Source organism: Leptodactylus fuscus, chromosome 4, assembly GCF_031893055.1.
Source record: "Leptodactylus fuscus isolate aLepFus1 chromosome 4, aLepFus1.hap2, whole genome shotgun sequence".
NCBI lineage: Eukaryota > Metazoa > Chordata > Amphibia > Anura > Leptodactylidae > Leptodactylus > Leptodactylus fuscus.
In genome coordinates this window covers 87,643,620-87,699,082 of record NC_134268.1, presented here as the reverse complement: position 1 = coordinate 87,699,082, position 55,463 = coordinate 87,643,620, and the positions used below count along the sequence as shown (strand labels likewise).

At 42.2% G+C, this 55,463-nt stretch overlaps 1 protein-coding gene across 2 annotated transcripts; it reads right to left on the bottom strand.

Annotated features, from left to right (window-relative positions):
* Positions 1-3,756: 3,756 nt before the first annotated feature.
* RIPK1 (receptor interacting serine/threonine kinase 1) lies at positions 3,757-46,954 on the bottom strand. Of its 2 annotated transcripts, XM_075270749.1 has the most exons (12): positions 46,845-46,954; positions 42,502-42,703; positions 40,950-41,103; positions 29,221-29,358; positions 24,739-24,967; positions 19,128-19,277; positions 11,526-11,602; positions 9,121-9,208; positions 7,379-7,987; positions 7,180-7,239; positions 5,721-5,870; positions 3,757-4,445 (listed from the first exon to the last, which is right to left on the bottom strand). In XM_075270749.1, the coding sequence occupies exons 2-12, from the start codon at positions 42,678-42,680 to the stop codon at positions 4,165-4,167; spliced, it is 2,115 nt and encodes a 704-aa protein (XP_075126850.1). In that variant the 5' UTR covers positions 42,681-42,703; positions 46,845-46,954; the 3' UTR covers positions 3,757-4,164. The 2 variants fall into 2 exon arrangements, with proteins under 2 accessions (XP_075126850.1, XP_075126851.1); XM_075270750.1 differs by lacking the exon at positions 29,221-29,358.
* Positions 46,955-55,463: the final 8,509 nt, after the last annotated feature.

Sequence of the window (55,463 nt, the reverse complement as noted above, 5' to 3'; positions counted from 1 at the left end):
TGTACTTACATTGCTTCTAATAGAAAAGTACAGGTGTATCATGGCAAATAGCGGTAAATGCGTGTGGCTGGGAGCACAGTATGACTGCACACCTATGCTGTAATTTTGCTATATGACTATAGTGTAGGGGCCGTCAGCCTTACAATTATTGCTCGGCACTCCAAGGACTTCATCTTTGATTTCTTAATTTAAATCAGCACGCTGAAAAAAAAAACCAACACACTGTTCTAGGGTTATAGGTTGGACTTGATGAACTGGTGTCTTCATACTATGTAATATACTGATTCTAGTAAATGACTAGACACATAATGCAAAATAATCCAAATACATCTTTCCCAAATTAACGACAGCACTCATTTGATGCAATAAAATAAACTTTATTTCACATTTTGCTATTTGCATGATATAATATATGACATAATTGACACCATGTTTTAAGTTCAGAAAACTGGCATAAATCAGGAGCATTCTCTAACAGCATAGAGATATTACGGAAATACCAGTTTTAATATATCTCTTCCAAATCTTCCTATGAATTATATATAGTGGTGAAGAGGTACTAAATAAAGAAATAAAATACCAGAGTGCTTCTTTAAAGATTCACATTCAGAAGTCTGCACCAAATTCTGCCTGTAATACAGTATATAGAGTTGGTTTGGCTGTAAGGATTGTATAAAATAAACAATTACTGCATAATTGAAAATACTATTACAACATATACAATACCACATAAAGGAATCTTTTTCTGTAAATATTTAAGTTTCCCATCATTTAACAATTCTTGAGTATCGTTTATCATTGTGTCATTCTCCTGATATTTCAGATGTCCCAAACAGTCTGAAGGGGGCTAACCTTACCCAAGTCCTCTGCAGTCCATCCCCAGTACTTCCTGCAGTATGTCAATCTGTAAGAATGATTGTTTGGAGAAGAAAATGTGAGCTCAACCAAAAGTCCTATGTCATGCCAAAAGCATCCGAAGACTCACAATTTTGCCTAAAAACACTGCCTTGAATAAAGAATGGTATCTAAACATTCTTCAAGTGCAACTTGTCCAAACCATCCATCCATTGGTGATGAACAACGCTTTTTCCTACACCATGTCTAAAGGCAAAAGTGAAACCTAGGTGGCTTGGTAAAACGTTGAAATTTTAGGTTCATGGTCAGGAAACGCCCTAAATCTCAATCCCATTGGGAACCTATGGTCAATCCTCAAAAAGTGGGTAAAAAAACCCAAAAGCACCGAAATTGTGGTAAACTCCTAGAGATGCCATCAATTAGTATTTGGCACTGAAGCCATATCCAACATGGTAGGGCAAAAAGTCTTGAAAAATAAGGGTTAACACTGTAAATATTGAGTTTTTACATAGATTTAATGTATTTGTCAAAAGTCTAAAAATGTATGAAATGCTTCTAATCGTACATCAGTGAAAACCAAAATTTGTGTCAGTCTCAAAACTTTTGGCCATGACTGTAGTCGTAAATACGTATGAGAAACAACAGGGCAAAAACAATATGGGGAATCTAAAAACTGATGCTCCAGAATTTCTGTATTTCTAGTTCAGGGGGAATGCAAACATTTACTACAATAGACATCCATCATACTGTATTACACAACGCATACACACAGCATAACCATATACACAGTCAATAGAATTCTGTAGCCCTAGCTTATACATTTTAAACAGTCCATTCTGCCTTCACCATTGTATGAATTTGCAGTGAAAATAGCAGGTTCACATTGCATAGAATGGCAAGAGAACAGCATAGTTGATTTAGATCAAGAAGTGAGGAAAACTGAAGATTTGACTTGCCCCATCTGAGGACCACTATTCATAATAGAATAAGACTAATAAAACATTTGTATCATGTTATTCCCTTATTTACTTTTGATACAAAGGTAAATCCAACTAAGAAATGACTTTACATTACCTCTACAGAATATTATCAGAAGAATTAGTATGTTCATACTGCGTCACTTGGTGGCAATTTTAAGGTAACTTCAAATTACATCACTAATGTGGAACCCATTGAGTTTAATGTGAGGCACATCAAAGCAGGATGCTCAAATTAAAAAAAAAAAAGGCGTCTTTCTGGATTTTGCATTGGATTTAGATTTTTTTGAGCCTTTCTGGTTGACTGTACCATGGTATGGCTAGGAGTGCTCCACAGAGTGTCAAAATTATGCGACAAAAAAACAACCTATAGATGGTGTACAAGACAAAAGTGTTTAAAAATGGATTTGAAAAAGTTTACATTGTCTAAATATTAGACAGAATTAGTACATCTGACCCCTGCCTACAGATACATATGAGCACACAGCTCTCTCATTGTAGACTGCAGTGCCAAGTTAAAGTCTCCCTGTTTGTTCTTATCAATGTGTTCCTTGTGATTGGATACGCGCATTTTGAATGGCCTTAGCTAGTTATAAAAGTCCCCTGATGCCCCATGGGATGACATATGCAGTAGGGATTAATAGGGTATAGTCTCAGAGCACTATTTGGGTACTACCCTTGTAAAGGCAGGAGTCATTTTGGGGTTTTAGGGGCAGAGCCAGACCATACAAGGGTGAATTTTCTATGTCGGTACTTACCTTGGATGGGGTTTCATGGAACTATGCCAGACAACCAGGACACTAACCAATACCGATATCCTGCACACGTTTTAGCCTCACATCACATCAGTAACATTTTATCCCTCTCTGCATTCCCACTTTCATAACTTTTAGATCATATTATATTTTGTAGGAGACATTGTATTTTGTGGGTACATAAGAATTTTTGATCAGTTTTTATTATATTTTGTTTTTAAGAAGTAAGATGAACAGAAAACATCAATTCTGGCATCTGAACGCCCCGTTCCTCCCCGCTCACACTGTACAGCGCGAGAGTCGCTGCTGTGGAGAAGGACGTACTTGACAGATTGTCAGGAACGCCCTTCTGACTGTGAAGAGCTACAGTACCGGGACCGAAAGCTCTTTACCTGGGGTACAGATCGGGAAAGCCAACGGTGCACTGAGTTCAGCGCACTGTTGGCTTTCCAGCAGTATATAGAACTGCCTGTGCCCCAAACCATGAAAGGTCCTCTTTAAAGTGAAAGTGGGAGTATATGCAACCCTACTTTAACCAGTGATCTAGGTGGGCTACAGACATAATATTGGTCTGGATTTAAAGACTTGGGAGTTAGAGCCATTTAAACTGACAGTGTCTCTGAACGTATCCTGTTCGGAGTGAAGTGTAATGCACAATGTTCAAACTTCGTGCAGGATTCATCCAGAACTGAGGAGAATTTAAAAGAAATTTATTGTATTTATTTATCTTGCTTACTTATGTATCGCCATCATATTCCGTAGCCATTTACAGAGATATTGTCAACACTGTCCCAAGTAGGGTGCACAATCTAAATTCCGTACCAGTATGTCTTTGGTGTGCAAGAGGAAACCCAGCAAACACAGGGAGAACATACAAACTCTGTACAGATGCTTCCTTACCCAGATTGAAACCTAGGACTCCAGCGCTGCAAGGCATCAGTGCTAAGCTGTGCTCGGATAGTGTGTTCTCATAGTGTGTGCTGTCTCATTCTCTCATAAAATGTTACAGTTTTACCATGTGTCCAATATACTTTCTGTATCAATTCTCCACAATTTTCTAGATTTTTAATTGCTGTCATTCTTTCTGCTTACTTCCAGTGGATAAAAATTAGTCCATGATCATGTGATGTACAGTCCATGGTCATGTGATTCTAACGCAGGTGCACATCTCGTTACCAGGCAAATGTCTCAATACTGTTCTTTGACTACAACACAGGTGCACAAGGTGCTCGGGGTAACAAGCCATGCACCTGTGTTAGAATCACATGACCATGGACTGTACATCACATGACCATGGACTAATTTTTATCCACTGGCAGCAAGCAAAATGAATGACAGCAAGTAAAAATCCAGAAAATCATGAAGAATTGATACAGAAAGTATATTGGAAAATTGTATAAGTTTTCATTATACAAACAATAACATATGACTCTCAATATTGGTCTGAAAGTGGACAACCCCTTTAACATAAAACAGTAATCGCAGTAAGACATCTGCTTATAGTTTTGTCTGTACGGGGAGGCAGCATCTTCTCTGACTATAGGATGAAAACTCTCTTGATGTCCAATGTGTGATTTTCATTTATATTGGATTAATTGGTTAAGAAGATCGGTATCTTGCAGCTGAAAGAGCGCTGAGGCCACCTTTCCTACTGTGACACTTTTAGATCCCTCCTTCATCTGCCATTTGTGCAGCATCTGATAAACTTTTTCCTTTAACCCATCACGTTCACAGTCATGGTCAATTTCATCAATTTCTGGCTGACGAAATCCAACTATGCGTGCAAATCCTTTCCATTTCCGGGATAAATTATCCCTCAGAAGTTGCATTTGGTTCTCATTCAATAAAGAATTGCTTACTGAAATACAGAAATACAAAGAAAAGCTTTAGAACTTAATCATAACAATTTTTACATCTCCTGGATATAAAGATTTGATATTGCCTTGGTAATTGCGGAAATAGTTTTATTCTAGTTATATAGCTGAATTCCTGGAATTTTAGAATTTTCCCAAAAGGGTATCTATAAAATTAATCAGAATATTTTGGGAAATTCTCACTCTTCTTTAGATGTAGCAGAGCTGAGTATACAATAAAGAGTCGATAGACAAGTCCACTTACCGCTGCCGCATCCCGTCTGTTCTCTTCTTGCCTCTTCTCTGTCCGTGCACGCCCCTAGCTCCCAGGTTACTGTTACAGACCTAGGAAGAAGGCGGGGCTTGTGGCTTAGGAGAGTGTGGGCGGGTACTGTACCAGCCTACACTCTCCTAAGCCATAACAAGCCCCGCCTACTCCCAGTATCAGTAACACTAGCCTGGGAGGTGGGGGCACATACGGTGCTCTGAAGACATGCGCAATAGAAAGAAGAGGAGCGAGAACAGCGCGGATCGGTAGCGGCAACTGGTAAGTAGACAACAGGGGGGACTTAGATAGCCGGGGGATTTTTAAATCACTACACAGCATGGATTCTAACAATTAAAGCTTTCAATTGTTAGATTCCGTGCTGTATAGTGAATAGGATCGTTTTTAAAATCCCATTGACTTGCATTGGGATCGGAATTGGGATCGAGATCGGGTTCAAATGAAAAATGATCGGAAATCGGATTTCAAAATCGATCCTAAAAAGTCAAGATCGGCTCAACCCTAATAGCCATGTTTTTGGCTTGCACACGGACCCATTATTTTCTATGGCTCCATACCCAGGCTGATGTATTATCATAAGTCCGTGTATGTGGTAATACTTGGGACATGCCCTATGCCTGTCTGTTTTACGGCCTAGTCTCACTGAAGAAAATAAATAGGTTTATGCAGTCAATGCATGAATATCATTTTTTTTAAACATGTATTTGCCACAGTTGCAGCCATTTGTGATTGGTGCCATATTAAAGTTGCTATGTCATCTCTCCCTTATAAGAAATCAAGGAAAGAATAAACGAATGACTGAATGAATGACTGACTGAATGAATGTACTTCCAATTATCAGTGAAAAATACGCAAAATATTCACTAATAAACTTTTATTAGTATTAACAATAAGTTTTACTACACCTCTGGCTCATTCTTAGAATTCTTGCAGATAAGAAAGTGTGTCTTGTTTATGTGGCTCGAATATGACCAATGAAAAAAGTAAAACTTACCAAGTATTTCGGCATAAGGATGTGGTGGGTAATTTGAGCCTTGAGCGATTGGCTTATTTTTTGTATCTGACTCTCCTGTGACATTTAGGTAGTTATTGCTTCCAATCTGGAATGCTGTACTGTTTGATATAGTCAAATTGACAGATTTTTCTGAAGGAAAAAAAAAAGGAATGTTGGAATCATGTTTGTGAAAAAACAAGTGTTTACACACATACTATGCAATAGTTTTAGGCAGATATGGGGGGGGGGGGGATGCCATAAAGTAAGAATGCTTTCCAAAATAGAAGTGTTAATAGTTTTGTCACTTAAAATTTAGTGAATGAACAATAGAGAAATATAAATCACATCAATATTTGGTGTGACCACCCTTTGCCTTCAAAATAACATCAATTCTTCTAGGTACATTTACACACAGTTGTTAAGAAACTTAGCAGGTAGGTTGTTTCAGACATCTTGGAGAACTAGTTTCAGATCTTCTGTGGATGTAGGCTTGTTCAGATCATTCTGTTTCTTCGATCTGAAGGCAGTTTAAGTTCGGTTTTCCCCTTACCCTCAGCACTACTGTAGTTCTAGATGCAATAGGAGCTAAGAGAATTTTAAGACTGATGCCCATGCTTGATAATTTATAAAGCAGCCATGGATGTCATGAATCTCAAGTGTTTCTCAGCTATTAGATTGGATGGATTTTTAGGAGACACTATATATATTTATTGTATTGTTCTGCACCCGTGGTCACGTTCTCAGTATGCTCTGCCTGCGGCTTGACTCTGGTTCACACTGTGCAGTTCCTGGCTCTCCAGGCTGCGCTGTCTTCCTTTTTGTTGCTGCACCAGATTCAGATCATAAGGCCTAACAAGTTCACCGGTAGCCTCCAGGCTTTCTGCAATATATATCCTGTATATCTGTAGCCTCAGGCATTTTTGCAAAATATATCATGTATGCCTGTAGTTTGCAGGCTTTCTGTAATATATATCCTGTATATCTGTAGCTTGTGGGCTTTCTATAATATATATCCTGTATACCTGTAGCCTCCGGGCTTTCTGCAATATATATCCTATAGCCTCAGACTTTTTGCAATATATATCCTATATACCTGTAGCCCGTAGGCTTTCTGTAATATATATATCCTGTATACCTGTAGGCCCCGGGCTTTCTGCAACATATATCCTATATACCTGTGCTGGAATCAGTGGAGTAGCACCTATTCACAGATGCTAAGAACTAGAAGTGGTGGAGGTGGTGAAATGACGTCTTTAAAAACTAATACTAGTATTAATGGCTTGGAATTGCAGGAAAGAGACAAAAATAATGGCTCTGTAAAATACAAGCATGCTGTAGAAAACAGTTGATAAATATTGCAGAATGATTTTTCATAGTCAACTAGGATTTCTTTAAAAATATTAATACTCAGGGGTGGGGGTGGTCAAAAATAGTGAAAACCATAACTACTAGGATTTACCTGGATGATATGGTTGAGCATATGCAAAGTTTCCTTTGGGGAACATGATGCCATCTAAGCCTGCAACACAAAACACACCATGGCTGTCATACATAAAAAAAAAAATTAAAAATCAACCCCAAACACTTTAAAAGGCTATGTGCACCTGTTTATACTTCAAAACATGTTCACAAATAGGAATATAACTCCAGAGACTTACCCACTGGGTGGCTCAAAGCAGCATTATGTGAATGGCTTTGAGGTTGTGAATAGACACTTGGTCTTCCCGATTCAATAACTGGTTGATTACTGGCATCAAGTGGAAAAGGAATGTCAGCACCATACAAATCCTGGAAGGTATGTGGAGGTGTATTTGGATTCCATGTCTGAGGCATCTGATAATATCTACTTTGGGGTTCATTAGGTTGATGGAAATCTACAGGTCTGCTAGCTGTGTGTAATGTATTTGGGTTCTGCATGACATTATAGGCGTATGGTGGAGCTACGTGAGCTGATGGTTCATTGTTGCATCCAAAGGGCAAGCTTGCAGGATAGGAAGCCGCTGGAGTAGAATTCCTTTCTTGTGGTTCGCTGAACACTTTCCTGCTTCTCAAATCACTAACAGGAGGGGGATTAGAAAGGTTTGTCATATTGTCAATACGACTTCCTGTCCGATGATAATTCATTTCTTCTTCCAGTTTTCTCTCCAAAAGGTTATCACATTTTTCTTCCTCACATTCCACTGGCTCATTATTACGAGCAGTAAAGTATGTCTCATTCACTTGTCCATGCGCCATACCCAAGGAGCTGTGTAGAGATAGTGGCTCATCTACAGCAAGAAAGAACAATCTTATAAAGATATGCCTATATAATACATAAATATGCAGCTAAATATAGTATGTTTATAAAAGAAAATTTGTTAAAGCATAACTAAACTTATGGACAACTTTTGAATTTCTGACAGTGTCAATATATTTTTTTTTAATATACTTTATAAACACATTTTGTCTCCTTTCTGTGAAATCCTATATTTTTTTATTCTTCCCCTTGCTTCTGTATTGAGAGCTGAGGGGTCTGTGTAAAATTAAGAGAAAATAAGGGTGAGGGAGGGTCACTTCAGTTATATCTGGGGTGTTACAAAATGTAAAAATACCCTTTTGATGTCATATAAAAAAGGAGAGTCTCACACATTACAGAATCATGCAAGCAGTAAGTACATCCAGACAGGGTGAAAGGGGATTAAGGAGAGAACTGGCTATTCACTACTACTTGAGGAATGGGGGGTCCTGTTGCTACACCTAGGACAGCTATTACTGGTGGTAGAAGGACGACCAGAACGTTAAGGCACTATGCTTACTCTAAATTCTTAAATCACACGTAACTTTATTACAATAAATACCAATACAGTGTGTGTGATTTAAGAATTTAGAGTAAGAGCGGTGCCTTAATGTTCTGGTCGTCCTTCTACTATTGTTTCATCCCTTGTGGATGTAAGGGGCTCCAGCCTCTGTATATACCTCCGTTTCATCGTTTTCCATTTATCCAAGGCTCTAGAGGACCTCCTAAGCGGATAACAGATGTTTGCTCGGTGCCTACCGCTTGGAGCTATTACTGGTGGACAGGCACAGAACTCTGCTGCTACTGTCAGTAGAAAATGGCTAAATAGGGTCTGTGCTGCTGGTAGTAGCTGGTTGCCCTTCTTTGTCCCTCAGTTATGCTATTACTACTAGTGGACAGGCAGCAAACTCTGCTGCTGCTAACACAGGGGAGATGTTAGGCCTGGTTCACTGTGTAGTTTTTAGCCTCAGTGTGAACAGGATACTATAAGAGAAATAAAAGTTTTCATTTTGTACTTTTTTTGACTCTGCTATCTTAAAATGACACCCAAACAGGTCTGTGTGATTCTAGCCTTACAAAAAACTAAGGCTTCCTATTAGTCAGACACCTAGCATCCGTACTTACCTCTTGGGATACTGGGAGGCTCCGCATCACAATCTAGTTGTAAAGAGGCCATCCTTTGAATAAAGGCATCTGGTTTAGGGTATGATTCCTAAAATTTGCAAACAGACTTTAGCAAATGGATAGATATATGTCACTGATTCGTTCTGGTTGTTAGCAATAATTTCATTAAGACAGGAGACTGTACCTGTGCACTTCAGTTTAATGCTACTAAAAAGAAAAGTTAGCAAGTGCTAGGAAGTGTACAATTAAGTGGTAAATTTACATGTGGTCTACATATAGCATTAATCTATAATAAATACTGAGAAAACAGTTTGTCCTTAAGATTACCTTCTTTTACCAACCAATCTATATATAAGCCATTATGTAATTTATGCATAACCGTCAATGGAATCTGTCTTGAGATGAACATTTATCCCCCTTTAAATGCTGACAAAGTACATGCCATCTCTTGGATACCTTATATAGATGATTTTGTCATAGAGATTGAATGTCCCCTAGTCCATTAAACAGAGGATGAAGAAGGTGAGAAAATTATTTAAAAAAAACACCACAATGTACGAAGAAAACCTGGGATCTAGTGCAGAGAATATTTAAGAGCTTGCATTAATCATTACACACTAATTGAACATACTGTATATACTCGAATATAAGCCAACTTTTTCAGCACAGTTTTTATGCTGAAAAAGCCCCCCTCGGCTTATACTCAAGTCAGGGTCCAACTCAGGGTCTTTTTGTTAATACAATTGGCAAAATGAGGCACGGAGCACAGGACCTTCAAGGACCTGTATAAATGAAATGAAGGGGGAGATCCTTAAGTGCTACAGTAATGATATAGGACACTCCCCCTACTCTAGCAAGAGAGATGAAAGCCCGGGAGAAAGGAGGCCCCTGCTGCTGCCCTGCATCCTGCAGAGGAGAGGAAGCTCCGTGTAACAAAGTGAAAGCAAAACACACAGGTACCTGCTGGTTTAACTATTCCTAGTAAAGTCAGGCATTTGGGGTTAATAATTTAGTTTCAGTAACTCCATGTGACTCACATTAATAGCAGTTAACCCAATCATGTCCCTCACATTAAAGGGGTATTAACATGAAAATAATCATATCTATATTTGTAGATAATTAAAAGTTAAACATTTTTGCAAATATAAGTAGTTAAAAATTCAGTAGAGTTGTAAAGATTTCCTCGAACCATCTTAGTGCTGAACTCTGTTGTCTTGATTGGTTGCCAATAGATATGACCACAAATGCAGAAACTTTCTATGGTCTGGGACTTGTCAAAAACCCAGCCATGGTTTTCTTATTGTAGCTGGGTTATCAGACAGGGACACTAAATGTATCAGAAGATATCCTGGCTACAATAAGGAAATCACAGCTGATTTTCCAACCTTAGAAAGTTCCTGCATTCATGGTCGTATCCAGTGTCAACCAATCAAGACAACAAGACTGTCACCACAAGATATTTAGAGAAAATCTTTAAAACTCAGCAAAACATTTAATTACCGTACTTATATTTGCAAAAATGTTTAACTTTTAATTATCTACAAATTTAAAAATGGTTATGTACGTGGGAATACCCCTTTAAACCTTGTATGCCCTATATAAGGGCTCGTGCACACGGAGTTAACGCGAGCGTATTTTAGCATAATACAAGTGTATAGAATACATGTGTAAAAAAAAAAAAAACACTCCCATTGACTTCAATTAAATCTTTTACATGTGTAAAAAACGCGTCACGTTTATTGGCGCGGTTTTTTTACACGTGTAAAAGATTTCATTGAAATCAATGGGAGTGTTATTTTTACACATGTATTCTATACACTTGTATTATGCTAAAATACGCTCGCGTTAACTCCGTGTGCATGAGCCCTATGGGTTGCTAATATGTGAGATACATGGGGGTACTAATAAAGGACCTTAATTATGAATATACCTAATTATTACCTCCATATGTCCCAAATAACAGTAACTCTTATGTCAGGCACACAGGGGGTTAATGTGAGGGACATGATGGGGTTAACTGCTATTACTACGAGGCAAATGGAGTTACTAAGCTGCAATGCACATGACCAGACTTTTTCTCTGCAATGGTGGATAAAATTATGGTCTATTATATTTCAATGGGCCCGTACACATAGATGCCGTCGCTTTTGCGGCTGTGTGTCCGGGCCAAATTGAAGAGCTGAAACTTATGACTAGGCTTATACCCGAGTCAATACGTTTTCCCAGTTTTTTGTGATAAAATTAGGGGCCTCAGCTTATATTCAGGTCGGCTTATACTCGAATATATACGGTATGTTGTATACATTATAAGAGGTCTCTTTAAAAAAAATCTCTAATTTCTTTGTACTCATTTTGATTTAAATGATTTTTTGATTGGAAACATCTCTATCCAGAAAACTTCTCACCTGAACTGCAGCCACATCCTTTGCTACATCTTTTTCATATTTTTCAAAGTATATGGGCCTGAATATCTGTTCACAATCTGAAACAAAAGAAAATTACATTTTAACCCCTTAAGGACGCAGGGTAGTTTGGGCCTTAAGGCTCAGACCCTGTTTTTCAAATATGACGTCTTTTACTTTATGTGAGATTAGCTTCATAATGCATTTACCTATCCAGGTGATTCCAAAATTGTTTTTTCGTGACACTTTGTACTTTATGTTGGTGATAAATTTTGGTCATTATACTTTGCGTTTGTTTGTTAAAAAAAGGACAATATACTGAAAATTACATAAAATTATCAATTTTGAAAGTGTCTGTTATTCTCGTGAAAACACAGACAGTCCTATCACACAAAATTCTTCCTAATTAACATTTCCCATATGTCTACTTTATATTGGCATTGTTTCTTCAATGTCCTTTTACTTTTCTAGGAAGTTAGAAGGCTTATAACTTTAGTAGCAAATTGTCAGATTTTCAAGAAAATGTAAAGATTTTGTATTCTAGGGACCTATTTAGTTGTGAAGTGCCTTTGAGGGGCCTATATAATAGAAAACACCCATAAATGACCCCATTTTTGAAACGGTAGTCTTCAAACTATTCAAAATTGTATATAGGAACTTTATTAACCCTTTAGGTGTTCCACAGGAATTAATGCAAAATGAAGGTGAAATTTCCAAATGTCACTTTTTTATGCACATTCTCCATTTCAAACCACATTTTTCCGTAACAAAGAAGGGGTTAACAGCAAAACATACCATAATATTTATTTCTCTGATTCTGCAGTTTGTAGAAATATCCCATATGTGGCCCTTCTGTGCAACGTGACTCAATACGTGTCCTCATAATCAAAGAGCAACTTTAGGGATTTCGGGCAGCAATTTCATTAGGATGGTTTTTAGATACCATGTTGCATTTACAGAGCCCTAGAAGTACCACAATAGTGGGAAACCTCCAAAAGTGACCCTATTTTGGAAACTGCACCCCTCAAAGAATTTATCAGGGGGTGTAGTGAGTATTAGTATCCCAGACGTGAATGCACAGCGGATGGTGAAGAGGTAATATATAAGCTGTGCGGAGGACATTGGGAGCACCAAATTCCCTACCATGACCCAGTAGCTACTATGATTGGGGGGGTCACTTTGGGAGTCTCTTCTATTGTTTTTTTTCTTGTAAGCTGCAAAACTGGTCTGTACCCTGACATACGCTCGCACCACTTATATATTCCCCTCCTGACGCATTTGGCGATTTTTTTTTTGTCTTCAAATTATTCAAGCTATATTTTTTTTATTTTTGTGTTGATGTGGCCATATGAGTGCTTGTATTTTTCCGGGATATGATGCATTTTGTAATGACACCATTTTTGGGTGCCTATAGCTTATTGGCTATTTTTTATTAATTTGAACAACTTGGGTAACCCTGAACAAACAAGTAATAAAACATAACTTTTATTATATAAAAAATAAAAAACATGGGACTTATCCCTAAGGTGAATAAAAACTTAACATTCGGACAAAGATTCACTTGATACAGGATACCCGATCTGAATTCCCAATTCAGGTATTCATGGGTTTATGCATAGATGGATTACGAAGGGTTAATTAGACTTTCACTGGGTTAACTCTTCCTGCTGATAGCCAAAGTTTCCTCCCTGTTAGTCTTAGAGGGCTGTGGTCCTTGACATAATTAAATTGCACCCATTCACAGGGTATATTGAAGGGGTATAAGGGCTAGGGTAATACATTCTGCTACACTGACTCCTCTGTGTCGTACGGTAGCAGGAAGAGTTAACCCAGTGAAAGTCTAATTAACCCTTCGTAATCCGTCTATGAATACTTGAATTGGGAATAGAAAGGGTTTTAAAGGAGAAGGGGTGGGTGACTATATACCTGCATAGAATAATACAGGAGAAAGATCGGGTATCCTGTATCAAGTGAATCTTTGGCCAAATGTTAAGTTTTTATTCACCTTAGGGACAAGTCCCATGTTTTTTTATTTTTTATATAATAAAAGTTATGTTTTATTACTCGTTTGTTCAGGGTTACCCAAGTTGTTCAAATCTACACTAGCTATTTTTTATTAACTCTTTTTTGCTGGATTAAAAAAAAAATCAATCAATTCTGGCATTGCATTTTACTTTTTAAATGTTTTTCCACATGGTGTACAGCATAAGTATCATGTTAACTGTATTCTGCGGGTCGGTATGGTTACGGCGATACCTCATTTATAGGTTTTTTTATGCGTTAGTAATTTTGCCGAACAAAAACCCATTTGGGGACATAAATCAATTTTTTTTGCATCGCCATCTTCTGAGATGCGTAACTTTTTCATTTTTCGATTGACAGAGTTGGTTGAGGGCTTATTTTTTCGAGACAACCTGTGCTTTTCATTGGTACTATTTTGGTGTATATATGACTTTTTGATCACTTTTTATAGCATATTTTTTAAGGTGAGATGGCAAAAAATCATTATTTCCGGCATTTTTTTTCCGTTTTTTTTCTCGACATTTACCATATAGGTGAAATAATGTTTTAGTTTTATGGTACAGGTTGTTACGGACGCGGCGATACCAAATACCGTATTTTACGGACTATAAGGCGCACTGGACTATAAGGCGCATTGCCCATGAGCGCCTTATAGTCCGTCTCGGTTCATATATAAGGCGCACCGGACTATAAGGCGCAGTCCGGTGCGCATTATATGTGAAAGCGGCGGCACGCAGACTTTGTCAGCGGCCGCTTAACCCCCCGCGTGTCAGCCGCCTCTATTGGAAGCGCTCGGCAGGCGAGGAGTTAAGGGGCTCTATCAGCAAAATCATGCTGATAGAGCCCAACCGTAAAAGTTATATTAAACTAGCCCCCCCCCCCCGTTTTAACATAAAACCCTGAAACAGAATGTGAAACTTACCGAGCGGTGCAGGGTGGGCGGGCATTCAGGCCTCCTCTTCCTCCGATGTTCCGTCCTCCTCCTCCGGCGCTCGCGAACTGATAATGGCCTGGGCGCATGCGCAGTAGCCGTAGTAGAAGCATTATGATATTGCGCATGCGTGCAGGCCATTATCAGTTAGCGAACGCCGGAGGAAGTGGTCAGGACATCGGAGGAAGAGGAGGCCTGAATGCCCGCCCGCCCACCCTGCACTGGTCAGTAAGTTTCACGTTCTGTTTCAGGGTTTTATTTTAGGGGGGGGGGGTAGTTTAATATAACTTTTATGGATGCATTCAACTACGGAACGCCAGCGTGTATCACAGCCGTACACGCCGGCGTGACAGCAGGGCTGCCGGACACTTCCCATTCATTTCTATGGGAGCCGGCATGCGAGCGCTCCCCATAGAAATGAATAGACTGCTTTTTTCCATTCATTTCTATGGGAGCCGGCATGCGAGCGCTCCCCATAGAAATGAATGGACTGCTTTTTTCCATTCATTTCTATGGGGAGCGCTCGCATGCCGGCTCCCATAGAAATGAATGGGAAGTGTCCGGCAGCCCTGCTGTCACGCCGGCGTGTACGGCTGTGATACACGCTGGCGCTACGTAGTGTGAATGCACCCTTACGGTGCCTTTTATGTACGTATGGAAGCGGCACGCAGACTTTGCCGCCGCTTCCATCCATATATAAGGCGCACCGGACTATAAGGCGCACTTACGATTTCTGAGGAATTTCTGAGGCCTTATAGTCCGGAAAATACGGTATGCATTGTTTTTATTAATTTTTAGGTGTTTTTTTTAAATAACTCATTTGCTATAGAAAAAGGGAATTTTGGGGCTTTATTAATTAATTAATTAATTTCACACACTTTATTTTTTACACTTTTTTTTACATTTTTTTTTTTGTTTTATAAGTATACTTGCACCAGCAATACTCTGATTGCTGGTCCAGTACTATAGCCTGCAATACACATGTATTGCAGGCTATATAGGAAGTGTGTCTCTGCAGACGCAGAGACACACTTCTGGGCATCACGGCAGGATCACCAGGTAAGCAGGGGTCCTTGCAGCCAGGGGTCACTAACCAGACCCCGGGCTACATAAAATTCATCAGGGCACCCCCCCGATCTCGCCGGGAGGGGGATAATCAGAAAGAAAACTCTCTCTATGTCACAATTCACCAGGGCAGCTCGTCCTGGCTCTCGGCTGGGTAATGCAGCCGAGTGCCGGGTGTAATGGCGCAGGCACAGCTTCTGTGCCCGCGCCATTACTGGTCAGTAATAGTACTGACCTGAGCGCGAACGTGCTACTTGCCAGGATGCACTCTTACTGACCAGAGCGTTAAAGGGTTAAAGCTAAGGCCCCACATGGCATTCTGGAGCAAAAAAGCGCTGCGGGAAAAGCCGTCGGCTGTTTTGCCGGACATTTTGCAGTAATCTCCTATGAAAGGAGGAGTGAAGAGGAGGAGAATGCCAGACGTAGCAGAAGAAAGGCAGCGCTGAAATGCTGCGCACATATAACAGAAGTCACGCCTCCTGTGCTGTCTGAGCATAATTAGCATAGAAAAGAATAAAAGAAAAAAATCAAAAACAGCGGTGAGGACCTTCAAGATGAAGGTAAGAGATGAACAGCTTTTATAAAGACGGTTCCTACGGGCGATCAGTTTAAAACTGTTATTTTAATAATAGAATCTCTTTAAAGAGAGTCCATCACTGCCCCCAGCTACCTTAAACCACTCCCAGGGGGACGATTTTAATGCAGGATGGGCGTGTTTAGTAATGATACAGTAGTGCTCAGTAATAGAAGAGAACTCCCCCTGTGCTCCAAGATCCTCGTGCATCCTCTGCATCCATGAGGCTCTGAAACATAAGAAAGGTATCATTTTTATTCTGCTAACAGCATTTACAGCACCATGGGAGTGGTTTGAGTAGCTGGGGCAGTGATAGAGTCCCTTTATCAATATCACACAATAGCAAAAAGCAGGGACTGGCAGCCCCTGGGAAGCCAGCCCGAGTCCTTGAGGGGAATGGCACTTGGATGAACTCGCCCAGCTGTTTTGTTAGGACCAAACACGTCTGAAACGTAACAGCTATTAATATACTCTGAGGTCTCTTCAGACCCTAGTATATAATAATCAGGCCAAGGAGGTTCGGGTGCAGGGGTTACGTTGATGTCACCAGCATATTTGGCAAAGTCGTCTTTGTAAGCAGGTCACATCCATTCCATACCTAGCACAAGGTGTTAGGTGTTACCTAGCACATAATCATTTATTATCATCATCTCCATCTGCTTCTTTTCCACACAATCTGCATCCAGTCATCTACCTGGGCTGAGAGTTTAACTCTCACTTGGCCAAATTACTGGTGGTGGAGTTGCTCCCATGCCACTCAGTGGATTCCTCTACGTTTCGCCAGCTGATGGCAGCGCAAAGTCTCCATTGAAAATTGCAAGCCGCCATTATTTCTCAAAGTTGTTTATGCTTGATGGTCATTTGGACCTTTCCTTGCAAATGTCCATGTAGGTAAAGGTGCAAGCTACACTCAATACATGGAATATCAATTATGGGAAGGAGACAATACTTTAGCTGTCATGGCCCACTGGGTCAATGTTCTCAGCGTCAGAGGCTAGTAATACTTTAGAAACACAGAAAGGCCGGTGTTCTCTAGTACTTACATAAGCTCATGGGTGTAGGGCAGGCACAGTTTCAACATGAAGTGGACCCATCCCTTTCCTCCAGTTCCTACAGACTGGAACATTTCCAACCTAAACTTCACCAGAGAAAGCCATTGGTTCCATTCCTCTTCCCTCATTTCTTGGTTGTAAGGTGAAGTGCACATTGAGTGGTACTCTTGCACATGCTGGAGATTCAGTATGAACAGTGGTATATGAAACCACACGCATAATGATCACTTTTGTAGGCGAGTCCAGCCTTTTCTGCTGGCAAGCTAGGCAGTAGGTACAATGATAGCGCGCCACAAACTTTCTGGAAATACTGTCAATTGTCACTCTTCTAACATAATGGTGATGGGGCATTGTCTCCCATACAGTTATAACTGATAGGATCACCCAGGTCTTTTCTGCTTCCCAAGTGTCATAGAATCCTTTACACTTCAGTACACAAGCTGAAGAAGCCTCAAATTATTGACCATATAACAAGCATTGGCTCGAGTTTGCAAAAAAATTATGAAAAGCGGGCATTATAAGATTGGAAACAGGTGATTTGGAGTGATGAGACGAAAATCAATAGACTGGGCTCTGATAAGTGCAAATGGGTCTGGAAGAAACAAGAGAAAAGGGGGCTAACAGAGAAATGGAAGGAGCTGCTGATATTAGGTTGTTTCACAAAGGCGAAGGACACTTGACTGGTATCGATGGTGGTCTCAATGCTGAGCTATATGGGAGCATCTTACAAGACAAGCTAATTTGTACACTCAAGTACTATGGGTATACAAATATGATATAGTGATCCAGCAGGACAATGACCGAAGCATATGTCGAGATTAGCAAAAAAAAAAATTGTTCAATGACTATGAAGTAGAGGTGCTGGATTGGCCCCCACAGTTCCTAGACGTCAACCCAATTGAACAATTGTGAGTAGAATTGAAGAAAAAGCTGTATTCATAACCGTTTGGTATGTACCAACACTGGGAACATGTAGAAGAGTCTAAGGATCAGAATTTGGTTGAGACATGCTTGAATCTGACCGAGAGCATGCCCAGAAAGAGTCAGGCAGTGTTGAAAGCCAAAACTGGATTTACAAAATACTAAAAATTAAAATACAGATTTCTAAGGGTCAGTTCACACGTGAAAACCGCCTAGCTTATTTGTGCGAGGTAAAAAACCTCGAGGAGTTTTTTTGACGCTGTTTTTTGCATTCCACGCGGTTTTTGACGAGGTTTTTGACGCGGTTTTCGCTAGCGGTTTTCGCTAGGGTTTTTTTTTCCTATATGTGCTATAGAAACTGCAGGCGAAAACCGCGCGTTTTTTTGCAAAAAACCGCGCGGTTTTGTGTGCAAAAAACCGCGCGGTTTTTTACCGCGCGGTTTTCGCCTCCCATTCACTTCTATGCAATTCTTCAGGCGTTTTCCGCCTGAAGAAAGGTCATGTCGCTTCTTCAGGCGGAAAATGCTAGGAGGAAAAAAAAAGCTAGTGGTCTACATAGACCACCATGTTAAAGGAGAGGTTTTTGAAGCGAATTCCGCTGTCAAAAACCTCCCCTTTGCCCACGTGTGAACTAGCCCTAAGAGTAAAACAATAACAATTCAGTTACATAACAAAAATCTGCATAACTAGTCATATGCTAAATAGTTGCAAAATAAATTTATGTATGATATAGCCAAGAGGATTGTCTATAAAATGATGGTAGTCTCATGTTCAAAGCTGTAGTGGATGGTTGCTTTTTAGTGTATATCTGATAATGTCTCCCTTAGCCATCTCACTAAACTTAACTTCTTTAAGACATGAAAAAACATGAAAATCAAGAACCACTCATAAGCTTAAAAAACAGAAGTGAAATGAAGCCCCCTGGAACTAAATCTGTGGGGGGAGAAATTTTAAATGCCTTTTTTGTCTTAATGCCAAACTGTCTTGGCAGTTAGGACGCAAAAAGATAGAATAGTGATAGGAACAGGTTAAAACAGTACCTTCAAAGGAAGGCCTGTCTTCTGGCTTCTCTCTCCAGCACTCCTGCATCAGATCTGTTACTTCTTCTAGGCCACTTTGCTTACTCTCCTCTACATCTGGTCTGTCACCACATGTAACACGTAATGATAGCTGTGCACTATTAATTGCATCTGTAAAATAAGACAAAACATAAGAACATACATTATTCCTCTGCGCATGGTTAATCCGCTCACTACTGTAATATTACTTTTAAACATATTTTATTTATATTATAAACGCTAAAATGAGATTCGCAATTTATTGCAATAACTTTAGGGGAAATACAGTTATATTGGTCTTCTCTTATATCATGGTGTCATATGTAAGAAGACCACATTAGATAATTTTAGACCACCAGTGATTCCCATTAGTATTGGTCTCTATGGCGCACTTGAGCCCCTTTCCAGAAAATCTAACATTCTTAGGAAATTGCATTCTTTATACAATACGATACACAGTAATAAAATGAAGACAAATTTGTAGGTGACCTCTCACTGGTCATACATTTTAGGAAAATTTAGGGACATCTTTTTTTTACCATTCCTTTTGTATCCCTCCTAGAAAATGGGTGCCACAATTCCACTTGTCAAGGAGCTGTGTCCTGCCTGGAGGAGAAATCGCTAAAAGAGCTTATGCATTTCACTAACATCTTAGGGACAGCCTCTAAAATATCTGTTCATACTACACCCTCTAAGAAACCTTTATCTCTCACTCATCAGGCCAACAATGGCAAAGGTCATGATTTCAGAGTAGCTTTTAATAAACACAAGAAATGCAGGGATATCAACTCTCCACTGTCACCCTGCCTGGCCACCAAGTCAAGGACAGCCCCCAGTGGGGTCACATGCCTCAAGTGTATGACTCAATTTCAAATATCTGGTATATCTAATTCCTACTGAAATTCCACATACCATTTGAGTTGCTCATCTTTAAACAGCTGAGCCGCAGTACGAAGGCCAGAAATCTGCCAACAATCTAAGCTTGAAATTTACAAAGCTCAGCATAGGTAGGATTTTGACAAATAGGAGTATAATCTGTATAACCCTGTAGGACTAATACCTTCTTTGTTTTGTCCCACACATTATGAATAAGTCTAAGGATTGGCTGCTTCCAAAGCTCTTAGTAGGTGTCCAGCTCCCAAAGGATGTCCCTCTACTCCTCTCACCATTGTATCAAGCGTCAAATTTCCCCAGCTTCTAAGATGTTGTAATTGAGAAGAAAGATAATACAAGCAGGAATTGGGTACAGCCAAGTCATCTTTCGTATTAACCTTTTTCTTGCCCAGGACGTCGTCTCTACGTCCTCCCAGGGTGGCACTTCTGTAGCGGAGGACGTAGCTAATACATCCTCCATACTAATACCAATATCTCAGGACTGGATACAGCTATCTTGATGGTTTAAGATTCATTTTAAAGATGAAAATCTCATCTTTAAAATAATACAAAGGTCTTCATGATAGCATTTATAGTTTTGGAGAAATTCACTGTTGGAAATGCTATTTGGAATTGAGATCCAATTACAGATCTCAATTCCCGACATAGTTTTGAACAGGGAATCGCTCCGAAACTATAAGTGCTATCATGAAGACCTTGGTATCATTTTATAGATTCTCTTCTTTAAAATGAATCTTAAACCATCAAGATAGCTGCATCCAGTTCTGAGATATAGGGCTCTAAATTGCCCCCCTCTCCTAAGGAAGCATCTTACGAACTGTAGTAGGAAGAGGAGGGGGGAAAGAGGAGTCCTGCAGTCTGCACAGTGATAATGAATGATCATCATTATTATCTGTGCCTAACCTGTATGTGACCCCAGGAGGGGGGGGGGGGTAGCAAGGGCTTAAGTCCTTTGTTACCCACTCTCCTATCAATCAGAGCGCATACTATACTTTTGCACTCTGATTGTCACATAAAGGTATAATGTAATTTCCCCCTGAGCCTTACTAGTGGGGTATTCTTATGTAATACCCTCTGAGCATAACCAGGAAACTTATTGGCACTGTGACCCATACGCTTACCATTGTCCAGGTTGCCGCGCCAAAAAAAGTCACTCCAAACACTTACGTAACACATACACAAAGTCGTGAAGTCCTACTTAATTTGCATGCATAAAATGGGTTGGCGCATTTCCGCGTTTCTTTAACCGCCGTCCTTATAAATATATACATGTGTGTTATGAACTCCTCACATATTGCAGTTTTTTGGAAAGTACATTTTGTTTGCATAAAGGGATTGCTTGAGTCGGCACTTTAGTGGCAAATATGAATTTTTGTGCAATTTTTGCTTGCAATCTCTGCTGCAAAGTTGAAGGTGAAGCATGAAGGTGGTTGTATATATGAATTATTAAATTGTGTTTTTATATATGGTATGCTGTGTAATCTGAAAAAAGTTAGATTTTGTGTCACGGGCACAGATTGCTAGGTGCAATATAGCTTTTTAACATATTAAAGAGGACCTTTCATGGATTTGGGCACATGTGGTGTTATATACCGCTGGAAAGCAGTGTGCTGAATTCTATCAGTACCGGTACCGTAGCTCTTCACAGTCAGAAGGGCATTTCTGACACTCTGTCAGGAACGTCCTTCTGCACAGCAGCACCAATAGCGCTGTACAGTGTGAGTAGGAAGGAACGCTTCCTCCCTCTTCTCACAGTACTCGACCATAGACGAGTATTATCTGGAGGGGAGGGGGTGTTATAGGCGCTGCTGTGCACAAGGATGTTCCTGATAGAGTGTCAGGAATGCCCTTCTGACTGTAAAGAGCTACGGTACCGGCACTGATAGCTCTTCACCCGGGGCACAGATCGGGAAAGCAGACAGTGCGCTGAATTCAGCGCACTGTCGGCTTTCCAGCGGTATATAACACAGCATGTGCCCAAATCCATGAAAGGTCCTTTTTAATAAATAACAGCAAAATCCTGCTTGTCTTCTGTATTAGTGTTTTTGGGAGTCTGAGCTCTTGTTGTAATTGATGTTTGTGGTACATATAGTATATATACACATTGTATACACCTTAGGCTATTATTTTAAATGTATTTTGTATATGAATGTGAGATTAAACATGAGTTTTAGGTGCAAATATGTGTTAGTGCATTTTTTCAAAATACTATTTGTGTTTCTCACAAAGTTACATGAAGGTGGATGTGGCTATTGATGACCCATTGAGACATTTGTAATCTTCAGGTTGTTTACTTTCAAAAAAATATATGGGGTTTAGGGGTTCACTTACTTTTCCAAGTGTGTAATCCCTACATTTTATAGGGTAATACTTTTTAACATTTCCATCTTCAAAGCAGATTTTTGTTCCTTCCAGTTCTAGTGATTTTCTGAAGACACTTAGATGCGGGTGTAGGCCATAGTGATATGTATGAACTCTGCACATGTTGAATTCTTATTTTTAGGAGGTTTGGTGCATATAATTTTATGTTTGGTTTCCGCTTTTAGCAAATAATATACATTTATTTGCATTTTTTCATAAAACATTCACTTCAAATCAAAATTGTATGAAGGTGCCTGTTCGTATACAGTACCAAGTGGCATTCTGATAATGCTGCAGGTGTCTACTTTAAGAAAATATATAGGTATGGGGGGGTTGGTTGATTTTTTTAAAGTTGCAATTTAGGTTTGATTTGTCCATTTCAAAACTGGCTACTGGAGGTGCAAAATTTCCAGAGACCCTTGGCAGTGAAAGGGTTAAACTGATGTAGTGTTTCAAGACTAATCCACGGTACATAACCTTTCCAAATAAGATCTCTAAAGTGCTCATACAATTTATGAAATACAGTATATGTAATGTGAGTCAGACCAGAGAACTACCGTGTTTCCCCGAAAATAAGACAGTGTCTTATATTAAATTGTCACTCTAAATATAGGACCTGTCTTATTTTCTGGGGATGTCTTATTACAACCGGCAGTCATGCTGGCTCTTCCTTAGTGGAGCGTCAGCATGACTGCCGTTTGTTTGTAGTGTAGGGAAGGGAGGGGGGAAGGTATCCTACTTACCTTTCCCATCTTCCTAGCAGCGCTGGTGCTGCTGTTCGTGGGCGGGGCTTAGTGATCCCCACTTCACTGACACAGCAGCCGTGCTCTGTGCTCCGTGTGCACAGGAAAGCAGGCTGCTGCCTCTTCTGTTTGCTGTGCACACGGAGCACAGAGTACGGCTGCTGTGTCAGTGAAGCGGGGATCGCTAGGCCCAGTCCCCAAAGCTCTGCTAAGCCCCGCCCCCGAAGCCCCACTAAGCCCCGCCCACCACTGTCGGGCATGCCTTATTTTCGGGGGGTGGCTTATATTAGGCAATTCAACAGAACACCCCCCCCCCCCCCCGCATGCCTTACTTTCGGGGTGTCCTACTTTCGGGGGAAACACGGTATGTAGAAGTAGAGGATTTGTTGCACAATTATCATTTTTACTGGATTTACTCAGCTTACAATGTGCTGCTGCTGACCCATCAGTGAGTCCACATTAAGGGTGAATTAATAAACTATCAATCAATCCTCTGAGGAATTATCATTAGCCAAAGGAGCATGAGCATCTTTTAGTTCCTCCAAAGAGATTGGAGCATCTAGAAACATGGTACCCTTGTGCAACAACTTAGGGAGATCTACCGCCTGTAGGAAAATCTGCCACGGATGGTTCAGTCTTAGACTCTTATAAGGGGGAATAAAAGTCTTTTAGGACCTGCAGAATACCCTGGAATCCTGTACCAAGTTTCCCCTAGGTGAGTACAATTCCCCAATATATGACAATCCCTGATTGGCCCTGGATACCATTGCCAATAAATTTCCACCCATTCTTAGTGCTAATTGTTTAGTTTTGTCAATTAACAAAATGCAAAGTGAATGAACAAAAGAGAACTATTTTGTGTGACCACCCTTTAAAGGAGGAGTTCTGGAAGTGATATGGCCTCCACAGGGCACTGATCGTAAAATCATCAAGTATGTCTGGGATTACATGAAGAGACAGAAGGATTTGAACAAAATTACATCCACAGAAGATCTGTGGTTAGTTCTACAAGATGTTGGGAACAATCTCTCTGTTCCTTCGACAACATTATGCAAGTGTATCAAGAAGAATGTGTGCTGTTTAGCAGGCAAAGGGCGACCACACCAAATATTGATTAGTTTTAGATTTTAGATTTCTCTTTCTTTCATTCACCTGACTCTGATGAAAATAAACTATTAATACTTCTGTTTTTGAATTCTTACTATCAAGAATTTTTTCTATTCCTACCTAAATTGTTTGCACAGTACTGTACATAATTACATCTCAAGATTCGCCATCATAGGATAATAAACTTCCTACTACATACATCAACTATTGTGTGACAGAGAGGTAGACACATTTATCCACACATTTATTATGCATCAAAGTGAATATTGTTTGGATGTACTACCACACATAACCAGCTGATCGTACTGGAGTAGCTTCCGGGAAAAAGCAGCCATGTTTTGCTAACCCTGAGACACTCCTTTAAGATTAAAAAAAGACCTCTGGTAAGATGTAGAAACACATTTCAGAAACGTCTTACTATTATATACTGTACGCTAACTATAATCTCCTAGTACATGAAGAGCAGTAAAATTGACATGTTGCCTTACTTTCATAGGGTTCTTTGTTGGCCAGTATCACCCAGATTACAATTGCAAAGCTGTAAATGTCTGATTTTCTTGTTGCTTTCTTATTTAGATTCTCCAAGTGTTCTGGAGCCATATAGCTTAATGTCCCAGCATTCTTTGTAGTACTGTTGCTCTTATTCCCCTGACGAAACGTCTCCTCTTTAGTCAAGGTACTCCATGTCTGAAAAGCAGCAACACCAAGGTCTGCAATCTGGTAAAAAAGAAAAATTATTTATATTTTCAAAACTGGAAAGAAAAAGTTAATATCGCTATTAAAAATTCAGTTCTCAATGCATCATCGACGCCAAATGCGTTAAATAGAATCTGTCAGGTATAACATGTCTTCCAAACCAATACCAGTGCTGTGTAGGAGCTGATAAAAGCAGAAGCATAGCATTGAAGCCACAAACTGCAGAAACAATGCAGAGGTAATGAATTTTTTTTTATTGATATACAAATCAGTCTGCAAATGCTTCAGCAATGGGTTCATTTGCCTAGACTCTGTAATTGCCATCCAACGTTGCCCCTTTAGGGCTCGTTCACACGTGAACAAAAGGGCAGATTTTGACAGCGGGTTTCGCTTCAAAATCCGCCCCTTTACAATAGTGGTCTATGCAGACCGCCGGGCTTCTTTTTTCCACTAGCGGCGGGCTGCTGCTAGCGGAGAAAAGAAGCGACATGTCCTTTCTTCAGGCGGAAGCCGCGGCACGCTGGACCGCGGCTTCCGCCTAGTGGCAGCCCCCTCCTATGTCGGCTCATTCATTTGAGCCGACATAGGAGGGGAAAGCTGCAACCGCGATGGTCGTGGCAGGCGGGTTTTGACCAGAGAGAGTTGCGGCTCACCGCGGCTCTCTCTGTGTCAAAACCTGCGCGGGCGCCCCACGTGTGAACTAGCCCTTAGAATATTTTCAGCCTCTTCCTGAGTTACAGCTGTCTATTGGTAAATCTGGCATTATTATTGGTTTGGGAGTCAAAGATACTGCTCCCACAATAAAAAGAATTAAGAACTTTATCCAATGAAGCAAGTGCTTTGGAGAGTAAAGCAGATTCCCAACACAACAAAGTTTCGCAGCCACAGCCTTGATTCATGTCCTTTATCCACACTCCATAGGGTTTATACTTACCCTAAGGCATCATACACCACCCACCATTATCTTGTAACAAAAATTAAAGTACCGTATATACTCGAGTATAAGCCGACCCGAATATAAGCCGAGGCCCCTAATTTTACCACAAAAAAACGGGAAAACTTATTGACTCGAGTATAAACCGAGGGGGGTGGGGGGGTGGGGGGAATGCAGCAGCTACTGGAAAATTTCAAAAATTAAAATGGTCGGAGTTTTTGGGTGCAATAGTTGCTGGGTGCTGGGGAAGGGGAGGGGGTGTTTTGGTTGTCTGTCTGCCCCTTCCCTGAGCTTGAGGACTGGGTTTTTTCCCCCCACTTGGAATTCAGCCTGGCTGAATATAGGGTATCTGCAGTGCTCCTATTAACCCCTTCCCGATAGAACAGGAGCACTGCAGATCCCCTATATTCAGTAGACCGGGCACTTTCAGACACAGGGATACCTAATGTGTTTGTGTTTCACAGTCATTTTCTACTTTTGTATGTATTCTAGGGAAAGGAGTGATTTAGAACTTTTATTTTTTAATTTTTTTTAAATCTTTTTTTTTTTTGCACTATTTTATGGGAGATTCTATACATTGATATTGTGGCTGGTCACAGACCCCCCCCTCCTAATTTTTTTTTTTTTTTTTGCTGACTCGAGTATAAGCCGAGGGGGGCTTTTTCAGCACAAAAACTGGGCTGAAAAATTTGGCTTATACTCAAGTATATATGGCACTACTATAAGGCTTTGCCTCTGGCAAAGGGGCTTTCACTAGACTCGTCACCAGGGCGCTGGGGTGCTAATGGTGGCATCTAAGGAGTTAAACGGCCGTGAACAGTGTTTTTCCTGCTAGCAGCCGTTAGAGCAGGATGCAGGAGTAGCTTTGTGTCACAGCTGACATCCTCTCCCAATGGCCTTGGCTAAGTTTCTGAGCCATCTTCATGATGAACTATTCAGTTTACAACAACTAGTCCCTGCTGCTGATGTAATAGTTCCTGCCGCAGCCCAGGAACTAGTTAAAAACTATATACAGTTTTTCAGTAAGGCTGGGCTTACAAGTCATTTTTTTTACTGAAGCACAGCCTGAGATTTTTAATTGCAGTAATTGATAACACGTTACTATGCATTTCACGTGTATGGTAGTAGACATTAAACTGAAAGCAATACATGGTAACGTGCTACTCATTACTGCTGCAAGTATTATCTGCCATGTGGTTACTGCACAGCCTGTAATAATATCCAGATGAAATTAATTGGGGTTTCTTTTACTCAAAAGTGGGAGCACTGGAGGCCCAGTAACATGTACACCACCTGTCACCAACAGTTGTGTTTTTATTACCGTATTTTTCGAACTATAAGACGCACCCAGGTTTTAGAGGAGAAAAATAGGGAAAAAAAAATTTCAGGCAAAAAATGGTAAAATATTTAATGTATGGGAGTTGTAGTTTTGGAACAGCTGCAAGGCCACATTGACAGGTGACCCTGCAGCTGTACGGGGATGTATAGGGCGTTTTCTTTGTGGGGCCAGGTGTACTTTTTAGTTATACCATTTTGGGAAATGTTTATTGCTTAGATCACCTTTTATTTAATTCAGAGGCAAAACAGAGAGAAAAACCCGGCGGTTTAGCACTTTTGATTTTGACGTTCACTGTACATAAAAATATTAGTAGACCGGGCATTTTCAGACACAGGGATACCTAATGTATATGTTTCACAGTAATGTTATACTTTTATATGTATTCTAGGGAAAGGAGGTGAACTTTTATTTATTTTATTTTTTATTATATTTTTTTTAAGTTTTTTTTTTTTTTTTTTTTTTTTTTTTTTTTACTATTTTATTATCCCCCGCCTAGGGGGCTTGAACCTGCAATCATTTGATTGCAAGTCCCATAGACGGCAATACAAGTGTATTGCCGTCTATGGGAGATTCTATACATTACTATCGCGGAGTGTCATAGACCAGCCGCGATAGTAATATATATCTATGACAGGCCTGGGAGCCTTCATTAGGCTCCCAGCTGTCATCGGAACAGGTCGGCTCCTGCGGCCTCGCCGTGCAGGAGCCGGCCTGCATCACTAAAGGTATGGGGCCGGTGGGGACCGGCCCCGGGGCTAACTGCCGGGACCTGCGGAGGAGGAGCGGATTTACAGCATGGCCGCGCTACTGCCACCGCTGGTTTTCTTCAGCGGCAGGAGCGTGGCAATCTGCAGGCCCCGGCAGCTAAGAGTCCCCGGCATCTGCTGTAATAGACCGGCAGATGCCGGGGAGTGTCTTAGCTGCCGGGGCCTGCAGATTGTCACGCTCCTGCCGCTGAAGAAAACCAGCGGTGGCAGTAGCGCGGCCATGCTGTAAATCCGCTCCTCCCCCCACATTCAGACTATAAGACGCACCCTCATTTTCCTCCGAAATTTGGGGGAAAAAAGTGCGTCTTATAGTCCGAAAAATACGGTATATTATTAAGAAAACATGGTGATATTCTGTAATGAAGAGGCTTTCACATGTGCTCTTGAGATGCATTTTTTAAGGCCAAAACTAAGAGTTGCCTGGGCCAACTCATAGAATCTCATGGTTTCCAGTACCATTGCTATGCTGATGACACCCAAATATACATCTCTGGACCAGACATTACCTCTCTGCTGGCCAGAGTTCCAGATTATTTAACAGCTGTAGCCTCCTTCCTTTCCTCCCGCTTTCTCAAACTCAATATGGAGAAAACGGAGTTAATCATCTTTGCCCCACCTCGTATGGCCCCTCCACGCGACCCATCTATCAAAGTCAACGGAACCAAACGTATCCCTGTCCCACAGGCCCGATGCCTTGGAGTAACACTGGACCCCGACCTATCCTTAAAGTCACACGTTCAATCCCTCAACACTTCCTGCCGCCTCCAACTCAAGAACATCCACCGAATCCGCTCCTTCCTCATCCCTAAAGCGACTAAGACACTCGTCCAGGCCCTCATAATCTCCCGCCTAGATTACTGTCACACCGTGACCCTCATAATCCTAAGCTTCAAGTAGGCCCTGAAGACTCACCTATTCAGGAAGACCTACAACCTCCAATAACACTATCACCACACCGCCATCTGAACTGTCTCCCCCTCTCCTTCTGTCTCTACCCCCCTTCCCTCATAGATTGTAAGCCCTCGCGGGCAGGGCCCTCTACCCCACTGTGCCAGTCGGTCACTGTTAGTTTTATATCTGCCTGTATATTTTGTGTACTGTATGTAAACCCCATGTAAAGCACCATGCTATATAAATAAACAATAATAATAATAATGAGTTGTTTAAAAATGAGAGAAGATATTTTTTATACAATTCTGCTTTTTCTATATGCAAACATTACAGTAAAGATTACCTTCACATGAAACTCATCATTTGCTAATATGTTCTCTGGTTTTAGATCCTTGTGAATCACATTCTGATTATGCAGATACATCATTCCTTCAATAATTTCCAGAATGAATCGAGCCTTTACTGAAACTGGTACTGTTACCTGAAAGCACAAAATATAACAAATCTTAAGAAACCGAGATTCATGGCGAAGTTCAACAGTAAAGAAAACCACATTACATGACTGATGTAACAAAAATCAAACAAACTTGAATATTAGTAAGACTGGGTTCCCATCTACATCGCAGTCTCTGCTGGAAAACGTCATTGCAATGTGTGTCGAAAATCACCAGACAAAAAACTGCTGCAAGTCTGACTTTTTGTCTGGTGGTTTCAGTTTAAAGTTCTGATGATCCCATTATAGTCAATGGGGTTTGTCAGGCTCCGTATGTGTCTGCTGTTTTAGTCCATTGTTCTGGTACGCTGGCTGCCCATAACAACAGACACAAAACTGATGTGAACATAGTGATAGAAATATCTAAACACATTTCACAAAGAAACAACAGAACAACAAAATCCTGAAGCGCCTTCGGTGAGTACAGGGGACGCCCCCTGTGCTTTCTGAAGACTCATTTGCATAAAAAATAAAATAGAAAATTCTCAAGACTGGCAGCGCAGATCAGAAAAAGAAAAGTCAAAAAATGGCTAAAAATGTCTTTGTAGAAAAAGGGATTCTAATGATAGAATCCTTTTAAAATCCCCAAAGGCATTTCTGCAACAAATCTTCTTTGTAAATTTAATAATAACTACATAACACTGAGACATAAGAATGCAAAGCTAACAGGGGTAAGGTTCCCCTCGAGCTCATCTCTAAACATGGAGTGACCCTTCAAGTAACAACATGTTGTCCTCATATGAACATGTAAAACAACCGAAAATAAAAAATAAGATAAAATCATTCAATACACAATGGGCAGACAAGATATAAAAAAAATATCAAACTTTATTGTTTAAAATATATGTATAGATGTCACATATCTAAAATAAATAGACCAAGACAAAACTGACAGTGTACAAGGTGTTAAGTTACCCACATACCAAAAACAGACAGCTAAATGGCTACACCCTTAATCTGTGCAAAGATGCGTGTGCGTATAAATATATATATATATATATATATATATATATATATATATATATATATATACACAGTACAGACCAAAAGTTTGGAGACACCTTCTCATTCAAAGAGTTTTCTGTATTTTCATGACTATGAAAATTGTAGATTCACACTGAAGGCATCAAAACTATGAATTAACACATGTGGAATTGTATACTTAACAAAAAAGGGTGAACCAACTGAAAATATGTCTTATATTCTAGGTTCTTTAAAGTAGCCACCTTTTGCTTTGATTACTGCTTTGGACACTATTGGCATTCTCTTGATGAGCTTCAAGAGGTAGTCACCTGAAATGGTCTTCCAACAGTCTTGAAGGAGTTCCCAGAGGTGCTTAGCACTTGTTGGCCCTTTTGCCTTCACTCTGCAGTCCAGCTCACCCCAAACCATCTCGATTGGGGTCAGGTCTGGTGACTGTGGAGGCCAGGTCATCTTGCGTAGCACCCCATCACTCTCAAATAGCCCTTACACAGCCTGGAGGTGTGTTTGGGGTCATTGTCCTGTTGAAAAATAAATGATGGTCCAACTAAACCCAAACTGTACGGAATAGCATGCCGCTGCAAGATGCTGTGGTAGTCATGCTGGTTCAGTATGCCTTCAATTTTGAATAAATCCCCAACAGTGTCACCAGCAAAGCACCCCCACCCCATCACACCTCTTCCTCCATGCTTCACGGTGGGAACCAGGCATGTAGAATCTGTTCACCTTTTCTGCGTTGCACAAAGATACGGTGGTTGGAACCAAAGATCTCAAATTTGGACTCATCAGACCAAAGCACAGATTTCAAACTGGTCTAATGTCCATTCCTTGTGCTCTTTAGCCCCAACAAGTCTCTTCTGCTTGTTGCCTTTCCTTAGCAGTGGTTTTCTAGCAGCTATTTTACCATGAAGGCCTGCTGCACCAAGTCTCTTCTTAACAGTTGTTGTAGAGATGTGTCTGCTGCTAGAACTCTGTGTGGCATTGACCTGGTCTCTAATCTGAGCTGCTGTTAACATGCGATTTCTGAGGCTGGTGACTCAGATGAACTTATCCTCCGCAGCAGAGGTGACTCTTGGTCTTCCTTTCCTGGGGCGGTCCTCATGTGAGCCAGTTTCTTTGTAGCGCTTTATGGTTTTTATAACTGCCCTTGGGGGCACTTTCAAAGTTTTCCCAATTTTTCCGGACTGACTGACCTTCATTCCTTAATGTAATGATGGCCACTCGTTTTTCTTTACTTAGCTGCTTTTTTCTTGCCATAATTCAAATTCTAAGGGTCCATTCACACGGAGTAATGTGCCACGTGACCTGGCACGTATTCGGCGTGTGAGATTTTGAGCACCGTAAAAGCTCCCATTGATTTCAATGGGAGGCTGGATCGTATACGCCGCGTTATTTTGCGGCCGTTACTCCGTGTGAATGGACCCTTACAGTCTATTCAGTAGGACTATCAGCTGTGTATCCACCTGACTTTTGCACAACACCGCTGATGGTCCCAACCACATTTATAAGGCAAGAAATCTCACTTATTAACCCCTTAGAGACACAGCCCAAAAGTGACTTAAGGACCAGGCCTCTTTTTTCAAATCTGACATGTGTCACTTTAAATGGCGATAACTTTGAGACGCTTTAACTTACACAAGTGATTCTGAGATTGTTTTTTCGTAACACATTGTACTTCATGTCAGTAGTAAATTTTTGTTGATATGTTTTGTCTTTAATTATGAAAAAATAGGAAATTTGGTGAAAATTTTGAAAAAAATGCAGTTTTCAAACTTTGAAATTGCAAGCCTTTGAAATAGAAAGTCATACTACCCGAATTTTTTCATAAATATAATTAACCATGTCTCTGATTTATGTAGCAATCAAATTTTAAGCACCCTTTCATTTTTTTCAGATATTATAAGGCTTACAAGTCAAGCAGTAATTTTCCAAATTTTCAAGAAAATTTCCAAAACACATTTTTCAAGGGACCAGTTCAGTTCTGAAGGGAACTTGAAAGGCCTCTATAATAAAACCCCCCAAAAGTCACCCCATTCTAAAAACTGCACTCCTGAAAGAATCTAAAACAGCAGTTAGAAAGTTTCTTAACCCTTTCAGCATTTCACAACAATTAAAACAAAATGGAGGTCAAATTTACATTTTTCAATTTCTGTCACTAATATATTCATTTAGCCCTAGAATTTACACATTTACTAAGGTTTAAAGGAGAAACTGCACCCCACATTTTGTTACACAATTTCTCCCGAACACGACAATACCCCATATGTGCTGGTACCCTAATGTACGGGCACACGGTCGCTCTCAGAACAGATGGAGAACTAATTGGATTTTGTAGGCCAGATTTTGCTAGAATATTTTTCAGGCGCCATGCCCCGATTGCAAAGCCCCCAAGGTGCCAAAACAGTGGAAAACCCCAAAATGTCACCCCATTTTGGAAACTAGACCCCTCAAGGAATTTATCAAAGGGTATAGTGAGCACTTGGACCCTACAGGTGTTTCACAGATTTTTTTACCATTGAGATGTGAAAATGAAAAATTACTTTTTTTATAATAAAATGTCACTGTAGCCCCAAATTTTTCATCTTCACAAAGGGTTAAAGGAGAAACTGCACCCCACATTTTGTTACACAATTTCTCCCGAACACGACAATACCCCATATGTGCTGGTACCCTAATGTACGGGCACACGGTCGCTCTCAGAACGGATAGAGCGCTAATTGGATTTTGTAGGCCAGATTTTACTAGAATACTTTTCAGGCACCATGTCCCTTTTGCAGAGCCCCCAATGTGCCAAAACAGTGGAAACCCCCAAAATGTCACCCCATTTTGGAAACTATACCCCTCAAGGAATTTACCAAGGGGTTTAGTGAGCCCTTTGACCCTACAGGAGTGTAACAGAATTGGCCCAACAAAAGGAAAAGTGACATTTTTTGCTATAAAATGTAGCTTTAACCCCAAATTATGCATTTTCACAAGGGGTTAAAAAAGAAAATGCACCCCACAAATTGTCAAGCACTTTGCCCCAACTACAGAAATGCCCCACATGTGGATGTAAAGTGATGTATGGGCACACTGTAAAGTCCAGAGCTGAAGGATCGCTATTGGGATTTTGGAGGGCAAATTTAGCTGAAATCTGTTTCAGGCACGTTGTTGCATTTGGAGAGCCCCTGAAGTGCTAGAACAGTGGAAACCCCCCCCCCCCCCCCCAAAACGACCCCATTTTGAAAACTAGACCCCTCAAGGAATTTATCAAGGGGTTTAGTGAGCACTTGGACCCTACAGGTGTTTCACAGATTTTTTTACCATTGAGATGTGAAAATGAAAAAATTACTTTTTTTCCAATAAATCGTCCATTTAGCGCCATATTTTTAATTTTTGCAAGTACTTAGAGAATTAAGAGCCCTCCACAGTTTGTTACACAATTTCCCCTGAACACGGCAATACCCCATATGGGATCATAATCTGATGTATGGGTACATGTTGGGGCTCAGAATGGAAAGAGCGCTATTTGGATTTTGGAGGGCATATATTGCTGGAATAGTTTTGAGGTGCCATGTCGGATTTGCTGAGCCCCTAAAGTATCAATACAATAGAAACCCCTCAAAAGTGACCCCATTTTAGAAACTACACCCATCAAGGAATGTATCAAGTGGTATTATGATTTTGAGACTAAAAATGCTTCCCAAAATTTGAAATTTTTAAAGAAATATGCCATTTTGGTATCCAATGCATTGCACCCACTTTGTATTGTCAGAGACCTGCACTCCTAAAACTATTAAGTGGGCGATCCCGAGGGGCAAAAAAATTATATATGTGGGTATAAACTGCTGCTTGGGTGCACAGCAGGGCTCAGAAGGGAAGGAGCACTGCGCTTTATAGCTTTTGGGGTACAGATTTAGAGGGACTTTCTGGGTGCCATGTTGTTTTTGCAGAGCCCTGGAGGTGCCAGTAAACTGGAATTCCCCAAGAAGTGACCCCATTTTGTAGGGGAGATTTTAGAGTCTCTGCAAAAGTGCCATGGCATCCAAAAACCAAACCGTCTAAGTCTGTGCTCCAAAAACCAAATAACCTTCTTCCCTTCTGTGTCTGGCTGGGCCCTAATATCAGTTTATACCCACATATGACATTACGTACGTTATCTGGGGTACACCAGTGTCATACATGTGCCCTAATATCAGTTTATACTCACATATGACATTACCGCGGTTACACCAGTGTCATACATGTGGCATAAACTGCAGTTTGGGCACACAGCAGGGGGCAGAAGGGAAGGAGCGCGATGCGGCTTTTGGAGTACAGATTCAGATGTTTGGTATCTAGACGCCATGTCATGTTTGTAGAGCCTGTAAGGTACCAGAAAAGTGGATTCCCCAAAGGAGTGACCGCAGTTTGAAAACTGCACCCCTCAAAGAATGTATCAGGGGGTGTAGTGAGTATTAGTATCCCAGACGTGACTGCAAAGCGGATGGCGAAGAGGGAATATATAAGCGGTGCGGAGGACATTGCAGACACTAAATTCCCTACTGTACCCCCAGTAGCTCCTATGATTGGGGGAGTCACACTGGGGTCACTTTGGGGGTCACTTCTGGTATATTTTCCCTCATAAGCTGTAAATATAGGGTGTCCCCTGATATTCGCTTGCACAGCTTATACATTCCCTGCCTGCCGCACCCAGTTGTGTTCTAATGATTTGGCGATTTTGCGTGATTTTGTCTTCACATTGGTAGAGGCTATATTTTCTTTATTTTTCTGCTGACGTGGCCATATAAGGGCTTGTTGTTTGCGGGATACGATGTATTTTGTAATGACACCATCTTGGGGTGCCTAAAACTTACTGATTACATTTTATTAACTCTTTTTTTGCTGGATTTAAAAGAGAAAAAATCAATTCTGGTATTGAGTTTTACCTTTTACATTTTTTGCCATGCAGCGTACAGTATAAGTAACATGTGACCTTTATTCTGCGGGTTGGTACGGTTACGGCGATACCTCATTTATGTTATTTTTTTATGCGATACTAAGTCTACAGAACAAAAACACATTTGGGGACATAAATCAGTGATTTTTGCATCGCCATCTTCTGAGAGGCGTAACATTTTTATTTTTCGCTTGACAGTGTTGGTTGAGGGCTTATTTTTTGCGGGACAACCTGTGCATTTTATTGGTACTATTTTGGGGTGCATATGACTTTTTGATCACTTTTTATAGCACATTTTGTAAGGTGAGATGGCGAAAAATCACTACTTCCGGCGGGTTTTTTCCGTTATTTTTTACCGCCGTTCACTGTGTACATTAAATATTGTTTCAGTTTTGTTGTACAGGTTGTTACGGACGCGACAATACCAAATATGTATTGTTTTTATTATTTTTTTGTGTTTTTTTTACATAATTCATTTTTTATAGAAAAAAGGGATTTTTGGGACTTTATAACTTTATTAATTGTTTTCAAATACTTTTTTTTTTTTTTTTTTTTTTTTTTACACTTTTTTTTTTTACTTGTTCTTGTGTCTATGGGACACATGGATCAGTGAAGATTGCATCACTGATTCTCTACTCTAGACTGAGACACAGGCTGCAGTGACAGCCTGCACGTGTCTCACTCTAGACACAGGAAGTGAGCTGTGCGGACGGGACAGCTCACTTCCAGAAGACGCCGGGAGCACCAGGTAAGTAAATGAGTGCTCAGGGCTGTCTGGGGTCACTAACTAGACCCCAGACTACGTACTACAGATACCGGCACCCCCCGATCTCGGTCCGGGGGGTGCCGGCGGGGGGGGGGGGGAGAGATCGCGGCACCCTTTGTTTGCGGTGGTCATGTTTGACCATCGCAATCAAAGGGTTAAAACCTCCGATCGGTAAAAGTACCGACCGGAGGTTATGGAAAAGGGTGATAGCTGTCAGTAACAGCTATCACTCAGTTCCGATTCCGCCCGCTCAGCTAGTGAGCGGGCGGAATCACCATGACGTAATATTACTTCATGGTGCGCGAAGTACCTCGCGTCCATGACGTAATAGTACGTCAAAGGTTGCTAAGGGGTTAAACCTGACAGGGCACACCTGTGAAGTGAAAACCATTTCAGGTGACTACCTCTTGAAGCTCATCAAGAGAATGCCAAGACTGTGCAAAGCAGGAATCAAAGCAAAAGGTGGCTACTTTGAAGAACCTAGAATACAAGACATTTCAGTTGTTTCACACTTTTTTGTTAAGTACCGTATTTTTCGGACTATAAGACGGGGGGGAAAAGAAGGGTGCGTCTTATAGTCCGAATGTGGCGCCTTGCATCCGCTGTACTAGAGAGACGGATGCCGGCAAGGGAATAGACGCCGGGGCCTGAGACATCGCTGCGCTCCTCTGCCCTGCATGAAGCCAGCAGCGGCAGGAGTGATGCTATTCCGCTCCTCCGTCCCCCCGCCGCTGGCTTCATGCAGGACAGTGGAGCGCAGCGATGTCTCAGGCCCGGCACCTGTGCCAGCGTCTATCCCTCCCCGGCATCCGCCTCTCTAGTACAGCGGATGCCGGGTCAGTATCGACGGCCCCTTCTCCCCCGGGGCCAGTCCCCACCGGCCCCGTACCTGTGAAGTTGCAGGCCGGCTCCTGCGTGGCGATATCGCAGGCTCCCAGGCCTGTCACTGCTGTATTAGTATTGCGGCTGGTCTCTATGAACAGCCGTAATACTAGTAGACAGAATGTCCCATAGACGGCAATACAGTTGTATTGCCGTCTATGGGACTTGCAATCAAGTGACCGCAGGTTCAAGCCCCCAGGGGGGAATAAAATAGTAAAAAAAAAAAAAAAAGCTTTAAAAATATAAATAAAAGTTCTAAATCACCTCCTGTCCCTAGAAAAATATAATAATAAATGTATATATATATATATATATATATATATATATATATATATATATATATATCATAAACCACCGGGGGTTTTTTCAATACAAGGTGATCTAAGCAATAGATATTCCCCAAAATGGTATAACTAAAAAGTACAGCTGGCCCCGCAAAAAAAACACTCTATGCATCCCCGTACAGCTGCAGGGTCACCTGTCAATGTGGCCTTGCAGCTGTTGCAAAACTACAACTCCCATATATTAAATATTTTACCATTTTTTGCTTCAAAATTTTTTTTCCCTATTTTCCTCCTCTAAAACCTAGGTGCGTCTTATAGTCCGAAAAATATGGTAAATAATTCATGTGTTAATTCATAGTTTTGATGCCTTCAGTGTGAATCTACAATTTTCATAGTCATGAAAATACAGAAAACTCTTTGAATGAGAAGGTGTGTCCAAACTTTTGGTCTGTACTGTATATACAGATAGATAGATAGATAGATAGATAGATAGATAGATAGATAGATAGATAGATAGATAGATAGATAGATGGTGTTGTTGTATAAGTGCCATAATGCAAAAGGGTATAGACGAAGCGATGTAAAGTTGTAATACTGCTTACCAGATATATATATATATATATTATATATATATACAGTATATATATATATATATATATATATATATATATACCTGAGAACAAATGCTACTTAGTAACATATACATTTTGGCTATTCAGCCAGACTAAAACAGCAGTTGAACCAAAAATCTAAGTATAAAATACCTGTATGGAGCATTCAAAGAATATACTGATATACTGAAGAGGCGATGGGCCAGAGTGAGCCTTAACAACACTCCGAACATGCGTTTCGTCTCCACCTTTGTCACGAGGTGGTGTCACTGAGGTTGATAGAAACTTGTATTATAGAGGTCTAATAAGGGACAGATAAATTGCAGGTGGAGAACGGCAGTTACATGAGTACATACCCATATTTCCCCAAGTTCAGTTGCATAATTGGTGCATGCCGTAAGAATATGGCAGTGACCACATATCCGTCCTGCCGAACTGAGGACGGAAGTGACGTGGAGGCAAAAGACATCATTATGACGTCAGCACGTGTTCAATGGCAATAGGTCTGCAGTAAATATAACCTTTTGGATGTGAGGAAACAGAATACGACAGGACGTTTGCGCAGGAAAATGGCTGATGGATATGCACAGTGGGCGCAGTCGGCCATTTTCCTGTGGCTAAACCGAAGAGAAGAGGTGGAGAACAAGAACAAGGCGGCGCTGGAGAGTTTTCTCACAGCACAGGGGATGCCCCCAAGTGCTGTTTGAGTTGCTGGGGACCTTCTCCGGATGCTGGAAGAAAACCGGGAATATACATGTATATATATTATATTATATTATATATATATATATATATATATATATATATATATATATATATATATATATATATATATATATATAATGTATACCAAATGGCAGCGCGGAGAAGACTTCTAAAGGTAGAGGAAGAATAGCCTTTCTTAAGGCTATTCTGAAATGGGTTTAAGTAAAAAAGGGATTCTATTGGCAGAATCCCTTTAAAGGGCTTCTATCATTAGAATCCCCTTTTTTTAAAAAAATATAACTAAGAACATGTTAGCATAGCCTTAAGAAAGGATATTATTCTCTTACTTTTCTTCTTTTTCTGATCCACGCCGCCGTTCCTGAGTAACTTCTTATTTCTTCCATATGTAAATGAGTTTTCAGATAGGACCTTTTCCTGTGTCCTCTTACAAGAGTGCCTGTTTGACCACAGGAAAATGGCCGACGGACATGCGCAGTCGGTGCTTGTGCTGTTTGAGCAAAGGTGAACACCTCCTGTGCTGTCTGACAACTCATTTATACAGTCCTATGAAAAAGTTTGGCCACCCCTATTAATCTTAATCATTTTTAGTTCTAAATATTTTGGTGTTTATAACAGCCATTTCAGTTTGATATATCTAATAACTGATGGACACAGTAATATTTCAGGATTGAAATGAGGTTTATTGTACTAACAGAAAATGTGCAATATGCATTAAACCAAAATTTGACCGGTGCAAAAGTATGGGCACCTCAACAGAAAAGTGACATTACCTAATATTTAGTAGATCCTCCTTTTGCAAAGATAACAGCCTCTAGTCGCTTCTTGTAGCTTTTAATCAGTTCCTGGATCCTGGATAAAGGTATTTTGGACAAACAATTCAAGTTCAGTTAAGTTAGATGGTCGCCGAGCATGGACAGCCCGCTTCAAATCATCCCACAGATGTTCAATGATATTCAGGTCTGGGGACTGGGATGGCCATTCCAGAACATTGTAATTGTTCCTCTGCATGAATGCCTGAGGATTTGGAGCGGTGTTTTGGATCATTGTCTTGCTGAAATATCCATCCCCGGCGTAACTTCAACTTCGTCACTGATTCTTGAACATTATTCTCAAGAATCTGCTGATACTGAGTGGAATCCATGCGACTCTCAACTTTAACAAGATTCCCGATGCCGGCATTGGCCACACAGCCCCAAAGCATGATGGAACCTCCACCAAATTTTACAGTGGGTAGCATATGTTTTTCTTGGAATGCTGTTTCTTTTTGGACGCCATGCATAACGCCTTTTTTTTTTATAACCAAACAACTCAATTTTTGTTTCCAAAATGAAGCTGCCTTGTCCAAATGTGCTTTTTCATACCTCAGGCAACTCTATTTGTGGCGTACGTGCAGAAACGGCTTCTTTCTCATCACTCTCCCATACAGCTTCTATTTGTGCAAAGTGCGCTGTATAGTTGACCGATGCACAGTGACACCATCTGCAGCAAGATGATGCTGCAGCTCTTTGGAGGTGGTCTGTGGATTGTCCTTGACTGTTCTCACCATTCTTCTTCTCTGCCTTTCTGATATTTTTCTTGGCCTGCCACTTCTGGGCTTAACAAGAACTGTCCCTGTGGTCTTCCATTTCCTTACTATGTTCCTCACAGTGGAAACTGACAGGTTAAATCTCTGAGACAACTTTTTGTATCCTTCCCCTGAACAACTATGTTGAACAATCTTTGTTTTCAGATCATTTGAGAGTTGTTTTGAGTAGCCCATGATGCCACTCTTCAGAGGAGATTCAAATAGGAGATCAACTTGCAATTGGCCACCTTAAATACCTTTTCTTATGATTGGATACATCTGGCTATGAAGTTCAAAGCTCACTGAGGTTACAAAACCAATTTTGTGCTTCAGTAAGTCAGTAAAAAGTAGTTAGGGGAATTCAAATCAATAAAATGATAAGGGTGCCCATACTTTTGCACCGGTCAAATTTTGGTTTAATGCATATTGCACATTTTCTGTTAGTACAATAAACCTCATTTCAATCCTGAAATATTACTGTGTCCATCAGTTATTAGATATATCAAACTGAAATGGCTGTTGCAAACACCAAAATATTTAGAACAAAAAATGATTAAGATTAATAGGGGTGCCCAAACTTTTTCATAGGACTGTATATGGAGGAAATAAGAAATTTCTCAAGAACGGCGGTGTGGATCAGAAAAAGAAAGGTAAGAGAAGAATAGCCTTTCTTAAGGCTATTCTGACGTGTTCTTCGTTAAAAAAGGGACTCTAATGATAGATAAAACCCCTTTATTAGGTTAATGATTATGGGATATATAATTAGATTGAATTATTGTTGAGAATCGTGACAACAGTTGGTATAAATGTCTATATCAAAAAGACAGTTGATGACATGGTGTTGTACCTGTTTTAAAACATGTAACAAATTTCCTTTCGTCATATACTCCATCACCAAAGCATAGTTACAATCTTCCAAGATGATACCAATCAACTTTACGATTCGTTCATGGTTGAGTTTATACATCTTTTTACCCTCCTCATAGAGATTATTATTGTAGCTGTAATACAGAAATACAAGTGAAATCACAATCAAAACAGTAATAAAAGAAAGGACCTGGTTATTCATATTTGTTATTCCCCTGAGAGACTAACTTGCGATTTTCTGATCATATTTATAATGCATTGCACTCCCTATGTTGTGCAATGCATTCTAATACCTATAATTTTATGACTTTGGCATGGTCTAATAGGAACGTATACAGACAGCCCTGGAAGCCTTCATTAGGCCCCTGGCCGCCATGTGCGAGCCCCCTCCATCCATAACCCCATAACCCCTTAAATGCCATGGCTGCTATACTATGCATACTATACTATACTATGCTATACTAGGAGGTTGTAGACAACTGTCTTCAATGGTATCAAATTCTATCTCATCAAAACATTAGTGTCAATTGCTGCACGCATGTCTATTTTACTGTGTGCTGTCCATATAGAAACAGACTGCACATAACCCAAATACTCTATATGCTTGTCAGAATTAGGCCTTAAAGTTAAGGCCCCACATAGGGAAAAGGTAGCATTTTTTTTAGAAGATTTTACTGCAGGTTTTTGGCCTAAGGTCAGGAGTGGCTTTAAGGCCGGGGCCCCAAGGGCCGGAAACGCCGCAATTTGGCCGCAGCGGAAACACCGCAGGAAAAATCGCGGCGTTTTACAGTGCTTGCAAAGTGGATGGGATTAATGCAAATCCCTTGCCCACTTTGCGGAAAACCGTTGCGGTTTTGAAAATCGCAGCATGTCAATTATATCTACGGAAACGCCAGCGGCTTTCCCATAGATATAATTGTAACAGAAAGTCCACGGAGGAAAACTCTGTGAATTATCTGTTCAAAGCGCTGCGGGAAGAACCGTAATGCGTTCACGCCGCGATTGTTAGCGCTTTAGCGCGGCGGTTCCAGCCCATGGGGCCTAAGCCTAAAAGGAAACTATAAAGAAAGTACTTAAAATGATTTCCTGTTAAATCCACTCATGACTTGGCTCAAAATATTGCAGCAAGAACTTCAACAAAAAAATTCTGCGTTTCTGCAATGTAGGGCCTCAGCCTAAAGAAGTTTTCCAGGCAATTTATGACTGATCCTTATGTCCTGTTCACATCTGCTTTTGTATTCTGTCCGGGAAGAGTCTGCATGGAGACCCACCGAATGGAATACAAGCGCAATTTCAGACTTTGTGCTGTAAAAGCACGCAGACGCCATAGACTATAATGGGGTCCGTGTTCTTGCCGCGCACTGCCCGCACGAATGATTCGTGGGGAGAGAAGGTACAGAGAGTTATTAAACCATGCATGCCTGGCTAAGATTTCTGGGTAATGAATATGCAAATTAATGAAAAATAAGAAGTTGTTCATAGTAGTTCAAGAACTACATTAACATGGTAGGGGTGACTGAAATGTTACTTACGAAACAGTTTTATTTCCTGTAAAAACAGTTTTCAGTGCCACTAGCCCATGTGTCCGATGGCAGCATAAAAACACTTTGCCAAATCCTCCACAATCAATTTCTCTCTTGTCTAGCAGGTCTGTAGAACTCATGCGGATGTCATCCAGGGACATGTTTGAACCTGGTCCTTGTGATTCCATGGTCTAACTATGGTCAAAATCACCTAGAAAAATCAATAGGCATTTTTAGAAATGTATGTCCTCAAGACAAATGCTATGAAAACAGTTTTGAAGATACTGTCAAAGGTTTAACGCTATTTCACATACATGCACATCAGGGAATATGGTTAGTTGCCGCATTCACTCGTGCTTGTACGTGATGTTGATCGCACGGGTACAGAAGCAGAGCGATCAGCATGAGAGTCCGACTATGTCTGATTAGCCAGGCTCCCGCTACAATAGCGGTGACAGTGATAAATACTGATCCCCGCTGTTTAACCCCCTAAGATGCCGCGGTGAAACATGATCTTAGAGTTTCTAAATTAAACCTAAACTATTGGGCGGCATCCAACTAACAGATAACACCCTGCTCCTTAACCCCCACATCAGAGCTGAGCTCTGATGTGGTTTTTTAACCTCTTGGATGCTGCGGTCAAACATGATATCCAAACTGTCCCCTGGGCTTCCCCCATAGCAACATTGAGGGGTGGGGGGAACCCATATGTAGGTTCTGCAGCTTGGGGTCTAGCTAGTGACCTCAGACTGCCTGCATCCCAAACATACCTGAATGATCCTGTCGGGAAATGATGAAGTCAGCCTATGCGTCTGCATAGGGTGACTTCCTCTATAGACTGCAATACATTTGTATCGCAGTCTATAGTGCTGAACCAGCAATCCAGTGGAGAACTGGTTCAGGTCCCCTAGTGGGACATAAATAAAAAGTAAAAAAAAAAAAGTTGAAAAGAAAAAGAAATAAGTGTATGAAAAAATAAATAATTAATTAACTACTAGAGATGAGCGAACACTATTCAAAACAGCCATTTCGAATAGCACGCTCCCATAGAAATGAATAGACGTAGCCAGAACGCGGGGGGGGGGGGGGAAACGGACGGCCGCTAGCAAAGTCTGCGTGCCAGCCGCTTCCACTCATTTTTATGGGAGCCAAATAGTTTATTAATACTATGTGGCTCCTTTCTGTGAAATACTGCATTTCTATTTTTCCCTTGTTTCTCTATGGAGAGTAACATGGCTTTTACTGTGTACAGTGTACTGGCTTGTGTGTAATGAAGAAAAAATAGGGGTCCATTCACACAGAGGAAAACGGTGAGGAATTTGGTGTTGAATTTCAGTGCTGAAAAAAAAAGCCTCCCATTGTCTTCAATGGGTTCCTTTTTCTGCTAACAGAAAAAGAAACCCATTGAAGTCAATGGCAGACTTTTTTTTTCAGCGCTGAAATTCCACACCAAATTCAGCGCCATTTTCCTCCATGTGAATGCACCCTAAGGATATGGTTGGGTAATTTCAAACAGTTATTACCCTGGAATTATCGAACACAGAAATGTGATCCTGGTGTCATCTGAAAGAGGAGATTTTCATCTTTCATGTGACTCTAAATACAACTAGTACTCAGATATTTATATGTATCTGCATATAAATATCCAAATCCCAACTGTTTAGTCAACCAGTGATATATCTCGAAATAATATAGCTAGAACTGCACAACTGGTCTCAATTCATGTATATGTACACAATTCATAATACAGAAATAATAAAGAACTGTAGGATTTCACAGAAAGGAGCTAAAATTTGTTAATAAGGTATATTATAAAAATCAAAAGTTCTTTGAAAGTTTACTTACACTTGAAATCTAGGAGCTGTCATAGATAGAGATGAGCGAGTACTATTAGAAACGGTAGTTTCAAATAGTACGCTCCCATAGGAATGAATGGATGCAGCCGGGGCCCGTGTCCTGCCGCTTAACCCCCTGCGCGCTGACCACTCCCATTCATTCCTATGGGAGCGTGCTATTCGAAACTACTGTTTCGAATAGTACTCGCTCATCTCTAGTCATAGATATTGATTACTAAAGGAATGATGTCACCACGGGGGATGTGCTTGATTTATGAGGAGGTGCAATGAGGTGGATCCTCTGCCATCGCAGGAGATATGAATATTATGGATATATTTATGGATATATTAATATATTATTTCAATGCCTTCAAAAATCTCCCTTGTTGTACTGTGCACCGAACTCTGCAAACGTCTGACCACGGTATCTGCGACTCCTGACGTAGTATTCCTGCATTTCTCACTATTTAAGTACTGTACTGTTTGCCTCACCGATTGGACTCCAGATCTAATAACTAGTATCGTAACATCTGGTTCATCCTTTTGTGCAATTTCCAGATATCTGAAGCTGCCTTGTTCATTTGTACAGACAATTATATACAAGTACAAAGAAGATAGGAATGTTAAGCCATCATAACGCTCAGGAAGGAGAGTGGTTCTGTGTTCAAGAGACCGGGCTTTGGTACGAAATGTGCATATCAACCCAAGAACAAAAGCAAAAGACCTCGTGAAGATGCTGGCTGAAGCTGGTAAGGGTGTGTCATTATCCACAGTGAAACGAGTACTGTATTGACATGGACTGAAAGGCCACTCTGCCAGAAAGAAGCCATTACTCCAAAAGAAACACAGGAACAAAGACCTTAATTTTTGGAGACATCCTGTGGTCTGACGGAACTAAAATTGAAATGTTTGGCCATAATGATGACCATCGTTAAGTTTGTAGGAAAAGGGGAGAAACTTGCAAGCCTGAGAACACCATCCCAACTGTGAAACACAGGGGTGACAGCATCATGTTGTGTGGTTGTTTTGCTGAAGGAGGGACTTCACAAAATGAATGACATCATGAGGAAACAACATTATTTGACAATACTGAAGCAACATCTCAAGATATCAGCCAAAGTTAAAGTTTGGGCTCAAATGTGTCTTCCAAATGGACAAAGACTTGAAGCAACTGCCAAACTGGTTACAAAATGGATAACAAAGTCAATGTTTTGGAGTGGCCATCACAAAGCTCTGATTTCAATCCTATTGAAAATTTATGGGCAAATCTAAAAGGGCAGGTACGAGCAAGGCGGACTACAAATATGGCTCAGTTACACCAGTCCTGTCCGGAGGAATGCGCCCAAATTCCTACCAACTATTAAGATTACCAAAATTATTTATATTTGCAAGAGGACGCCGATGAGTTGAATACATAGGCGATTAAAGCAGGAGCTGTCACAGCTCAGCTCCTGCTTTAACACTGCGCTCCGGCTTCTGCATGTGTAGGTGAGATGTGATGACCTCACATTGCACCTACTACTATTGAGTGAGAGAGCGGCAAGGGAGCATTGGAAGGTGAGTATAAGTGTTTTTTTTGTGTTAAACATTGCAGGGGGACGGCATGACACAGGGGCAGATGAAAGGGGGGGAGAACGGCATGACACTGGGGCAGATGAAGGGGGGAAGAATGACATGACACTGGGGCAGATGAAGGGGGGGGAGAACGGCATGAAAATTGGGCAGAGATCGGGGGACATGAAACTGGGGCAGAGATGGGGGTACATGAAACTGGAGGCAGAGATGGAGGGGGACATGAAAGTGGGAACAGAGATGGGTGGACATGAAGCTGGGGACACAGATGGGGGGACATGAAACTAGGGAAAGATTAAGGGGGTATATGAAACTGGAGGAGAGATGGAGGGGGACATATAATTTACAGGTGACTGTAGGAGGATTATACTGTGAGCGGGCACATGAAAAATTATTGAGAATGGGCGGAGTCAACAATATTTTGTTAAGCTGTGTGTATAACATGGAGATGACATATTATCTGTATGTATCGAAAATGTGAAAACTGTCCTGGATAGCAGGGGTATAAAATGGGCAAACTCCCTTGGCAGTGAAAGGGTTAAAAGCAGGTGGTAAGATTACAGGGCATGTCAATGTGGCAGAGACTGTACAGTGGTCGGATGGTGCAGTAGTTAATGCCAGGCTGTACCCGGGGATCTTATCCAGCCATGGTTGCCAATGAGTAGATCGTGCACTGACTGTCTCTCTGCGCTTTTCCGGGTCACTTGGCCTAGACACTTCTATAGGTTACACATATACATTGCACATAAGCAAGTAGGTCATGGTTTCACTTTCAGTTTCGTAAGTATCTCTAAGCACTTCTAAACTTCTGAGAACGTAAATGGGGAGACCTAACTAACACAAGTATAGTCATTGTACATAGTGCCCCTCTCATCTGCCAGCTCGTACTCCTCCCGCCCCCCACCCGTCTCATAGCTGTATACTGCGCCCATAAAGCCCCTCTACCTGTCATATACACGTCACATTCGCCGTGCGCTGCAGGAAGTGTCTCCTTGTATCCGCAGTGTCTTCTACACACACTCACTGGTGACATGGGACTCCGAGCAGGCTCCAGAACAGGGAGTCCCAACGTCCTCCTCAGAAGCTACTTGTTACCGCTTCCTGGTGGTAGAGAATGAGTTTCAGTGCGCCGCCCCTTCCCTATACCGCCCTGTCCCGACACTACTCGGCCCCACGTCACACTGTGCGGAGTGACTGGGAATTCCCGTGTTGTCCTGTCAGTCTTAGGGACTGCGGTACAGCAGTATGCTCCGAGCACTTCACAATCTGCTTCACACTGATGTATAAGTTTTTAGACTTGAAGTGACCGTAGACATAAGGGAGATTAGAGATTACTCTCCAAAAAATACAACTAAATTCTGCCACAAAAAAACAAACTGGCAAAATAAGGCTGGTTTTACACGACTGTAAAATGTGGCCTCTTACATCACCGGATATTTTATCCGTGGTGTGGCCCGGCTGCAAACGTGGTCCGCAATTTATAGCACATGTCTGTAATGGCCGTGAATTGCGGCACTGCATAGACTTGCCCATATAACTCTATGGGCGAGTGCGGCAGGACATGGACATCTGCGGAGCCTATGTTGCCGATCAGCAACTAGTGTTGCTGATCAGCAACTTGCGGACCGTACATTCAATACGGTCGTGTAAGACCAGCCTAAGGCTTAGTTCACAATACCTCTATTTTGTCTGTTGATCCCGCATAGACAAGAGTCCAGTGGTGTAACAAGTATCTTGTGGGCCTGGGTGCAAACTTTTATCCGGGCTTTACCTGACCGCTGTCATAGTGGTACCAGGCCCCGGCCAACTCCAGCTGGCTGCGTGCCCTTTACCTTGCCATGCCCGGTCGCGGTCGCACTCTCTGTGACCACGATCATTACGCCCCTGCATGAGTCTATTGAAGGAACGCACTGTTAAAACAAGGATCTTGTAAATAGATCCATTAACGTCTTTGTGGCTGTGAATACAATGGCTAGTATATAGTCGTGGAATCCTGTCGTGTAAATGAATGAGCCCAAAAAATGAACAGAATAAAAAACGCGGAAGGCACATATTTTGCCTGAATCCCTGAGCATTTACTGTAATGTAATTCACTTTCTCCCGTTTTTGTTTTTTTTTTGTTTAGTTTTTTTAAACATCACAAAATTCTATGATGGATAGGAACAACGGACAAAATAGCAATATTGTGACCCTAAGCTTAGGCTATGGTTACCTCAGTTGATTTCAGTCTGTTGCTCTGATTCCATCATAATTTTTCTTCTGTTTATTTACTTTTCAGGTAAAAGATGACATCTTACACAGATGATTTGATCAGAAAGAGTCGCTACACTGGCACAAGCATCGTAGCCCCTTCAGATAGCTGAATAGCAGGGGTCTCAGGCCTTGGGCCCGCTCTGATAGTTTATTGATGACGGAAAGGTCATTAATGAAAATGAACTGGAATAACCCTTTATTCATATGTCCTTTTAATGTTTTATCATTATTATTCATGGTCCATGCAGCTGTGATTTTACATTCATGTGACCTGTGGATTTTGTAACCCATTGAAAAAGGTCACAAAAGGACTTCATTGTGATTGTGTAGTAATTGCAAACTACTAGAGATGAGCGAACACTGTTCGGATTAGCCGATCTGAACAGCACGCTCCCATAGAAATGAATGGAAGCACCTGTGACGCCGGCCACCGGCAAAGTCAGCGTCACAGGTGCTTCCATTCATTTCTATGGGAGTGTGCTGTTCGGATCGGCTGATCCAAACAGTGTTCACTCATCTCTACAAACTACCTCTGTATGTTCAAGGTTGAGACCCCACATTGCAGAAACACAGCTTTTTTTGTTGCAGATTTTTCAGCGTTTTTTTGAGCCAAAGTCAGGAGTGCATTAACAGAAGGGAAATATCTAAGTCCTTTTTCACATTTTCTATTCCTTTTTAAAGCCACTTCTGACTTTGGCTCAAAATACTTCAGCAAAATCTGCAACAAAAAATGCTGCATTAGTCTTAGGGTGCATTCACACTACGGAACGCCAGCGTGTATCAGAGCCGTACACGCCGGCGTTACAGCAGGGCTGCCGGACACTTCCCATTCATTTCTATGGGAGCCGGCATGCGAGCGCTCCCCATAGAAATGAATGGAAAAAAGCAGTCCATTCATTTCTATGGGGAGCGCTCGCATGCCAGCTCCCATAGAAATGAATGGGAAGTGTCCGGCAGCCCTGCTGTAACGCCGGCGTGTACGGCTCTGATACACGCTGGCGTTCCGTAGTGTGAATGCACCCTTAGGCTAGAGCCCCACGAAGCAGGCTGCAGCAAAAAAGTTTGGTAATACATCGTGACTTTTCCTGCAGCGCTTTTCACAGAAAGCCCACAGAGGTTTCCTCTACAGACTTTCTGCTTCAAATATACCGCTGGCGTTTCCGTTGGTATAATTGACATGCTGCGTATCCGCTGTGCGTATTCTCCCACTATATTTGGATGGGATTCGCTAGAATATGTCTTAGGGTAAGTTCACACTACTGATACGCTGCCTGATTCTGAACGTTAAAACACGTTCAGAATCAGCGCGTATAAAGCAGTTCCCATTCATTTCAATGGGAGCCGGCATATGAGCGCTCCCCATTGAAATGAATGGGCTGCTTTTTTCACTACGAGCGCTCCCATTGAAGTGAATGGGATGTGCTCGCATGTACGGCTAGCTCTGCTCATGCCAAGTGCTGCGAGAGAACTCTCTCTAGTGCCGCCTCCATCTTCGTCAGCAACGTCCTCTTCATCCTCTTCTTCGGCACTTGTTTCAGACTTCTAGGCCTCGGGCAGAGCAGACTGCACATGCCCACAGGCCACGAGAAAATGGCCACTCACACAGTATTGTGGGCAAGGCTATTCCGACGGTCACATAACTGCTGAAGCCATTCAACGGAACTGCGGAAGACACTGGCAACCCCTTTAAGTTTTGGGATTGTTAAGGGATATTTTATCAGATGAGTGGAGGGTGTTCCCCATGGAGCGAAGACCTGCCCTTGCCCACTCCCCAAACACACAATGGATCTGGCTGTCTTGAAATTGAGGATTCTTAATGAATGATAAAAACAGGGAGTAAGAACCATGCACTCTGAAAGTTTTCAGGATTTTGTTCCAGGCCTTCCAAGTGGAAGACTGCAAAGGGTTTCTTCTTGTTAAGAGGGTAGGATTTCATATCGTTGAAGTAATAAATTTGGGAGGCACGCACAGTGGTATGTTCGTATAAACAGAAGTGTTACGCAGCCAGTTCCTGACCACCTGCAGAAGTTCCGCCAAATTATATTTCCCCTCTATTAGACTGACTCCAGATTCCTGAACACTCAAGTCCTCACCCTTATAAACTCAGTTTTATTACTCTGTCTTATCTCACTATAGCGAGGTTCACACACTAGCGTTTGAGTCACTCCATCCCCCATTCCGCTTAAAATAGGCAGAAAGAAAGGTCTTGCAAGCAAGGAAACCCGGCGGACCTCATTATAGTCTATACTGCGGGTAACCACTTTCTAAGCTGACCGAAAGGACAGAATCCTGAACACCAGTGTGAACCTAGTGTAATGTATCACCTCATGAACTCTCTTTGTGTTTCATGTTGTTCCCAGTCATTCATGTGTAAGTGCTTGAAGAAGGAGCCTCTCTGCTTTGAAAGCCTGCAAATGTAATTTTTATCTGGTTAGCCAATTCAGATATCATGCTTACAATACTTTTGTTAAATATCCAGTATTGTATTATGATAGAAGGGAAATTTAGCCCCCTCATTTCACTGCAGTTGTGTAGGGAAGATGAAATGCTATAGGAGTTAGGGAAATTAACATATATTTAATAAACTAGCCCTCCGCAAAAAATAACAGGTGTGGTGTTTCCGTCTATTAACTGTGGATTCCAAGTAAGTTATAAATGGGCGGATGTTCATCTGGTATAAGTTAGTGGGATCCATGGTATTCGATACTTCCAGATAAGATAATGAAGACATGCACAATGCAAATGTAAAACCAGATTCCCATAAGGGTTTGGTTCGGCCCCATAGTGATAGCACTTTGGTTTTATCCAGATTTAAAGGGGTATTCCCACGTCGCATACTTACCCGTCTTCGTTCCTCTAAAATCTTCTGTCTTCCGGCTTTGTCTCGTCATTGGTGGGCGGGGTCACATATGCAAAGCCAAGCGGCGAGATGCCGCCGGCCCTGCGTGCGCGCTCATACACCAGTCTACCCTTCACAATGCGAATACAGACCCAACACCCTGCGGGTCTGTATTAGCATTGTGAAGGTTAGACTGGTGTATGAGCGCGCACGCAGGGCCGGCGGCATCTCGCCGCTTGGCTTTGCATATGTGACCCCGGAGCGGAACAGCATCGCTTCTGCCGCTGCTGGCTTCATGCAGGGCAGAAGCATAGCGATGTGCCTGTGCCGGCGTCTAACAGTCCCCAGCATCCGCCTATTATAGCGGATGCCGGGGAGTTAGACGCCGGCACAAGTGAAGCCAGCAACATCGCTATGTGCCTGCCCTGCATGAAGCAAGCAGCGGCAGAAGCGATGCTGTTATTCCGCTCCTCCGCCCCCCTGCCCCGGAATAGCAGCATCGCTTCTGCCGCTGCTTGCTTCATGCAGGGCAGGCACATAGCGATGTTGCTGGCTTCACCTGTCCCCCAAAGAGTAAACTACCCCCCCCCTCCCCATGTTTGGGATTGGTTACCATTAAGTCATCTGCATTTGCTGCAACATGATTCTCCTCACAACCCATGCAAATGGCAGTAGTGAGGTGGTAGAGAAGGGAATATATAGGCAACTTAAAAAGGAATGGGGATAACAGGCAACCCTGCTCAGTACTTTGATTAAAAAAAAATCTAAAGAAGGTGTAATCTTGTCATCAACCATGATCATGGTATTCACTCATGAGTACAGAGAAGCATATTTCAGAAATATGACATCAAAATTTTGATCTTTCAAAGTGACAGGTAACACCAGGGGATCTTATCAAAGGTCTTCTCAGTGTAAAGGATCATATACAAGAAAACTAGTTGTCCTGGCCCAGGCTAGTAACCATGACAATGGCACTGAGGATGTCCGCTGTCCTTCCTGATCTTCATACTTACCACTGCTGCAACCCCAACCCCATCCCTCTCACCCCCACCTTCCCCCTGCTTCTTACCTAAATAAAAAACAAACAAGAGAGGTTGGATAAATTGGCCACAGCAGCCGTTTTATTACATAAAATACAAACATCAAATTTCAACATTTCTTTATTGAAACATCCTTTCTGAGTAACTAACTACCCATACCCCACTTCTCTTATCTAACTAAAATATAAATAATAGTGCAAGTAACAAAGAGGGAGGAAAGCCCTTGGAGCTAAAGATCTGACCGCCAGACTGACCATCATAAACAAGTTACCCCCAGCCGCAACCACAGGCATGGGGGCACCATAAACTGATGGCAGTACCAAGCGCAAATCACTCCCCGGGACGCCACCCAGCAGGAGTCCAGAGGCAGCCAGACCACTCATATGCAGTAATTACATAACTGGGGAGAAATACACCCCATGTGTATTTCCCCACCCCCAAGGTTTTTTGCAACTCCAAGGACCTCCCACCCCGCCACCGGGCGCAGCCCTTGACCCCCTCAAGGCTGCGACCCCCCCACCAAAGACAATGCACGTTCCACACCCCCCTGAATGCCCAAGGACCACAAATCAATGCCCACAGCGTTCAGGTGCACCCCATCAGCTAGCCAAAACCCACCCTGCAGATCTTCCAACTCCCGATGCCGCACCACAACCCCCCATGCTTAATCACAAATGCCCCAACCGAACGATTAGCCTTCGACCTAGCCCGATTAATCTTAGGGACCGACCGAGCACCCCTCCAAGTGTGGCGAGGGACAATGTCCGACCACACCACTACCAACCCCGGACATTGCAACCATAGACGCATCAAATCATGCTTAATGTCCCGGACCAGCTCCCTAGAAGGGCGAGAACCGAGATCATTACCACCCAAATGCAAAACTAACACATCAGGGTGCCGGTCAAGCCTCGAAAATTTATTAAACTCCCGCAATAAACGACCCCACAACATACCCCGAAACCCCAACCAACGCACCACAGCCACCGACCTGGGGAGCCCAAGCTGACGTCCGTGAGGCCTGACAGAGGCACGCTCCGCCCCCAGTGGACATACGAATGCCCCATAATCCAAACCAAATGCGGGGGACGACCTAGGAGAAGAACAAAAACAATCAAACAAAGTCATCGAACCCCGCCCCCGTCCCCAAAACAAACCCCAGCACCATCAACCGGCCACCAAGCCGCCCCAACCTGCCGCCACCCCCTTCGAAAACCCTACAACAAATGAGGACGAACATACGAAAGGAAACGACCCGACGCCCACCAACCAATCCGGCGCACCACATCCGTACCCAAACCGGACACCACCGCTTCCGTAGCCGCACCGATGCGGAACGAATGCGGAGCATAACTCAAGGGGTCCAAACCCAAAAACTCCAGACACCGACGAAAAACCCATGTGAACTGGAAACGGGACAAATAAGTCCCGTCCCCATGACACAAAAGGGGGCCACCAACCACACCGCGGCACCCCAAGAACTCCCTGAAACAACGAACCGGGCACATCTCCGACCCTGCAACCCGAAAAAGACGAACCCTCCGCCCCCTACCAAACTGATCCGTCTTAGAGCGACGAACCAAAAACTCCACTTCCAGCTCACCCCCCACGACGTCCTGAAACAATACCCCACCGCCCCTCGATTTCGACGGCGACACCAGTTCCCCCACCCTGAAAGCCCCGAAAAAGGCCCATGAAAAGGCTAAACGAAACAGTAAGACCTCCCCCGGAGAAGAACACACAGACGCCAATATCACACCCAAACGCTCTAGCAGCTGAAAAGAAACCGGACGCCTCCCGTCCAGACGGGACCTCCCCCTCCGAAAACCCCTCAACGCCTGACCCACCAGGAAATCCTTCGTCACATCAACCCAACCCCTAAAACGGAAACCAAAAGCCAACCCCGCCACCATCCGATTAACCCTAGACACCGACCAACCCTCTAAAGCCCCACGACCCACCAGCACTAACACCGCAGAACGTCTCAGGTCAACAGACTCCCCCCCCCCAACTCATGTAAAACCAATTCAAACTCCCGCCATGCAGACTCATACGCAGCCCTGGTACCAACCGCCAAAGAAGACCGAATCAGCTCATCCGCAGCGGCAAGACCACGCTCCACAGGTGATCCGGACACGGCAAACCCCTGTCGTCCGCCTCGGGCGCCACTTGCCGAAACCGCTCCCACTGAAACCGAGAGAGAGAATCGGCAATGACATTAGAAACACCAGGGACATGAACAGCCACCACCCATGCATTCAAGGACAAACAACGAAGGACCAATTGCCGCAGCAAGCGAACCACTGGAGGGGAGGAGGCCGTCAAAGCATTAATCGCACAAACCACGGACTGGTTGTCGCAATGGAAACGCACCTTCTTGTTGCTGAAACGGTCCCCCCAAATCTCCAACGCCACCACGATGGGGAACAGTTCCAGCAAACACAGATTGCGCACCGGACCAGCCTCAACCCACTCCACCAGCCACCGACCCGCACACCATTGGCCCTGACAGTAAGCCCCAAAACCAACCGCCCCCGAAGCATCAGTGTACAGGTCCCAATCAAAAACATCAGCCACAGGTGACATAACTAAGGAGCGGCCGTTGTAATCACGTAAAAATCTGGCCCACACCTCAAGATCATTCCTGTGATCCCTCGTCAACCGCAAAAAATGCCGAGGGGACGATACCCCAGACGTAGCCCCTGCCAACCGCCGGCAGAAAACCCGCCCCATGGGCATTATCCGACACGCAAAATTGAGCTTACCCAAGAGGGATTGCAAATCCCGCAGAGTAATCTTCCGCAAACCAGCAGCACGATCCACCTCCCGCCGAAGGGCCAAAAGCTTGTCCTCCGGCAGGCGGCATTCCATGCGCTCGGAATCAATCGTGATCCCCAGGAAACTCAAACACGTGGTCGGACCCTCAGTTTTTTCCGGCGCCAAAGGGACCCCAAACCGCGCCGCCACCCACTCAAAAGTCCGGAGCAAAGCCAAGCAGACAGACGAGGCAGCAGGGCCGAGGCACAAGAAGTCATCCAAGTAGTGAATGACGGACCCGACACCCGCCAGGTCCCGCACCACCCACTCCAAGAATGAGCTAAAAGCCTCAAAATAGGCACATGAGATCGAGCACCCCATAGGGAGGCACCGATCAACAAAATACGACCCCTCCCAAAAACACCCCAAAAGCCGAAGGCTCTCAGGATGCACTGGGAGGAGACGAAAAGCCGCCTCGATATCCGTCTTGGCCATTAACGCTCCACGACCATACCGTTGGACCCACTGCACCGCTGCGTCAAAGGAGGTATAAACAACAGAACTCAATTCGGGCGCGATCCCATCATTTACCGACCCCCCTTTGGGGTGCGATAAATGATGTATCATCCTAAACTTGTTAGGTTCCTTTTTGGGAACAACCCCCAATGGGGAAAC

Coding starts and splice junctions, on each gene's coding strand:
- RIPK1 (XM_075270749.1), bottom strand. CDS start 42,680: ATGGAATCACAAGGACCAGGTTCAAACATGTCCCTGGATGACATCCGC. Junction 7,240..7,378: donor TGCTTTGAGCCACCCAGTGG/GTAAGTCTCTGG, acceptor TTTGTGTTGCAG/GCTTAGATGGCATCATGTTC. Junction 5,871..7,179: donor TGCTCAACCATATCATCCAG/GTAAATCCTAGT, acceptor TTTTTCCTTCAG/AAAAATCTGTCAATTTGACT.